We start from the raw sequence: 58,583 nt of genomic DNA, 5'->3' as shown, positions 1-58,583 counted from the left end.
CTTGAGGAATTGCCACACTGTCTTCCACAATGGTTGAACTAATTTACACTCCCACCAACAGTGTCAAAGCGTTCCTATTTCTCCACATCCTTTCCAGCATCTGTTGTTTCCTGACTTTTTAATGATCACCATTCTAACTGGCCTGAGATGGTATCTCACTGTGGTTTTGATTTGCATTAGAGAAATGCAAATCAAATGACCAGTTATGATGAGCATTTTTTCATATGTTTGTTGGCTGGATAAACGTTTTATTTTTGAGAATTGCCTGTTAGTATCCTTCACCCACTTTTTGGCGGGGTTGTTTGTTTTTTTCTTGTAAATTTGTTTAAGTTCCTTGTAGATTCTGGATATTAGTCATTTCTCTGACAGATAGATTGCAAAAATTTTCTCCCATTCTATAGGTTGCCTGTTGACTCTGATGATAGTTTCTTTTGCTGTGCAAAAGCTCTTCATTTTAATTAGATCCCATTTGTCAATTTTGGCTTTTGTTGCCATTGCTTTTGGTGTTTTAGCCATGAAGTCTTTGCCCATGCCTATGTCCTGAATGGTATTGCCTAGGTTTTCTTCTATGGTTTTTATGGTTTTAGGTCTTACATTTAAATCTTTAATCCATCTTGAGTTAATTTTTGTATAAGGTGAAAGGAAGGGGTTCAGTTTCAGTTTTCTGCATATGGATAGCCAGTTTTCCCAACACCATTTATTAAATAGGGAATCCTTTCCCCATTGGTTGTTTTTGTCAGGTTTGTCAAGGATCAGATGGTTGTAGATGTGTGGCATTATTTCTGAGGCCTCTGTCCTGTTCCATTGGTCTACATATCTGTTTTGATAACTGTACCATGTTGTTTTTGTTACTGTAGCCTTGTCGTATAGTTTGAAGTCAGGTAGCATGATGCCTCCAGCTTTGTTCTTTTTGCTTAGGATTGTGTTGTGTATATAGGTTCTTTTTTGCTTCCAAATGAAGTTTTAAGTAGTTTTTCTAATTCTGTGAAGAAACTCAATGATACCTTGATGGGGATAGCATTGAATCTATAAATTACTTTGGGCATTATGGCCATTTTCACGATATTGATTCTTCCTACCCATGAGCATGGAATGTTCTTCCATTTGTTTGTATCCTCTTTTATTTCATTGAGCAGTGGTTTGTAGTTCTCCTTCACATCCCTTGTAAGTTGTATTCCTAAGTATTTTATTTTCTTTTAGCAATTGTGAATGGGAGTTCACTCATGATTGGCTCTCTGTTTGTCTATTGTTGATGTATAGGAATGCTCGTGATTTTTGCACATTGATTTTGTATCCTGAGACTTTGTTGAAGTTGCTTATCAGCTTTAGGAGATTTTGGGCTGAGACGATGGGGTTTTCTAAATATACAATCATGTCATCTGCAAACAGAGACAATTTGACTTCCTCTCTTCCTATTTGAATACTCTATTTCTTTCTCTTGCCTGATTGCCCTGGCCAGAACTTCCAATACTATGTTGAATAGGAGTGGTGAGAGAGGGCATCCATGCAGTGTGCCGGTTTTCCAAGGGAATGCTTGTAGCTTTTGCCCATTCAGTATGATATTGGCTGTGGCTTTGTCAAAATGGCTCTTATTATTTTTACATACGTTCCATCAACACCTAGTTTATGAAGAGTTTTTAGCCTGAAAGGGTGTTGAATTTTATCGAAGGCCTTTTCTGCACATATTGAAATAATCATGTGGTTTTTGTCATTGGTTCTGTTTATGTGATGGATTATGTTTATTGATTTGCGTAAGTGGAACCAGCCTTGCATGCCAGGGATGAAGCCAACTTGATCTTGGTGGATAAGCTTTTTGATGTGCTGCTGGATTCGCTTTGCCAGTATTTTATTGAGGATTTTTGCATCGATGTTCATCAGGAATATTGGCCTGAAATTTCCTTTTTTTGGTTGTGTCTCTGCCAGGTTTTGGTATCAGGATGATGCTGGCCTCATAAAAATGAGTTAGGGAGGAGACCCTCTTTTTCTATTGTTTGGAACAGTTTCAGAGGAATGGTAGAATTTGACTGTGAATTCTTCTGGTCCTGGACTTTATTTTGTTGGTAGGCTATTAATTATTGCCTCAATTTCAGAATTTGTTATTGGTCTCTTTAGGCATTTGACTTCTTCCTGGTTTAGTCTTGGGAGCATCTATGTGTCCAGGAATTTACCCATTTCTTCTAGATTTTCTAACTTATTTGCATAGAGGTGTTTATAGATTCTCAGATGGTAGTTTGTATTTCTCTGGGATCAGTGGTGATATCCCCTTTACCATTTTTTATTGTGTCTGTTTGATTCTTCTCTCTTTTCTTCTTAATTGATCTGGCTAGTGGTCTATTTTGTTGATCTTTTCCTAAAAACCAGCTCCTGGATTCATTGATTTTTTGAAGGGTTTTTCATGTCTCTATCTCTTTCAGTTGTGCTGTGATCTTAGTTATTTCTCGTCTTCTGATAGCTTCTGAATTTGTTTGCTCTTGCTTCTCTAGTTCTTTTAATTGCAATGCCAATTTTAGGTCTTTCCTCCTTTCTCCTGTGGGCATTTAGTGCTATAAATTTCCCTCTAAACACAGCTTTAGCTGTGTCCCAGAGATTCTGGTACATTGTGTCTTTGTTCTCATTGTTTTCAAAGAACTTATTTGTTTCTGCCTTAAATTTGTTATTTGCCCAGTTGTCATTCAGAATCAGCTTGTTCAGTTTTCATGTAGTTGTGCAGTTTTGAGTAAGTTTCTTAATCCTGAGTACTAATTTGATTGCACTTTGGTCTGAGATACTGTTTGTTATGATTTCCATTCTTTCACATTTGCTGAGGAGTGTTTTACTTCCAATTATGTGGTCAATTTTAGAATAAGTGTGATGTGGTGCTGAGAAAAATGTATATTCTGTTGATTTGGGGTGGAGAGTTTTGTAGATGTCTGTTAGGTCTGTTTGGTCCAGAGCTGCGTTCAAGTCCTGAATATCCTTGTTAATTTTCTGTCTCATTGATCTGTCTAATATTGACAGGGGTGTTTCTTTAATTAGCAAGTAGAATAGTCATTAGATATTCCAGGAAAGCAGAGGATTTCAGAGACTTGGAATTACCACCCATTTCTTCCTTCTTTGGGTTTCTTTGGAAGAATCTTGGACAAGTCACTCTGACCGGGACTTTTGCCATTTTCTGGCTCTTATATTGAGTTTTGTTTTACCTTGTGTTCCTTTGCTGAGTTCTTATTTTATCTTTGCAGTTTTCCGTCTTCCTGAGACCAATCACTGGTATTCCTATGTGATGCCCATAAGGTTTTTTTCGTCTATTTTATAAAAATTTTATTAATAAAAATTGTATCTGTTCATGGGGTACAGTATGATGTTTTGATATATTCATACTCTACAATGTGGAATAGTGAAATCAAGCTATTTGGCATTCCTACCACTTCACATTCTTACTCTTTTTATGGGGAGACATTTAAAATTTACTGTCTCAGTATTTTCAATTATATAATATATTATTACTAACTATAGTCACCTTACTATGCTATAGATATTCAACTCACTCCTCCTTTCTAACTGAAACTCTATTTTTTAAAACATTATGCCAACACATATCTGGACACATTTGGCTTTTGGGATCCCACCCTCTCCTCTGAGATGGGAGAACAGTGCAGTGTGCCCTGTGGCCAGACCCAGAATGATCCTGATGGAATTAGAAAAGAAACTGCACCTCTTTCCTCTTCCAGATCTGAGGTTGACCTTAGTTGAAGGTCTGGGATTTGAAAACTGCTGGGATTGGAATCCTGGCTCTCACCTTACTCCCACCTACACCAGCAGGATATATAGTCCATGGGAAGCATCTGGGAACATCTATCGTGTGAGTCCTAAGAATGAATAAATTGTATACACCTTTACAATTTTATTGAACAGGGTTATTTCATGAGTGTTATGTTGTTCTTGGATTTTTTTCTCTCAATAACATAAATGCCTTGAATTTAAAATGTCCTACAAAGACCTTGAGTCGTTGTCTTCATGCTGGCTCTTCACTTACTCTTCCCAACTTCACTGAGTCAAGACCAAACTCTAGGAGGTGCCGTCAACCCATCGCTTTTCCTCAGGCCTCACACCCACTCCTAAAACCATAAGAGCAAGTCACATTGTCTCTACCTCCAGGATGTCCCCAGGCTGTCTGTAGCCACATCAGGTGATGCCAAGACCTCCTGCCTGGGCATTGCAGTGGCCACCTTATTGTTGCCCCTGCCTCCTGGTTACCTCTCTCAGGGATCAAAGTCCTCCGGGCCATAATGGGGAACTGGAAAACAGGCCTCAGGTGGCCTCACCACCCCAGTCCAAAACTGCCAATGACCTCTGGGCCACCCCTGCCTCTGACTGCACCTCTCCAGCCTCATCTGCCTGTGCCACTTCACGACATGCCAGTTTCAACCCTGGTCTTCTCATTCTGTCTGTTCCCCCTAAGTCCATGAGTTAGAGGCTGTGTTCATTTATGTGCGTTCTGAGTTGGTTTCCACTTTAGGAAAAATGCTGGGTGAATGGGGCAGGGGGTGGCTGATGTCTCTAGGTCTCAGGTGAGTAGAAGGTAGGCTTTTATGAACTGGGTTCTGTGAGAGAACCCCAGGCCCAGAGGGCATCTCTGCAATGACTTCATGGTATGTACTTATATGTGTATGTGGTGTGAGCACTTAGAAAATCACAACCCTCCAGGATGGAGCTGGCCTCTTATAGATTAAGATGTTTTGCACTTGGCAGATAAATGTAAAATACCTCATGTCCCTGGCTGGGCAAATCCCCCAGGAGTCCAGCAGAAGACATGGGATCTGTGGACAGGAGGCCACTGTGTGAAACCTCTCATTTGAGTATCATTTTAAAAGTTGCACTTGAGACCCTGAGTGCCCTGTGTCCTTCGCACTCACCAAAGAACCCCAGCTGAGCCAGCCCTGACTCCAGACACAAGAGCCCAGGGAGGAGCTGGGAGAGAAGGACACCCGCTGTGACCTCAGGGCATGGAAGGAGCTCTGACCTTTCTGTTGATGATGCCTTCCCCACTCCCAAGTGCCTCTGGCCCTGAAGCTTCCAGTGACCCCTGCGTTCCATCCATGCCCTCCTCTCCTCCCTCCAACCCTGCTTCTTCTAAAGTCCCATGCATTTGTCTGCATGTGAGTGCCCCAGTCTCAGGCTCTGGCAGTGGCTAAGAGGCTCGGGGTTCCTGTGCCTGTCTGGAGGCAACCTCACTCTATGTGGACCCACGTGGGTTCTTGGATTTCTTTCTTCACCGGGTCCCCTGCAAGTATACAGTAGATGCATCAACTCTAGAAGAGCAAATGGTGATGAGTGAAGACCCAGAACCGTCTCAGGCATGCACATGGAAAGAGAGAGAGTGGTCCCTGGAAGCACAGGCCTGGGGGTGGTTCCTGGGCACTTCTGTCTCCTCTAATAAAAGAGGCCAGTGACTTTGGCCACGGAATACACATCCACTTCCCATGGGTTCATATCCAAAGAACAAAGTCCTTCAGACTCACTGGTCCATGAACTTGAGATCCCCAGGGTACCTTGAGTTATTATGTCAAAAGGAGAGAGAAACCAGCTAACACTAGTCCTAATACTTATATGAATACCAAGAGGGATGTTTTCTTCTTGCTGTTCCAGGGAATGTGCTGAGTTAACACCTTTTTTCTTCTTATTGGAGCTGCTGTGGCAGGGAAGACAGTGGTGAGGGGCTTCCTTTGAGTAAAAAGCAGGTAAATTCAGCCCCTGCTTGCTCCACTGTCTGCCCCTCCAGGGCCTCTGTGTCCTGATGCAGAGTCCAGCCCGTTCTCACCAGGCTCACATTCCTTATGCCAAGAGACCCACCAAAAAAGAAAGTCCCAAGAAACAGGAAGGAACGCCACCAGCAAGAGACCTTGCACTCACAGACCTCAGAGATACTCATGGCCTGAGGGGCACAAAGGAGAGTGTGTTGGGAGCGGATCCCCACTTAGAAAGAAGCAAGACAGTGCCCCAAGGCCTGGAAGATGCCAGCTGCCTGCTCTGTGCTGTGCTGTGGGGAAGGCCATCACCGTTTTAACGCCTCTTGGTGAGTTTTTCCAAGGAAATAAAGCACTTGAATTCTTAGTGTTTTGAATTACAGTGCACTTAAAAAATATTAACTTCTTTTTGTTTTGTTTTAAGATGGAGTCTGACTATGTCACCCAGGCTGGAGTGCAAAGGCAAAATCTCAGCTCACTGCTACCTCCGGCTCCCTGGTTCAAGAGATTCTTCTGCCTCAGCCTCCTGAGTAGCTGGGATTACAGCCACCTGCCATCATGCCAACCTAATTTTTCTACTTTTGTGGAGATGGGGTTTCACTATGTTGGCTAGGCTGGTATGAATTGCTGACATCAGGTGATCTGCCCTCCTTGGCCTCCCAAGTGCTGGGATTGTGGGCTGAGCCACCGCACCTGGACAATATTAACTTTTTTCTTTCATTCTCCTGTACATTTCTAATTGGCAGTGAGAGTAGTGAATGTTCTGACAAAGAGTGATGAAACGATTTGGGATAACCATCATTTTCCACATGGATTATGAAGATGGCTTTGCAGGACATGGGGCTCCCCCCTGTAATCTCAGCACTTTGGGAGCTCAGATTGGGAGGATGACTTGAGTACAGGCGTTCAAGACCAGCCTGGGCAACAGTGAGACCTCGTCTCTACAAAAGATAAACAAAATGAGCCAGGCATGGTGGCACACACCTGCATTTCCAGCAAATTGGGAGGCTGACATGGGAGGATTGCTTCAGCCTGAGAGGCCGAGCCTGCAGTGAGCTGAGATTGCACCACTGCACACCAGTCTTAGAAACAGAGTGAGGCCCTGTCTTTAAAAAGAAGAAGAAAAAAAAAAAAAAGAAAAAGAAAAGAAAAGATGGCTGTTCGTGTTTTATGCTACACAGGCATTCTTTTTCTGATCTGCACTGCAGTTCTGAGCCAGGTATATTCTGCTGAGCTCATTTTCCAGCTGCCTTGCATCTTGTTTATCTTTCTCAGCAGCACCCAGAATAGCAGGCGGCATGACCCAGGCACTCAGTGGAAGTTTTCTTGTTGTTGTTCTTGTTGTTGTTGTTTCTTGAGGTAGAGTTTCGCTCTTGTTGCCCACCCAGCCTGGGGTGCGATGGCTCTAGCTCAGCTCGCCACAACCTCTGCTTCCCGGGTTCAAGTGATTATCCTGGAACCACGCCTGACTAATAGGAAGGGGGAAGCACTGGGCGTCGAGAGTGTGAAATGTACCAAAATCTTCTCTGTGTTTTTTCCCCAGAGTCTCCCCCTTCAGCGCCACCTGACAATCCTCAGCCCTGGACAATGTGAGATTTTTTTGACCGAGGATCACTGTGCTCCTTCCGGATCCACCAGAAAGTGCTGGTTAGCCTGACAGGCCCTGGTTTGACTTACATCTAGCAAGACCTACATCTGGTTTGCAGGAGTAGATAGGGGGTCACTTGGATGACAGGGACTCCAGTCCAGACCCCATTCTCCCTCATTCCCTCCTGCAAAGTTCAATCCTCACAGTCCTCTGAGGCTGTGGCAAGTGCAGAAACAGAACTGCACCTATCCAAAGTGCCTCCCTTCCCCTAGACTCATGCCAAGGCTTCCTCCCTCTGACCTGTCTCTTGTCTTTGCATCTAGGGTGGATGCTTGCCACTGACCCTCTCTCCCCAGGTTTCCCTGCTAGACTGACTTTCTGCCCCTGGGTTTGGGTGGGGCAGCCAATGGAACCTCATGTAGACCACGGCAAAATCAAAGGGCCTTGGAAACTCACAGCCCCACATCCAGGCCCCAGTCCTTTCAGAGTCTCAGATCCAAGTCCCCAGTTTATCAGGGATGTGGCTCTGTGAAAGCCAGAGAACCCGGTCCCCAGGGCTGCTGCCATCTCTCTCCTCCTCATTTACTCTGGCCCCCATCAGCTCCTCTGGGCCACTCCCTTTCAGGAGTCCCCCTGGCTCCATCCGGCGGCAGTGAGTTCCCAGATCTCCCGGACCCCAGGCTGCTACAGGCACCTCCCTCAACATCCACTGTCTGCTCTCAGAGTGACCTTCTCCTCATATCTTTATTGGAGGAAAAAAGAGGGGCAGCCCCTGGTCTTGGGGAAGATAGTTATAAATGCAATCTGGAATAAAACCCCCTTGAAGACTAGAGGAGGCCAGCAGGGCCTGACCAGAGATTTTTGACTGTTAGAAATGCACAGAGGGCAAACACCACAGGAAAAGCGCTGACTCAGAAACAGACTCACTGCATTCCAGGTGCAGCCTCCTCAGCTCTAAGGCTGGGCCAGCAGAGCCTGGGAAGGGATGGCCCCCACACTGGGATCATCCCAGGCTCTGCCAGCAGCCTGGCACTTCTAGGAGAACCAGAGGAGTCAGCTCTTCCTGTGCAAGGTAGACAAGGTTCCCCTCCATTGGTCCCGGTTGCCTCTTTAGGTCCAGAGCAGCAGCTGAGGAGCTCCCTGCTTTATGCCTTGCTGTGGGCACTGAAATAGCTCAGTACAATTTGGGGAGAATGTATGAGTCACTGCTGATTCCAGGGAGAGTGTTTCTTAGCATTGTTTGTGGCCATACTCCTGGGTGCAGGAGAGATCGGCTGACATTTCCAGGAAGCAGAGGACTCAGCTTCTCTGACAGCTCAGGCTGGGGGAGGAAAATGGAAGTTCAGAAATACTTCAGAACCCCCGATGAAAAGCCTGGAGAAGCTTTGGAATCCCAGTAGAAATTCAGTGAGTGGAACTGAGGTTAAGCCGTCCCTTCAGATGGACTCAAAAGGCTGCACTGACCTGGACAGCAGAGGAGCACCTTCAGAAGCACAGGCAACCAGAACATGGTAGAAAGACCCCCCAAACTGCAGGATTCTCGCTGGGGTCCTGAGGATGGTGCAGGATTTCCCCAAGGGGTTCATTTCTCTCACAAATTCTGCAGATACACAGCTTCCACCATTCATGCTTCCAGATTGAAAAGTCTCCCTCTTTATGTCTGACCACACTGCTCCTCTCTGGGCTCTGCCCCAGCTCACACACTCACATTCAATTTTCCCGAGCTGGTATTCTGAGGGAAGCCCATCATGTTTGTGAGTAATGATGCTTCATCTTCCAGTAGGAGCCAAGACTGTGTCTGCTGTCTCTGCCCTCAAAGACACTGTGATGCTTTAAGAATCTGCATTATCTCTTTTGTAATGATGTTTTTTTAAAATTTTTAAACTCAATCTAGAAGGAAGTCTTTCAATCCTTTTGTCTAAATGCCCACAAAATACCTGCCATGTTTTATGTTGTCTAGCTTCCCTCCCAGGGTCCCATGAAAACACTCAGTCCTGTCCAGCCCAGCCCCCACCTCACTTTGTAATTTAGGCCTGATTTCTTTCAGTGAATCCTTGACCTTAACCTTGAGATAAATTACACCCTCAGTAGTTCCTGTCTTCCACCTGAATGGGCATATGATCTACCATGTTAGGTAGCACAAAACCCAGGTGACAAGTGGATACACCGAGATTTTTATTGTGTTTTTTAGGGATGACATCACTGTCTTCTTAAAGTTGTTTCAACTCTAAAACATTTTGATGCTTTTGATGTGGCCAAAGGTTCTCTAATAAAGATACCACATATATATATATTTTTTTCTAATGTCAGAAACAGATTAAACCCTTCCCTGTATCACTGTGAAGGTCACATATTAGTCAAACTTTAGCAGTGTTTATGGAATAAGTGAATAAATGAGTTTTAGTCCTTCATCCTATTATTAATTCTGTCACTTTTATGAATCTATATCTAATTCAATCACTTAATAAGAAGAAAGTTGAAAACTCAGTCAGGGTTAACTGGATGGAAGTTCAGGATCTAGTTGGATGTCACTTTCGGATTGGAAGTTGGTAATTGAGAAGGGGGTCGTGGTGAGAAAGGTCAATAAAAGCTCCTGAAGATGCACAGAAGAGACCCAAAGCCCTGGCTCCTGGAGCTACTGCTTGATTCTGGCAGAGGTCCCGGCACCCTGCAACGTGAGTCCAGATCTGGCAAGTCACCACTTATTAGGATTGGGAATGTGCCCATTTGATCTGATCTTCTGTATAGCATGTCATACAAAAAAGTCTGGAAGACGCTAGCACATACACTGTGAAGGGAAGTCACAGATAAGGGGAAGATTATAGAAGACGTTTGCTCTGTGTTTTTGGAATGTTTTGCATTGAGAATTCTGTCCAGAGAAGGGAAAAAGGATGAAAAACAAATGAAGCTCACCCACGTGTACCTCTATGTACCTCTTACCATGCTGGACTTTCTTTTGTTTTGTTTTCTTTTCTCTCTCTCTCTTTTTTTTTTTTTTTTTCTGATATGGCATCTCACTCTGTTGCCCAGGCTGGAGTGCAGTGGCACGATCTTCAATCAGTGCAACCTCCACCTCCTGGGTTCAAGCAATTCTCCTCCCTCAGCCTCCCCAGTAGCTGGGACTACAGGTACATGCCACCATGCCTAGTTAATTTTTTTATTATACTTTAAGTTTTAGGGTACATGTGTACAATGTGCAGGTTACTTACATATGTATACATGTGCCATGTTGGTGTGCTGCACCCAGTAACTCGCCATTTAACATTAGGTATATCTCCAAATGATATCCCTCCCCCCTCCACCCACCCCACAACAGGCCCCTGTGTGTGATGTTCCCCTTCCTGTGTCCATGTGTTCTTATTGTTCAATTCCCACCTATGAGTGAGAACATGCAGTGTTCGGTTTTATGTCCTTGTGATAGTTTGCTGAGAATGATGGTTTTCAGCTTCATCCATGTCCCTACAAAGGACATGAACTCATCTTTTTTATGGTTGCATAGTATTCCATGGTGTATATGTGCCACATTTTCTTAATCCAGTCTATCATTGTTGGACATTTGGGTTGGTTCTAAGTCTTTGCTATTGTGAATAGTGCCGCAATAAACATACTTGTGCATGTGTCTTTATAGCAGCATGATTTATAATCCTTTGGGTATATACCCAGTAATGGGATGGCTGGGTCAAATGGTATTTCTAGTTCTAGATCCCTGAGGAATTGCCACACTTAACTTCCACAATGGTTGAACTAGTTTACAGTCCCACCAACTGTGTAAAAGTGTTCCTATTTCTCCACATCCTCTCCAGCACCCGTTGTTTCCTGACTTTTTAATGATCGCCATTCTAACTGGTGTGAGATGGTATCTCATTGTGGTTTTGATTTGAATTTCTCTGATGGCCGGTGATGATGAGCATTTTTTCATGTGATGATGAGCATTTTTTCATGTATCTTTTGGCTGCATAAACGTTTTCTTTTGAGAAGTGTCTGTTCATATCCTTCACCTGCTTTTGGATGGGGTTGTTTGTTTTTTTCCTTGCAAATTTGTTGGAGTTCATTATAGATTCTGGATATTAGCTCTTTGTCAGATGAGTAGATTGCAAAAATTTTCTCCCATTCTGTAGGTTGCCTGTTCACTCTGATGGTAGTTTCTTTTTCTGTGCAGAAGCACTTTAGTTTAATTAGATCCCATTTGTCAATTTTGGCTTTTATTGCCATGGCTTTTGGTGTTTTAGACATAAAGTCCTTGCCCATGCCTATGTCCTGAATAGTATTGCCTAGGATTTCTTCTAGGGTTTTTATGTTTTTAGGTCTAATGTTTAAGTCTTTAATCCATCTTGAATTAATTTTTGCATAAGGTGTAAGGAAGGGATCCAGTTTCAGCTTTCTACATATGGCTAGCCAGTTTTCCCAGCACCATTTATTAAATAGGGAATCGTTTCCCCATTTCTTGTTTTTGTCAGGTTTGTCAAAGATCAGATGGTTGTAGATATGTGGCATTATTTCTGAGGGCTCTGTTCTGTTCCATTGGTCTACATCTCTGTTTTGGTACCAGTACCATGCTGTTTTGGTTACTGTAGCCTTGTAGTATAGTTTGAAGTCAGGTAGCGTGATGCCTCCAGCTTTATTCTTTTGGCTTAGGATTGACTTGGCTATATGGGCTCTTTTTCGGTTCCATATGAACTTTAAAGTAGTTTTTTCCAATTCTGTGAGGAAAGTCATTGGTAGCTTGATGGGGATGGCATTGAATCTTTAAATTTCCTTGGGCAGTATGGCCATTTTCACGATATTGATTCTTCCTACCCATGAGCATGGAATGTTCTTCCATTTGTTTGTATCCTCTTTTATTTCATTGAGCAGTGGTTTATAGTTCTCCTTGAAGAGGTCCTTCACATCCCTTGTAAGTTGGATTCCTAGGTATTTTATTCTCTTCGAAGCTGTTGTGAATGGGAGTTCACTCATGATTTGGCTCTGTTTGTCTGTTATTGGTGTATAAGAATGCTTGTGATTTTGCACGTTGATTTTGTATCCTGAGACTTTGCTGAAGTTGCCTATCAGCTTAAGGAGATTTTGGGCTGAGACGATGGGATTTTCTAGATATACAATCATGTCATCTGCAAAGAGGGACAATTTGACTTCTTCTTTTCCTAATTGAATATCCTTTATTTCCTTCTCCTGCCTGATTGCCCTGGCCAGAACTTTCAACACTTTGTTGAATAGGAGTGGTGAGAGATGGCATCCCTGTCTTGTGCCAGTTTTCAAAGGGAATGCTTCCCATTTTTGCCTATTCAGTATGATATTGGCTGTGGGTTTGTCATAGATGGCTCTTATTATCTTGAGATACGTCCCATCAATACCTAATTTACTGAGAGTTTTTATCATGAAAGTTGTTGAATTTTGTCAAAGGCCTTTTCTGCATCTATTGAGATAATCATATGGTTTTTGTCGTTGGTTCTGTTTACACGCTGGATTCTATTTATTGATTTTCATATGCTGAACCAGCCTTGCATCCCAGGGATGAAGCCCACTTGATCATGGTGGATAAGCTTGTTGATGTGCTGCTGGATTTAGTTTGCCAGTATTTTATTGAGGATTTTTGCATCGATGTTCATCAGGGATATTGGTCTAAAATTCTCTTTTTTTGTTGTGTCTCTGCCAGGCTTTGGTATCAGGATGATGCTGGTCTCATAAAATGAGTTAGGGAGGATTCCCTCTTTTTCTATTGATTGGAATAGTTTCAGAAGGAATGGTACCAGCTCCTCCTTGTACCTCTGGTAGAATTCGACTGTGAATCCATCTGGTCCTGGACTTTTTTTGGTTGGTAAGCTATTAATTATTGCCTCAATTTCAGAGCCTGTTATGGATCTATTCAGGGATTCAACTTCTTCCTGGTTCAGTCATGGGAGGGTGTATGTGTCGAGGAATTAATCCATTTCTTCTAGATTTTCTAGTTTATTTGCATAGAGGTGTTTATAGTATTCTCTGATGGTAGTTTGTATTTCTGTGGGATCCGTAGTGATATGCCCTTTATCATTTTTTATTGCGTCTATTTGATTCTTCTCTCTTTTCTTCTTTATTAGTCTTGCTAGCAGTCTATCAATTTTGTTGATCTTTTCAAAAAACCAACTCCTGGATTCACTGATTTTTTTGAAGGGTTTTTTGTGTCTCTATTTCCTTCAGGTCTGCTCTGATCTTAGCTATTTCTTGCTTTCTGCTAGCTTTTGAATATGTTTGCTCTTGCTTCTCTAGTTCTTTTAATTGTGATGTTAGGTTGTCAATTTTAGATCTTTCCTGCTTTCTCTTGTGGGCATTTAGTGCTATAAATTTCCCTCTACACACTGCTTTGAATGTGTCCTAGAGATTCTGGTATGTTGTGTCTTTTTTCTCACTGGTTTCAACGAATGTCTTTATTTCTGCCTTCATTTCGTTATGTACCCAGTAGTCATTCAGGAGCAGGTTGTTCAATTTCCATGTAGTTGAGCGGTTTTGAGTGAGTTTCTTTTATTATTATTATTATACTTTAAGTTTTAGGGTACATGTGCACAACGTGCAGGTTTGTTACATATGTATACATGTGCCATGTTGATGTGCTGCACCCATTAACTCGTCATTTAGCCTTAGGTATACCTCCTAATGGTATCCTATGCAGCCATAAAAAATGACGAGTTCATGTCCTTTATAGGGACATGGATGAAGCTGGAAACCATCATTCTCAGCAAACTATCACAAGCACAAAAAACCAAACACTGCATGTTCTCACTCATAGGTGGGAATTGAACAATGAGAACACATGGACACAGGAAAGGGAACATCACACATTGAGTGAGTTTCTTAATCCTGAGTTCTAGTTTGATTGCACTGTGGCCTGAGAGACAGTTTGTTATAATTTCTGTTCTCTTACATTTGCTGAGGTGTGCTTTGCTTCCAACTATGTGGTCGATTTTTGGAATAAGTGCAGTGTGGTGCTGAGAAGAATGTATATTCTGTTGATTTTGGATGGTGAGTTCTGTAGATGTCTATTAGGTCCACTTGGTGCAGAGCTGAGTTCAATTCCTGTATATCCTTGTTAACTTTCTTTCTCATTGATCTGTCTAGTGTTGACAGTGGGGTGTTGAAGTCTCCCATTATTATTGTGTGGGAGTCTAAGTCTCTTTGTAGGTCTCTAAGGACTTGCTTTATGAATCTGGGTGCTCCTGTATTGGGTGCATCTATATTTAGGATAGTTAGCTCTTCTTGTTGAATTGATCCCTTTACCATGATGTAATGGCCTTCTTTGTCTTTTTTGATCTTTGTTGGCTTAAAGTCTGTTTTATCCGAGACTAGGATTGCAACCCCTGCCTTTTTTTGTTTTCCATTTGCTTGGTAGATCTTCCTCCATCCCTTTATTTTGAGTCTATGTGTCTCTCTGCACTTGAGATGGGTTTCCTGAATACAGCACACTGATGGGTGTTGACTCCTTATCCAATTTGCCAGTCTCTGTCTTTTAATTGGATCATTTAGCCCATTTACATTTTAGGTTAATATTGTTATGTGTGAATTTGATCCTGTCATTATGATGTTAGCTGGTTATTTTGCTCATTAGTTAATGCAGTTTCTTCCTAGCTTCGATGGTCTTTACAATTTGGCATGTTTTTGAAGTGGCTGGTACCAGTTGTTCCTTTCCATGTTTAGCGCTTCCTTCAGGAGCTCTTGTAGGGCAGGCCTGGTGGTGACAAAATCTCAGTATTTGCTTGTCTGTAAAGGAATTTATTTCTCCTTCACTTATGAAGCTTAGTTTGTTTGGATATGAAATTCTGGGTTGAAAATTCTTTTCTTTAAGAATGTTGAATATTGGCCCCCACTCTCTTCTGGCTTGTAAAGTTTCTGCCGAGAGATCTGCTGTTAGTATGATGGGCTTCCCTTTGTGGGTAACCCGACCTTTCTCTCTGGCTGCCCTTAACATTTTTTCCTTCATTTCAACTTTGGTGAATCTGACAATTATGTATCTTGGAGTTGCTCTTCTCAAGGAGTATCTTTGTGGCATTCTGTGTATTTCCTGAATTTGAATGGTTGCCTGCCTTGCTAGATTGGGGAAGTTCTGCTGGATAATATCCTGAAGAGTGTTTTCCAGCTTGGTTCCATTCTCCCCATCACTTTCAGGTACACCAGTCAGACATAGATTTGGTCTTTTCACATAGTCCCATATTTCTTGGAGGCTTTGTTCATTTCCTTTTATTCTTTTTTCTCTGAACTTCTCTTCTCACTTCATTTCATTCATTTGATCTTCCCTCACTGATACCCTTTCTTCCAGTTGATCGAATCAGCTACTGAGGCTTGTACATTTGTCACGTAGTTCTCGTGCCATGGTTTTCAACTCCATCAGGTCCTTCAAGGACTTCTCTGCATTGGTTATTTTAGTTAGCCATTCTTCTAATTTGTTTTTCAAGGTTTTTGACTTCTTTGCCATGGGTTCGAAGTTCCTCCTTTAGCTCAGAGTAGTTTGATCATCTGAAGCCTTCTTCTCTCAACTCATCAAAGTCCTTCTCCATCCAGCTTTGTTCCATTGCTGGTGAGGAGCTGTGTTCCTTTGGAGGAGGAGAGACACTCTGATTTTTAGAGTTTCCCATTTTTCTGCTCTGTTTTTTCCCCATCTTTGTGGTTTTATCTACCTTTGGTCTTTGATGATGCTGACGTACAGATGGGGTTTTGGTGTGGATGTCCTTTCTGCTTGTTAGTTTTCCTTCTAACAGTCAGGACCCTCAGCTGCAGGTCTGTTGGAGTTTGCTGGAGGTCCACTCCAGAACCTGTTTGCCTGGGTATCAGCAGCAGAGGCTGCAGAACAGTGGATATTGGTGAACAGCAAATATTGCTGCCTGATCGTTCCTCTGGAAGTTTTGTCTCAGAGGAGTACCTGGCCATGTGAGGTGTCAGTCTGCCCCTACTGGGGTGTGCCTCCCAGTTAGGCTACTCGGGGGTCAGGGACCCACTTGAGGAGGCAATCTGTCCGTTCTCAGATTTCCAGCTGCATGCTGGGAGAACCTCTACTCTCTTCAAAGCTGTCAGAGAGGGACATTTAAGTCTGCAGAGGATTCTGCTGCCTTTTGTTTGGCAATGCCCTGCCCCCAGAAGTGGAGTCTACAGAGGCAGGCAGGCCTCCTTGAGCTCCACCCAGTGGGCTCCACCCAGTTCCAGCTTCCTGGCTGCTTTGTTTACCTACTCAAGCCTCGGCAATGGCAGGCGCCCCTCCCCCAGCCTTGCTGCCGCCGTGCAGTTTGATCTCAGACTGCTGTGCTAGCAATGAGTGAGGCTCTGTGGGCATAGGACCCTCTGAGCCAGGCATGGGATAAAATCTCCTGGTGTGCCATTTGCTAATACCATTGGAAAAGTGCAGTATTAGGGTGGGAGTGACCCGAATTTCCAGGTGCCATCTGTCACCCCTTTCTTTGACTAGGAAAGGGAATTCCCTGACCCCTTGCCCTTCCCAGGAGAGGCAATGCCTTGCCCTGCTTTGGCTCATGCTCGGTGCACTGCACCCTCTGTCCTGCACCCACTTTCTGACACTCCCCAGTGAGATGAACCTGGTACCTCAGTTGGAAATGCAGAAATCACCCGTCTTCTGCACTGTTCATGCTGGGAGCTATAGACTGGAGCTGTTCCTATTTGGCCATCTTGGCTCAACCCCCTAGTTAATTTTTGTGTCTTTAATAGAGACAGGGTTTCATCATGTTGGCCAGACTGGTCTCGAACTCCTGACTGAAGTGATCCACCCACCTCAGTCTCTGCCAGTGCTGGGATTACAGATGTGAGCCACTGTGCCTGGTCAATTGCTGGACGTTCATGATACACATGGAGTATCCACAGTATCACAAGGGCCATTTTTTCCATAATCCAATTTATTTATATTATTGGTAGTGAGCTAATGTTGATGTCCCCAAGGTAGCAATTTACTGACTATACCAATGATAAATGTTCCCATGCATCACGTGGTCAACAGCATTTGCTACTAAGTGCCACGTTCCATGCTCAGCAGTGGGAACACAGGATGATGGAGACAAAGTTACTGACCTTTAGCAGCAATATCGAACAAGTGAGATTGTCAAGAAAGAAGAAATCATTGTAAAACATACCATATCCCTACAATTCCGTAATCATGCTCCTGGATATTTAATGAAATGAGTAAACGCACACCTGGATGTTTATAGTAGCTTATTCATAATCGCCAAAACCTGGAAGCTAGCAAGTTGGCCTTCAGTCAGTGACTGGATAAGCAAACTGATCCATCCAGTCAGTGAACTACTATGAAGCCGTAAAAAGACATGAAAGATTCCTAAATGCACGTTATTGTACAAGTGAAAGAAGGCAACCTGAAAAGACTCATCCTGTTAGACATTTGCCTTTTTCTATGGAGATAGTAGAAAGCCCAGTGGTTGCAAGGGGTTGGGAGTACAATGGGATGAATGGGAAGAGGACAGAGGACTTTTAGGGGAACAAAACTAGTCTCCATGATGCTCTAATGGTGGAAACATGTCATTATCCCTTTGTTAAAATCCATAGAATGTACAAAACCAGCAATGATCCCTCATGTGAACTATGGACATTGGGTGATAAGGATGTGTCCCTGTGGCTCATTGATTGTGATGAATGCTCTGTGCTGGTGTGGGTGCTGATCCTGTGGGGGTGCTGTGTATTGAAGGGGGAAGAAGGTAGATGAGAACTCTGCAGTTTCTGCTTAGTTTTTCTGTGAATCTAAAACTGGTATAAAGAAAAAAATAGGCTGGGCGTGGTGGCTCACGTCTATAGTCGTAGCACTTTGGGAAGCCGAGGTGGGTGGATCACCTGAGGTCAGGGGTTCCAGATCAGCCTGACTAAAATGACAAAACCCTGTCTCTAATAAAAAATAATAATAATTATAATACAAAAATTATCCAGGTGTGGTGGTGCATGCCTGTAATCCCAGCTACTCTGGTGGCTGAGACAGGAGAATTGCTCGAACCCTGGAGGCAGAGGTTGCAGTGAGCTGAGATCATACCACTGCACTCCAGCCTGGGTGAAAGAGTGAGACTCCATCTCCAAAATAAATAAATAAATAAACTCAAGGCTGGGTGCAGTGGCTCATGCCTATAAGGGCTCACTCCCAGCAATTTAGGAGGCCGAGGCAGGTGGATCGCTTGAGCCCAGAATTTCAAGACCAGTCTGGGCAACATGGTGAAACCTGGTCTTCACTAAGAATACAAAAATAAGCCAGGCATGATGGTGCATGCCTGTTGTTCCAGCTACTAGGGGGACTGAGGCAGAGAGATCACCTGAGCCTAGGAGGTCAAGGCTGCAGTAAGCCGTGATCATGCCACTGCACTCCAATGTGGATGACAGAGTGAGACCTTGTCTCCAAATACAATACAATACAATACAATACAGTAAAATAAAATAAACTCAATATTTTTTAAAACTGTAATGTTTCCTTTCAAAGCTAAAATTGTATTATTCTAAATATATTTTAAAGAAGAAATGATTATTGTTCAGTGTCTTTAAAATTAGTTTTTAATATCTCATTTGTTTTGACATTTCAAACCAAGTTAAGTATTCTTTTTCTCACCCTCCTTGAGCCGGAGTCTTCCTCTTTCACCCAGGCTGGAGTGCAGTGGTGCATTCTCGGCTCACTGCAACTTTGCCTCCCAGGTTCAAGCGATTCTCCTGCCTGAGCCTCCTGACTATCTGGGATTACAGGCGCCTGTCACCATGCCAGGCTAATTTTTTGTATTTTTAGTAGTGACGGGGTTTCATCATGTTGGCCAGGCTGGTCTGGAACTCCTGACCTCGTGATCTGCCCACCTCAGCCTCCCAAAGTGCTAGGAATACAGGCATGAACCACCACACCTTGCCATTAACCATTCTTAAAATACCACGTTGCACTCTTTAAAAGTTCTAATCTTTCATATACATAAATTACAACACAAATATTTATACTCTAATAGTATTCACATTATAGTAAATTTTTTTTCATGCTCTGTCGCCCAGGCTGGAGTGCAGTGGCACGATCTTGTCTCCTTGCAACCTTCGCCTCCCGGGTTCAAGTGATTGTCCTGCCTCAGCCTCGTGAATATCTGGGATTACAGGCGAATGCCACCACTCCCAGCAAATTTTGTGTAATTTTACTAGAGATGGGGTTTCACCATGTTGGCAAGGCTGGTCTCAAAATCCCGAGGCTGCCTTGGCCTCCCAAAGTGCTGGGATTAGAAGTGTGAGACACCATGCCCGGCCATAATAATAAATTTTATTTTATCTTTTTTTTTTGAGACGGAGTTTTGCTACTGTTGCCCAGGCTGGAGTGCAATGGCTCAGTCTGAGCTCACCACAACCTCCACCTCCCAGGTTCAAACGATTCTCCCGCCTCAGCCTGTCGAGTAGCTGCAATTACAGACGTGCGCCACCACGCCAGGCTAATTTTTGTATTTTAAGTAGAGAAGGGGTGTCTTCATGTTGATCAGGCTGGTCTCAAACTCCCGACCTCAGGTGATCCACCTGCCTCAGCCTCCCAGAGTGCTGGAATCACAGGCATGACCCACTGCACCTGGCTCATAATAGTAAATTTTAAAAAACACCATAAAATATAATCCTTGCAACACTCAATTATACCATCTGGTCTGATCTATCAGCAGATGGCACCCGAGACATAGGGATTGGAAATTTTGATCTTATTATGAATGAATCCAGTCCAGAAATGCCCACCCTGCCACCTGCTGGCTCCTGGGGCTCTGCTCTTTGGGGGAATCATGATGAAATTGTGGCAGAGAGTAGAAGTTGAGCCCCATTGCATGCCCTGAGTTCTTGTTGCCTCTCTATTATCACGAAAAGGAGGTGAGATTGAAAGATGAAAAATGCTGGGACTTCTGCTGAGAAGAGAAAAAAGAACAAGATGTATTGATCTTACTGTATGCCAGACCCCATGCCAAGCCCTAAACATCAACCATCTCATTGGATCCTACCAAGGTCCTATAAGCCGTTGGACATCATCATCCTCATTTTACAGGAACCTGAGGCTCTTGGATAACATCCCTGACAGCAACACCAGCCCCTGAGTACTCAGCAGGATAATTCACTTGGGTGGCCATTATGCAGGCTTCCTCAGCACAGGGAAGGTCACTCATCACCCACAGGCACTTGATCGTTATCCACCCTTCGATGATGTCAGATTCCCAAACACGATGCACTAGTCTCTTCCTTCATAGGGAGAGAGGGGAGGTGTTATGAGAAAATCTCTCCTCAGTCTGACCTAGCTCCCCAAAAAGATGTAACTTTTAAAATGTCAGATGGAAATATTTAAAAAGTGTTACATGCCTGTATAGTTTTAGTATTTTACTTAAAGGGAATGTGGCTGTCTTTACTGGCTACAACCAGTTTAATTCAAGAAGGGCTGCTGGTCATCAGGGGAACAAGCAAGGGTTGGTGCTGCCCAGAGTCTCCAGCTAATACACAATATGGACATCCCCTTCCAGGGCAGCGGGAAGAGAGTGGCTCCTTGTGCAGTGAAGCTGACATCCACCAACTAAGGCTTCTGGAAGCATGTGGAGACTCACAAGGAGTGGGCAGGGTCTCAGCATCTGGCTAGCGGTGAAAGACCCTGAGAAGAAGGTGCTTTCCGTGTGGATTGGCTCACTGTTCTTGCCCAGTAATGTTCCAGGCCTTTGGTGTCCACCTAGTGTGTATTAACCCACTGAACAGCCACAGAAACTAACAAGGAGTTAACAGACATCTAAAGAAGTGAAGAACTGGAGGAGGCCAAGCCAAGCGTGGTGGTCCACGCCTATACTCCCTGCATTTTGGGAGGCCAAGGCAGGAGAATCACAAGCTCAGGAGTTCCAGATCAGCCTGGGGAAGACAGCGAGGCCTTGTCTCTACTAAAAAGAAGTATCCAGGTGTGGTGGCTCACACAGCTGTAGTCCTAGCTACTCAGGAGGCTGAGGTGGGAGGATCGCTTGAACCCAGGAAATTGAGGCTGCAGTGAGCTATGATTGTGCCACTGCACTGTAGCCTGAGTGACAGGAGACCTTTAAAAACAAAAACAAAAACAAGCCTGACACAGTGGCTCACACCTGTAATCCCAGCACTTTGGTAGGCCTACTTGCGTGAATCACCCAAAGTCAGGAGTTTGAGACCAGCCTGACCAACATAGTGAGGAAACCCTGTCTCTACTAAACATACACAAATTAGCTGGGCATGGTGGTGCATGCTTGTAATCCCAGCTACTTGGGAGGCTGAGGCAGGAGAATCATTTAAACCCCAGGTGGAGGTTGCAGTCAGCTGAGATGGCACCATTGCACTCTAAACTCCAGCCTGGGCAACAAGAGTGAAACTCTGTCTCAAATAAAAGAATGGGAGGAAACTGATTACAATAACCAAATTTCATTTAAATGCCTTGATTTTCTTGGGCTGCATCTTATTGATTACACAGCTCAGTCAGTGCCTTTTGTTTTTTCCATCAATAATTGAAGATTCCTGAGGCTTAAACTGGAAAACAGGTTACTTAATAAGAGGGCACCAGACAGATTCTGATCAGTTTTCCTTTATTTCTGATTGTTTCTTTACAACCATCCATGCAAGAGTAACTCCCTCATGTATTCTCAAGCCTGAATTCCACTCTAGACATTCAGATTCCCATTTTCGACTCTACAGGACACAGGTCCCCAAAGTCCCATCGAATCCATGGCAACATTTCCCCCAAGTCCGGCCCCTGCTTGATCAGCTTTCCTTTCCCACTTTCAGAGCCCATGTGTGAAATGATGTGTTCCGTGCTCCCTTTAGGATGTACCTAAGACCGAGGTTTTAGTTCCCAAGTGTCCAGAAGAAAGCGTTTGACATATCCTTCCAAATAGGCAGCATTCAACAGCAGCATTGATCTGCCTCCAGGTCATAAAATGACCTGTTGCCACAGTCAGGGCAGTAGTCAGTACAGAACAAGATCCTCTTGGGGTGCCTTAAGTCCCTCACTCTCTTCATCAGCTCAGCCCTAATTTGAGCAAATCTGCTCCAGCAGAGAGTACCATCTGCACCATAACTCTCCCGCGGGGCAGGATACAGCTCCAGGCATAAGTTTTTGAGTATGATTGTGTGGCTCAGCAGGTTCTCCAGGGTGGCCATGCAGATGGGATTTCCACAGAAGCTGAAGGTGTTGAGCTCAAAGCAGCAGCTCAGGGCAGGCAGGATGGCGTTGACTTGGGAGTCTATGATGCCACAGTCATCTAAATCCAGGTACTCGAGGGTGGCTGCAACTTTTTCTAGGAGAATTTGGAGAGGCACAAGACTGTAATTGGTCAGTCTGATGCCACTCAGGTCCAGGGTCTTTAGTTGACTGATACTCGGGCACTGGGATAGATGCTTCAAGTCTGATTCCAAAAGCACACAGTTAGTTATTGCGAGGATCTTTAACGAGGTCTTCAGACAGCTGGGGAGAGAGAGCAAGAAGTTAATTCTGGGGAATCATAGGGGTGAGTGGAGGGTGGTGGGGAATGGCTTCAAGGTAATGGATGGAGACCTTTTTGCCCAAGTCCAGGGTCATTCTCATGGCTGGATGGTCAACACTTAGGATGATGCGTGATGAAGAGCTTTGCCACCGAGGTCAAACCCGGCCCAGTAACTCACACCTGTAATCCCAGAACTTTGGGAGGCTGAGACTGGTGGATTACTTGAGACCAGCCTGCTGAACATGGCAAAACCTCCTCTCTACTAAAAATCCAAAAATTATCCAGGTGTGGTGGTGGGAGCCTGCAATTCCAGCTACTTGGGAAGCTGAGGCAGAAGAATCGCTTGAACCCAGGAGGTGTAAGTTGCAGTGAGCAGAGATCATGCCACTACACTCCAGCCTGGGTGACAGAGCGAGACTCTATTAAAAAAAAAAAGAGAGAAAAAATAATTCCATTTGAGGCTGAGTCATTTCACCATCATTTATAGGAATGGATCAAGTTCACAGAATCCCTAAAGCTCCCTTTCCTCATCTGTCAGGCAGAAAACCACATCCCTGGGCCACAGGAGCCCAGTGGAGATTCAGGCATAAAGGACAAACCCAGACAGGATCCTGCAACATCAGCTGGGGTGGGCAGGCTGCAGGCGTCCCTGACATGCCTGTATCATCAGCAAAGCATCTATCACTTTCACCATTCTTTGTGCCTGCTCCCTGACCCTCTGTTTCAGAATCATACATTTCCTAGGTAATTAATTTACCTGGAGCTCAAAAGAAACTTTTACAACAGGGAATTAGAGATGGGATCATTCATGTTCACGAAACTGTGGGGCACAAAGCTGATTTTCTGACATGTGCAGGTTTGCTGAGCATTCCCCTCTTCAGTGCCCACTTCACTTCCCCACTTCCCATCATCTTCTTAAAAATTATCTTGTTGTCTGGGCATGGTAGCTCTCGCCTATAATCCCAGCACTTTGGGAGTCCAAGGTGGGTGGATCACCTGAAGTCAGGAGTTGGAGAATAACCTGGCCAACATGGTGAAACCCTGTCTCTACTTAAGATATAAAAAGTAGCCAGGTGTGGTGGCCCACGCCTGTAATCCCAGGCATTCAGGAGGCTGAGGCAGGAGAATCGCTTGAACCTGGGAGGCAGAAGTTGCTGAGAGCTGAGATGTCACAACTGCACTCTAGCCTGGATGATCAAAGTGAAAATCCATCTCAGAAAAAAAAAAGTTATCTTCTTTGTTTTTACTTTTATTTATTCATTTCTGACAGCGGTCTTGGGATGTTACCCAGACTGGTCTTAAACTCCTAGGCTCAAGCTCTCCTCTTGCCTCAGACTCCCAAAGTGCTAGGATTACAGGCATGAGCCACCATCCCTGGCCTATTTTTCATCATCTTAACTTAGACACACATCCTCAGGAAGAATTCAGAAAGGCACCCTCACTAGATCTGAACCCCCCAGTAGCTAGCTTCCTATTATAGCAACCTCTCTATAGCATCTCCCCTAGCTGATCCCTCTGCCTCTATTGGGATGGTTGCGTGATACCCATTTCAGGACAGGGCCGCCAACAGGACAATGCATGGACATTCTAGTGTCCCCTTCACTGTTACATCCTCATAGGCTGGCTCACAGTAGATGTCCACTAGCGTTTACTGTAACAGGCTCTGCTGTGGTCTGCAGAGAAAGCTCACCACCCTCCCTCACCTGAGCAGCTGGTCCAGGTGGCCTTCGAGGAAAGAAACAGAGTTCATATAAAGCTTTTGGAGGCAGTGCAGCTTGAGGAACTGAGTGGTGAACTGGGTAACAATCTCCTTCTCCTGCTCTGGGGAAATGTAGCGAGAGACATCCATGTGGGAGAGAACGAGCTTCTGAAGATTCCTCATGTGGCCCAGGTATGGGGTAAACTGTGTCAGGATGGGCAGTATCCACTTGCAATTCACTTCCACCTCCTGGATACAGTCTAGGTTCACCATTTTGAGGATGCTTCTGATATTGTGGAAGGGCATTCCCAAAATTTTCAGCTTCTTACAGCACAGGTGTAGTAAATCTTTCCTCTGCTTGACCCATAGAAGGAGGTAGGTGAGGTATTCATCCAGAGTCCTGTTCTTGAGCCAAAGTTCTACGAACACAGTCAAGGGCTGCTGTCCTCTCATCCTTGGACAGTCCTGCACTGCTTTTTTGTTCCTCTTGGCATTGAGGAAGCACCCATGGGCCATAGCTTCAGACCAAACCATCCAGAAGTTCTCACAGACATCCTGTAAATCCAGCACTTGAAGTTTCCACCTCCTGTGGGAAAATAGAGGTGAGACTGAGAATTTCAGAACTCATTTCTGAACTTAAACTCCACATCCTGGATAGCAGCTCCTCCCCTCCCTGCTTCTTGTCCCTCTCTGTGACTTTTCTTCACCCTGTTTTCCCCTTGGATCCTACCCACTTCCACATTTTTTTTTTTTTTTTTTTGAGACCAAGTCTCCCTCTGTCGCCCAGGCTGGAGGGCAGTGGTGTGATGTCACCTCACTACAACCTCTGCTTCCCGGGTTCAAATGATTCTCCTGCCTCAACCTCACAAGTAGCTGGGATTACAGGAACCCACCATCATGCCCAGCTAATTTTAGTATTTTTAGTAGAGTTGGGGTTTACCATGTTGGACAGGCTGGCCTCCAACTCTTGGCCTCAGCCTCCCAATGTGCTGGGATTACATTGTGAGCCACCATGCCCGGCCCAGTTCTCACTTTTCATGGTGCCTTTCAGTGCCATTAGAGGAGAGGTTCCTGTTACCTCCGTGGACCTGGCATGGTGAGCAGTGCTTTCCCTGAGGAGCTGGTGAATGGCCAAGTCCTCTCAGCTTCCTCACCACCACCAACCCCTCTTGGGTCTCCTCACTTCTCATGACCCAGCTGTTCCTTCGGTTGGACACCTGGGCCCTCCCCACCAGCCCACCTGGGCCACCTCACCTCGGACAAACCCCTTGGGTAAGCAGTGCATCAAGCCCATCGAGCACAGCTTGGAAGGCCTCCAGACAAGGCATCTTTATCAGAGGCCTCAGAGGGAGGCGGCGGAAGGGCCAAGCCTGCACCATCAGCTTCAGGGCCTCACAGCGTCTCCTGCTGAAGGCCTCCATGAACAGTGGGGGGAAAAGTTCTGTGGGCAGCTCCTCCAGGGTGGACATGGCCAAGGCTTGGTCCCTCAGCAGGCTCCGCCCCGCAAGCTCCAGGAGTCTGGGTGGAGTCCGGATGCTCATCTTCATGAATCTGCAGGGAAAACTTCCAGAGGACAAACCCAGAGAAAAGGCATCACTCTCAGGCCAAGCCCATGCAATCTCATCTTCTCCCAGGGCCAAAGTCACTGCTCTGGCAATGGTGAAAGAGCCCTCAGTTTACTCCAATTCTGCTCTGTACTCAGTGGCCATTAAGCCAGCATTCTGCCTCTGCTGCATCAGCATGAGCGTCTCCCAAGCAGTGAGGAGGCAGGGCCACAACTAGCCATTCCTTTCTATCCAGTGTTCCATCCAGTGACTAGTGAGTGTGGAGGAACCTGAAAGCGAACCCCTCCTACCATTGGGGGAAGTTACTAATTACTCAAGGTTCTAAAACAATGGGAATGGGAATGTCACAAGCCTACATGCCCACATTTTCAGTTCCTACAAAAAAGCTTGTTGGGAACATTCTTGGGGCATCCCTAGAATAGATTCTATTTGTTTTGTTTTCATTATTTAAGCTTGCTTTCTCTTTTTCTCTCTTTCTTCTTTCCTTCTTTCCCTCTCTCCCTCCCTTCTTGCTTTCTTTCCCCCTCTCTCTCCCTTCTTTCTTTCTTGTCTTCTTTCCCTGCCTCCCTTCTGTCATTCTCTCTCTCTTTCTCTCTCTCCCTCTCTCACTCTCTTTCTGACAGGGTCTTGCTCTGTCACCCAGCCTGGAGTGTAGTGGTGGAATCTCAGCTCAGTGCAGCCTTGACATCCCATCTCAAAGGATTCTTCCTCCTCAGCCTCCCAAGTAGCTGGGACCACAGTTATGCATCACCACACCCAGCTCATCTTTTATTTTTTGACTTTTTGTAAAGACAGTGGATTTCGCTATGTTGTCCAAGATGGTCTTGAACTCCTAGTCTCAAGCAATCTACCCCTCTTGGCCTCCCAACATACTGGGATTATAGGTGTGAGCCTCCGCCCCAGCCTCATTATTGAAAATTTCAGTGAGAAGCTCTGAAAGCTATGTGACACTGTTATGCATCACTCGCAAGATAGATGTTTCCAATGCACACCTCTTACACATATTCAAAGTGAACCACTTTGGCTGGGTGCAGTGACTCACACCTGTAATCTGAGCATTTTGTGAGGCCGAGGCAGGTGGATCATCTGAGATCAGGAGTTCAAGATGAGCCTGGCCAACATGGTAAAACCCAGCCTCTAATAAGACAGCAAAAATTAGCCAGGTGCAGTGGTCTGCGCCTGTAGTCCAAGATACTAGGGAGGCTGAGGTAGGAGGATCGCTTGAACCCAGGAGGCAGAAGTTGCAGTGATCTGACATTATACCACTCCACTCCAGCCTGGGAAATAGGCTAGATTGAACAGAGAGACAGAGAGAGCTACATTTGATTAGAATTCTTAATCTCTACCCAGTTAATCCTGATTGGATTTTTGGCTTTCTTAAATATTAACTGATTGTATTAGATATTCATCCATCAAAATGAAAGATTTAGGGATAGGGTGAAAGTCCAGGACTCATTCACTGATTCCCTTCACAAACATGGAGTTTTACTAAAATGTGTCCTTCAAAGTCCTGAGTGTGAGATAGGGAAGGGTTGAATCTCTTCCTGATATTAGACAGAAAGAAAGAAAACTTGAAAGTATCTTTGTTGAGGGATCCTTGGCCACATCAAATTTATCAAAATATTTCAGAGTTAAAACAGTTTTCAAAGACAGAGATGACAGTACCTAAGAAAACACAATGGAAATCTTCATATATTCAATGATCACCTAGGTGGCATAATTCTTTTTGGTGTTGAGGGAGCTGAATCTCACTTCATCGACCAGGCTAGAGTGCAGTGGTGCCATCTCGGCTCACTGTTACCTCGGCCTCCAAGATTCAAGCAATTCTCATCCTTCAGCCTTCCACGTAGCTGGGACTACAGGCATGCACCCCCACAGCCATGTCTCCATTTGGGCGGAAGAGGATGTGATTGGTTTAAAATTAAGGTCAAAGATCCTTTTTGATTGATTTTGTTTTTGTTTTTTGGACAGGGTGTCTCTCTTTTGCCCAGGCTGGAGTACAGCAGTAGTATGAGCATGGCTCACTGCAGCCTCAATCTTCTGGGCTCAAGTGATTCTCCCACACCAGCCACCCAAATAGCTGGGACTACAGATGCATGCCACCATTCTCGGCTAATTGAAAAAAGAAAAGTAGAGGCCAAGCACCAGTGACTCACAGCTGTAATCCCAGCAATTTGCGAGGCCAAGGCAGGTGGATCACTTGAGGTCAGGTGTTCGAGACCAACCTGGCCAGCATGGTGAACCCCAACCTCTACTAAAAATACAAAACTTAGCCAGGCATGGTTTCAGATGTTTGTGACATCAGCTTCTGAGGATGGAGACTGAGGCATGAGAATTGCTTGAACCCGGGAGGTAAAGGTTGCAGTGAGTTGAGATCGTGCCACTGCACTCCAGTCTGGGCAACACAGTGAGACTCCATCCCCACCCTCAAAACAAAAAACGTTGTGTAGAGGAGCATTTTTGTCATGTTGGCCAGGTTGGTCTCAAACCCCTGGGCTGAAATGATCTTCCCACTGTGGCCTCCCAAGGTGTTGGGGTTAAAGGCATGAGTCACTGCTCCCTTCAAGACTTTTGAAATGGCATCAACCAAAGCACAATCAACTTTTTTGAAATAAAGACAGAACTGCATTTAGAGGAAAAAACTCAGAGCTTCAAATTGCTCATATGAAAAAAAAAAAGGACAGGATATAGCTCTGTGCCATCGTAAGCTGCACTGTCACCATCCCAGACCGACTGACTGTAGGTCAGATGCGAGTGTCCTTACAGAAATTAGTGACTTACCAGATCTGGATGTAGTCTAGAAGGTGCTCAGACCTCAGGAAGAACCAGGCAGGAACTCCAGGCTTGAAGACTTTGGGTCTCTCCTGTGGGTCTTTAGAAGCTTTTATTGACCTTTCTAATCACAACTCCCACCCACACCCCTCCACGTATCCGCTGCTAGTTTCCAATCAAAATATGATATCTGATTGCATTTGTGAAGCTCCACCCAGTTAATCCTGATTGGGTTTTTGGCTCTCCCCAGATTACCAGATTGAATCAGATGTCCATTCATATCACATATCTATATTCAGTTCATGAAGCAAGAAATTGACAGTGTTAGGGATAGGGTAGAAGTCAAGAATACATTCATTCAAAGCCAGACGAAGTGGCTCACACCTGTAATCCCAGCACTCTGGGAGGCAGAGGCAGGTGGAGTATCTGAGGTCAGGAGTTTGAGACCAGCCTGGCCAACATGGTAAAACCCTACCTCTACTAAAATTACAAAAATTAGTCAGTTGTGGTGGTCTGCGCCTATAGTCCAAGCTACTAGGGAGGCTGAGGCAGGAGGATCGCTTGAACCCAGGAGGCAGAGGTTGCAGTGAGCTGACAATACACCACTGAACTCCAGCCTGGGAAATAGGCTAGAATCAAAAAAAAAAAAAAAAAAAAAAACGAAAGAAAAAGAAAAAAGAGAGAGAGAGAACTAGATTTGATTCGACTTCTACCCAGTTAATCCTGACTGGATTTTTGGCTTTCTTCCAGATTTATTGATGAAATTAGATATTCATCCATCAAAGTGAAAGATTTAGGGATAGGGTGAAAGTCCAGGAGTCATTCACTGATTCCCTTCACAAACATGGAGTTTTACTAATATGTGTCCCTCACAGTCCTGAGTGTGAGATAGGGAAGTGTTGAATCTCTTCCTGATATTAGACAGAAAGAAAAAACTTGAAAGTGTCTTTGTTGAGGGATCCTTGGCTACATCAAATTTCTCAAAATATTTCAGAGTTAAAACAGTTTTCAAAGACAGAGTTGACAGTCCACAAGAACACACAATAGAAATCTTCATGTATCCAATGATCACCTGGGTGGTATAATCTAATTTTTTTGGTGTGGGTGAAGCTGAGTCTCACTTTGTCGCCCAGGCTGGAGTGCAGCGGCGCCATCTCAGCTCACTGTAACCTCCGCCTCTGAGATTCAAGCAATCCTCATGCTTCAGCCTTCCACGTAGCTGGGATTACAGGCATGCACCCCCACACCTATGTCTCCATTCCAGTGGAAGAATTACAGTGAGGACGTGATTGGTTTAAAATTAAGGTCATAGATCCTTTTTGGTTAAGATATTGTTTTTGTTTTTTGGACAGGGTCTCTCTCTTTTGCCCAGGCTGGAGTACAGCAGTGGTGTGAGCATGGCTCACTGCAGCCTCAATCTTCTGGGCTCAAGTGATTCTCCCACACCAGCCACCCAAATAGCTGGGACTACAGATGCATGCCACCATGCTCGGCTAATTAAAATAAAAAAAAGTAGAGGCCAAGCACCAGTGACTCACAGCTGTAATCCCAGCACTTTGGGAGGCCAAGGCAGGTGGATCACTTGAGGTCAGGTGTTCGAGACCAACCTGGCCAGCGTGGTGAAACCCCACCTCTACTAAAAATACAAAACTTAGCCAGGCATGGTTTCAGATGTCTGTGACACCAGCTTCTGAGGATGGAGACTGAGGCATGAGAATTGCTTGAACCGGGGAGGTAAAGGTTGCAGTGAGTTGAGATCGTGCCACTGCACTCCAGTCTGGGCAACACAGTGAGACTCCATCCCCATCCTCAAAAAAAGGAGGGTTTTTGTCATGTTGCGCAGGTTGGTCTCAAACCCCTGGGCTGAAATGATCTTCCCACTGTGGCCTCCCAAGGTGTTGGGGTTAAAGGCATGAGTCACTGCTCCCTTCAAGAATTTTGAAATGACATCAACCAAAGCACAATCAACTTTTTTGAAATAAAGACAGAACTGCATTTAGAGGAAAAAATTCAAGCTTTAAATTGTTCATTAAAAAAAAAGAAAAAGACAGGATACACTTCTGTGCCATCGTAGGCTGCCGTGTCAACATCCCAGAGCAGCTGACTGTAGGTCAGATGGGAGTGTCCTTACAGAAATTAGTGACTTACCAGATCTGGATGTAGTCTAGAAGGTGCTCAGACCTCAGGAAGAAGCAGGCAGGAACTCCAGGCTTGAAGACTTTGGGTCTCTCCTGTGGGTCTTTAGAAGCTTTTATTGACCTTTCTAATCACAACTCCCACCCACGCCCCTCCACGTATCCGCTGCTACCTTCCAATCAAAAAGTGATATCTGATTGCATTTGTGAAGCTCCACCCAGTTAATCCTGATTGGGTTTTTGGCTCTCCCCAGATTAATGGATTGAGTCACATATCCATTCATATCACATATCTATATTCAGTTCGTGAAGCAAGAAATTCACAGTGTTAGGGATATCGTAGAAGTCAAGAATACATTCATTCAAGGGTGGGTGAGGTGGCTCATACCTGTAATTCCGGCACTTTGGAAGGACAAGGTGAGTAGATCACCTGATATCAGGGGTTCAAGACGAGCCAGGTCAAAAAGGTGAAACCCCGTCTCTACAAAAATGCAAAAATTAGCCGGGCATGATTGCAGACACCTGAATCCCAGCTACTTGGGAGGCTGAGGCAGGAGAATTGCTTGAACCCAGGAGGCAATTGTTGCATTGAGCCAGAATTGTGTCACTGCACTCCAGTCTGGGTGACAGAGGGACATTCTGTCAAAAAATAAGAAAATCATTCATTCATGAACTCCACAAACACTGATGGTATTTTACTAATATGTGAACTTCATAGTCTTGAGTGTGGGGCAGGGAAGGATTTGATCTGATTACGACATTAGACAGAAAAATAAAATCTGAAAGTAGTGTTGTTAGGAGACCTTTGGCCACATCAAAATGTAAAAATGCTTTATACTTTAAAAAGCTTTATAAAAACAGAGGAGTCGTCCCTACGAAATCAGAATAAAAATCTCAATGTATTGAATGGTCTTCGGGATTTTGTATAACCTAAGGTAGCAGATTACATGCTCGTTCTGGTGGAGGAGAGGTGCCACTGAGGGCGTGAGTGGTCTCAGGGCTTAGGTTAAGGCTTCTTTGGAAGAAATTGAAACCACATCGATAAACTTTATAAATTTAATCAGTGAAGAAGGGAGGGAGAGAAACAAAAATAAACCAAGCTTGCAACACATTCAGCATTCATCAGGAGGTCTTGCTCTCTGACCTGATTCCTCATGGTTGCTGGCAACCTACTGTTCCAAAATCACATAGACCTTAGATTACAGTTCCCCTTAACATCCCTGCAGACAACGATTTACGCATTGGAAAACATTAACTTTTTCATCTGAGATATTCTTTCAGGTTCTGCATGTCAGTGAAACTACTGATGCCAGCTGATCTGAAGGGCCCTGCAATGCACCAACTCACCAAAGAATGCAGTTTCTACATCCTGTTGACTTCTTCCCTCTTACCGCTACCCCAACTTTCCAGCCCCTTGCTATCCAGGATCCACTGGAAACGCTCAGTACTCCTTGGGGAGATGAATTTGAGGATCTCCTCCTAGTTTCTCATTCAGCCACCTTGTGATCATTAAACTCTCTGCTGCAAACCCTGCTGTCTCAGCATATTGCTAAGCTACTGTGCAGCAGGCATAGGAACCTGATGGTCCTGTAATAAAGTCATGTCAAAATTACAAATGGAAGTGAAGGTGGAGCTGGTCAGGGTTGAGCTGGGTTTTTAATGCGAACCTGGGAGTGAACCAAGACTTGCTGAACGTGTTGGGTGTTATTGAGTGGGTGTAAGAGGAATCTATCTAACATTGCACTGATGCCCTTTTGGTTTTAATCCTTATGAGCAAGGATGAGTCTTTCAAAACAATTTGTATAATCCTCCTTATTTTTCCTTTCAAAACCTTCAACTTCCTTTATCTCCCCAAATAATCTCACATCTATTCCCATTTCTTTGCTTACTTCATAATAAACTTTTTTTTTTACAGAGTCTTCTTCTCTGTCAAGTAGACCACATATGTTGTTGCCACACAAGATGAGCAACCTGGTTCTATTGACAGAAAGGGTCAAAAGGATCCCATTCCTCAACAGCTGGGGATGATGTAAAGGTCATGGTTATTCTTTGTCATATCTGCACCTGCATATTGCCAGTGAAAACTTGCAGGTCACATTGGGCAGGCTTCCAAATTCACCACCTGTGGAAGGTCTTTTGCTTGGCTTACATCCTGTCCCTGAGTAAAGAGTCTGATCGTGAGTTCATGAGTGCCTCAAACTCTACAAGTACTGATGAAGGGTTCCACCCACTGACAGTGAGAAGGCACTGATTTGATTCTGATCATGAAGTTTTGCTGGTTGTCTTGCAAGGAATATGTTTTATTCTTTTATCTTGTCATCTAAAGCCAATGATTGTAACCTCTGTATTGTCCCTTCCAATGGAAAAAACAAAAACAAAAACTCAACTCTATTTGAACCTTGTCAGGTCAATAAAACAAAAGAAAATTTAAAAAGAAAATTGATAGGAGGAGTCCCATTCCCAGCCTGGGCAATAGAGTGAGACTCCATCTCAAAAGAAAAAAAAAAAAAAAAAAAAGGCCGGGCACGGTGGTGGCTCACACCTGTAATCCCAGCACTTTAGGTGGCCAAGGCAGGTAGATCACGATGCCAAAAAATTGAGACCATCCAAGCCAACATGGTGAAACCCTGTCTCTGATAAAAATACAAAAATTAGCTGAGCATGGTGGCACCCACACATAGTCCCAGCTACTCGAGAGACTGAGGCAGGAGAGTCACTTGAACTCAGGAGGCGGAGGTTGCAGTCAGCCAAGATTTCACCACTGCACTCCAACTTGGTGACAGAGCGAGACTCCGTCTCAAAACAAACAAATACAAACGAACAAACAAACAAAGAAAAAAGCTGGAAAAATAAATTCTGAAAGAATTTCCATCTCTATGAATTCATCTTCAGAACTGATAGCATTTCCTGCTTGGCATTTTTTGCCTACATTTTTGGCATAAGATCTATCAACAAAAAGTATGAACCCAGGTTTGTGTAATGGAATATCTTAAACATCAATAGGAGGAGTCAATAGTTCTGATGCCACACACACATGTATGGTCTTCTCCATCATCAGGAAATGGCAACAAAGTGGTAGAGTTATGTAGAGTGTAGCATTTGAAATGGAGATTTGAAGGTGACAAGGAAAGGACTTTGTAAGACGTTAGTGCACAAGTTGAGCAATGTGGTTCCTGTCACAATATTTTTATTGATTTATTTATTTTATTCATTTATTTTTTGAGATGGAGTCTCGCTGTTTCACCAGGCTGGAATGCAGTGGCACGATCTCAGCTCACTTCGACCTCTGCCTCCCCAGTTCAAGCAATTTTCCTGCCTTAGCCTCCTAAATAGCCAGGACTACAGGTGCATGCCACTACACCTGGCTAATTTTTTGTATTTTTAGTAGAGACGGGGTTTCACCATGTTAACTAGGATGGTCTCAATCTCCTGACTTCGTGGTCTGCCCGCTTCGGCCTCTCAAAGTGCTGGGATTACAGGCCTCAGCCACCATGCGTGGTCAGTTCACATCAAAATTTAAGAGGTATTCAATTGCATATGAAAATTGTAGGCAAAGTTTATTTCTTTTTCTTTAAAGCATTAATTAATTTATTTATAATGTATTTATTTATTAATTTTTTTTTGAGATGGAGTTTCACTCTTGTTTTCCAGGCTGGAGTGCAATGGTGCGATCTCAGCTCACTACAACCTCTGCCTCCCGGTTCAAGTGATTCTCCTGCCTCAGTCTCCCAGTTAGCTGGAATTACAGGCACAGGCCACCACACACAGCTAGTTTTTGTATTTTTAGTAGAGACAGAGTTTCTCCATGTTGCCCAGGCTGGTCTGGAACTCCTGACCACAGGTGATGCACCCACCTCGGCCTCTGAAAGTGCTGAGATTACAGGCGTGAACCACCGTGCCCGGCCCACACTCATCACTTTTAATACTTTCTACATCACATGAGGAAGAAGAGCAGAAACACTTGAGTACTTCATGAAGGTCAAGGTTGGTATGAGTTTGGGTTCTAATATGATCAATTTCTGCCTCTAGGGAAACAAGCATTTCAGGTTAAGGAAGGTCAGGAAACTCTAGGGTTTTCTCTCCCTCCAAAGAAAGCTTTACGCATCACCTTAACGGAGAAAGCAAATCTCATCCCCATGTTGTCACTTAATAAAAAGCCATACTTTCCTAAAAATGGTCCAAATGTCATTTGGACTGCTTCAAACACAGGAATGTTTTGAACTTCATGTGAAACCCCTCCTCAGAAATATTTTCCTTTCTCCAAGGGATTGCTGATATATTGGCTGTAAACTGGATATGGCAGCCCTGGTTTCCACCAATTCTGTACCTAAGTCTGCAATGATCTTAATCTCACCTTCTCCATTTTTATTTAAGGCTATTATAGAAAACAATTTACCAGAGAGTTATTTTAAATTCCATCAATATGGAGACATCAGGAATGTCGTCTAGCCAGATGTGGTGGCTCATGCCTGTAATCCCAGCACTTTGGGAGGCTGAGGTGGGGGAATAACCTGAGGTTGGGAGTTCGAGACCAGCCTAACCAACATGGAGAAACCCTGTCTCTACTAAAAATACAAAATTAGCCAGCTGTGGTGGTGCATGAATGTAATCCCAGCTACTTGGGAGGCTGAGGCAGGAGAATCACTTGAACTCGGGAGGTGGAGGTTGCAGTGAGCTGAGATCCCACCATTACACTCCAGCCTGGGCAACAATAGTGAAACTCTACCTCAAAAAAAAAAAAAAAAAAGGCAGAAAAGTAAAGAAAAACAAAAAAGAAATGTCCTCTAATGTGAACAACCTCTGGGACAAAAGCATTCTGTCCAATAGAGACCTGGTGCATAGGTGGACAATTTTCATTCCAATGGCCTGTTTCAAAGGTGGCAGGCAACTCTAGCAGGATTTCTGTGTTTACACCAAACTGGATTTGAGTTTTAATAGTAAGGGGAGCTCCCCCATAAGAAACCAACAGAAAATAATGGATGCTATGAAGAATATGGAGAAATGAGAACCCTGGTACAACATTGGTAGTTATGTAAATTCGTACAGCTACTACGGAAAGCAGTATGGAGTTTTCTCCAAAAAATAAAAATAGGATTACCATATAAACCATAAATCCCACTGCTGGATATATATCCAGAAAAAAAAAAGAAATATATCCAGGAGATATCTACACTACCATGTTGGTCAGGCTGGTCTCGAACTCCTGACCTCAAGTAATCCACCTGCCTCAGCCTCCCAAAATTCTGGGATTACAGGCATGAGCCACTGCACTCAGCCTTCACTCTCCTATTCATTGCAGCACTATCCACAATAGCCAAAATTTGGAATCAACATAATTGTCCATCAACAGATGAATGGATCAAGAAAATGTGGTAAATATACACAACAGAATATCATTGAGCCGTAAACATGAAGGAAATCCAGTCATCTGCGACAACATGGAAGGAACTGGAGGGCGTTATGTTGAGTGAAGTAAGCCAGATACAGAAAGACAAACATGGCATGTTCGCACTCATATTTGGGAATTAAAAAACACGAAACTTAAAAATAGTAAAATGACGGTTATCAGAAGCTAGGAAGGATACTGGTAAATAGAGAATAAGAAGGGGATGGTTAATGGGAACAAAAACACAGACAGGAATAAGATCTAGGGTTTAGTAGCACAATAGGGCAACTCATGTTGACAATAGTTCATAGTAAATTTCTACATAATTAAAACAATGGAATTGGAATGTTGCTAGCAGAAAGAAATGATAAATTCTTGAGATGGTGGGTATCCCAGTTACCATGATTTGAATATTACACATTTTATGCTTGTATCAGAATATCAGGCCAGGTGCAGTGGCTCATGTCTACAATCCAAGCACTTGGGGAGGCTGAGGCAAGTGCTTTTCCTGAGGTCAGGGGTTCGAGACCAGACTGGCCAACATGGTGAAACCCCCTTTCTACTGAAAATACAAAAATTAGCCAGGTGTGGTGGTGGCTCCCTGTAGTCCCAGCTACTCGGGAGGCTGAGGCAGGAGAGTTGCTTGAACCCAGGAGGCTGATTTCTAGAGACTTCTGATACATAAATGTCTAAAACAGGTTGATCAATCATGGAAGACACCAGAAAGTTTCCATTCAGGTTCCATTTATTTTTGACATTTTTAAATAACCATCCTTGTGGTGGTAACTCTTGCATCACTCTAGAACTTCAGGCTCCATTTCTGAGTCTAGAACACAGGTCCCTGAAGGGCTCATTGATTCCAAGTCAGTATTTTTACCCCGTCCTGCCCCCGGCTGAGTCACCTTTGTTTTTCCACTCACAGTGAGCAGGTGCCTGAAACACACAGCTGTGTGCTTCCTTTAAGAAACGGCTGACGGGGCCCGGCCGCACACACTTGTAAACCCGGCACTGTGGAAGGCCAAGGTGGTCAGATCACTTGAGGTCAGGAGTTAGAGGCCAGCCTCCGCCAACATCGTGAAACCCTGTCTCTACTAAAAATACAAAAATTAGCTGGGCTTGGGGCCCACACCCATAACACCAGTTACTTGGGAGGCTGAGGCAGGAGAATGACTTGAACCCAGGAGGTAAAGCTTGCCATGAGCTGAGATTGTGCCACTACACTTCATCCTGAGGGACAGAGTGAGACTCTGTCTCAAATACAAAATAAAATAAAAATATAAAAAATTAAATTAAATTAAAATAAAAAAATGCACCCATGTACAAGATTGTAGTTCCCAAGTGTCCGGAAGAAAGCTTATCCATCCCACTAACCAGGCCTTCCCTAGGAGCAAAGATGGAACTCCAGTTTCTCAGATGGCCATGAGCCACAGGAAGGGCAGGGGGTGGGACCAAAGAAGATCCTCTTGTTCTGCGTGACTTCCCTGAGTGTACGCATGAGCTCAGCCCGAATTGGGGCGAGGATCTCGTGATTGGCATGACCCCTGTTGTCAAGACACTCCAGAGGGGCAGGATACATGTCCAGGCCTGACTTGCTCAGCCTGCCTGTGTGACGCAGCAGGTCTTTCAGAGCATTTGTGGAGGTCTCATTTCCATGAAAGTAGAAGGTGGTGAGCTGGGAACAGTGGCTCAGGGCAGGCAGAAGGACCCTGAGTTGGGGGTCCTGGATCCGACAGTTCTCTAAGATGAGGGTCTTGAGAGTAGCAGCAACTTTCTCCAGCAGAACTCCAAGGGGCTCAAGATGGGTGGTCCACATTAGGATATGAATCAGATGCAGCTCCTTTAGCTGACTGAGGCTTGGGTACTGAGACAGACACTCCATGTCCCGATCAGTTAGGTAAGCATGACAGAATGTAAAGGCCCCAAAGGGGTTCTTGAGGTACCTGGGGAGAGCAAGAAGTTAGTTATGGGCAATGGTGCCAGTTAGAGGAGGGGGTGGGAAATGATCTCAATGGTAAACTTGAAGTGGGCATTGAGTAATTCTGCACCTTACTACCACACAGGTGTTACAGTAACTGCAATGGGGAAGCCTGTTTCACCCAAACACAAGTTTGTTCCCATCATCAGATGATGGTCTGCGTGCAAGGTGCTGCCTGATGAAGACTCAGATCATTCAGGGGCAGCTCTATTTTAGGCTCAGTCCTTTCAGCCTCGCTTGTGTGATTGGTACCACTCTCACACCTACTCTATCACCCTCCATCCCAGAAGCATGCACTTCCCGTATCAATTACCTTTCCTGGAGTTCAAGACAACCTTTCACAGACAGGGAATTACAGACAGGATGATTGGTGTTTATTAAGCTGCTGAGGACAGAGCTTCTACTGTGAAATGCACAGGTTTCATGCACTTTCTCTTCTTCTTTTTCTTTTCTTTCCTTTTCTTTTCTTTTTTTTTTGACACAGAGTCTCACACTGTAACTTAGGCTGGAGTGCAGTGGCACAATCTCAGCTCACTGCAGCCTTCACTTCCCTTGCCTCAGCCTCCCAAGTGGCTGGGATTACAGGTGCCTGTCACCATGCTCAGCTAAATTTTGTATTTTTAATAGAGATAGGGATTCACTGTGTTGGCCAGGGTGGTCTGAAAGTCCTGACCTCGTGATCTGCCTGCCTCAGCCTTCCAAAGTCCTGGGATTACAGGCATGAGACATCGCACCAGACTGCACTTTCCCTTCTTTCATACCCTCCTCTTTATGAAGAATACGTTTTCATCATATTAACTTTATACACACTTCCTAAGGAGGAATTCACAAATGCACCTTCACTAGATCTGAATCCCCAACTAACTAGCTCCCTACACATCTCTCTCTGTAGCATCTACCCCAGGCCATCCCTCTGCCCTTATTTGAGTGGTCTTGTGATACCAACTTCAGGATATAGAGCACTGAACAGCTTAATGAGTTGACATTCTAGCATCCCATTCCCTGTGACATCCCCAGTGGATGGCACACAGTAGATGCCCACTAACGTTTACTGTGAAAAAGAACAAAACTATGTGTTATGGTCTGCAGAGAAAGCCCACCATCGTTTCCTACCTGAGCAGGTGCTCCAGGTGCTCTTTGATATTACTGACCTTTCTTATATAATTCATCTGGGGGTAGTACAGGCAGAGGAATGGACAATCCAAGTCAGGAATGAACTGCCATTGGCCGCTCACGTATAACTCACGCTCATAACCGAAGGCTAAAAAGTTTGCGAAGATTGCTCATCTGGCTCAGGTAAGAGGCAAACTTTCCTGTTTTATTCAGAGAGCACTTTTTCCAGACTTCCAACTCCTGGATACTGTCTGGGTATATCCTTTCCAATAGATTTCTGAAACTTGAAGTGGGCATTCAGTAATTCTGCACCTTTTTACAACACAGGTGCACTAGACCTCTTCTGTAGTGGATCCACCTTCAGAGGTAGCTCAGGCATTCATCCTGTGTACTTTCCTCTAGGCAGAGGTCTATGAACACCTTCAAGGGCTGGCACTCTCCCATCCTTGCACAGTCCTCCACTGTCTGCCTCTTACTCATGGCCTCTGGGGAGCAGGAGAGGACCCTGACTCCAGACCATATGGTCCAGAAATTCTCATCAACATCCCTCAAATCCAGCACTTCAAGTTTCCACCTCCTGTGAGTAACATAGGGGAAAAACTCAGAGTGTAGGCAAGGACCGACCCTTGACCTGAACTTTCACTCCACATCCAGTACATGAGTCAGCTGCTCCTGTCCCAGTGCTCCTCCTTCTGTCTTTTCTCCATCCTGTTCCCCCTTGGATTCTGTGTGGTACCCACTTCTAGTACCTTTACCTTCCACTGGGAGGAAGCAGGTTCCTGTTTCCTCAGTGGACTCTGTATGGTGAGCAGTCCTTTTCCGGAGGATCTGGGCAATGGCCAAGGCCTCTCATGGGCACCATCAGAAGCCTCTGAGCCACCCTAGCTCCCCAACCCAACCACTCCTCCTGAGCCAGCTGTCCCTTCCCTGGATGCCTGGACCCTTCCCACCAGGCCACCTGAGTCACCTCAACTGGGGCAAACCTTCTGGGATACTAGTGTATCAAGTCCCTTCAGCACAGCTTGCAAGGTCTCCAGATGAGTTGTCTTCATCAGGGATCCCAGAGGGAGGTGAAGGGAGGGCCAGGCCTGCACCATCAGCTTCAGGGCCTCACAACGTCTCATGCTGAAGACCTCCATGAACATCAGAGGGGAGACCTCCCTGGGCAGCTAGTCCAGGATGAAGATAGTCAAGAACTGGTTCCTCAGCAGGCTCTGCCCTGCCAGCTCCAGGAGTCTGGATGGGGTCTGGAGGCTCATTCTGACAAATCTGCAAGGAAAAACTCTACAGCACAATCCAGCAAAAAGGCAAGTTCCTCAGGCTAATCCCCTGCAACCCCCAATTATCCCAGGGCCCAAGTCATTTCTCTAGCGTGTGTGAAAGAGCCCTCAGTTTACTCCAGTTCCTTTCTGCAATAAGTGGCCACAGAGACATAGTTCTACCCTTCTGGTACCATGAAGAATGTGTCCCAACTTCTAAAGAGCAGGCAAGATCCGTCCTAGTCCATGAATTATTAGCCACTGATCCACTAAACTCATAGCACTGGCAAATGTTACCGAGGATCTCTGAAGCTCAGATCTCATACCCAGCTAATCTTTTATTTTTTGACTTTTTGTAAAGACAGTGGGTTTCACTATGTTGTCCACACTGGTCTTGAACTCCTAGACTCGAACAATCCACCCACTTTGGCCTCCCAAAGTGCTGGGATTGCAGGCATGAGCCTCTGCCTGGTCTTATTATTGAAAATTTCAGCGAGAAGCTTTGAAAGCTATGTGACAGTGTTATGCATCATTGGCAAGACACAGATGTTTCCAATACACACCTCTCACACATATTCAAAATGAACCACTTTGGCTGTGTGCAGTGACTCACACCTGTAATCCCAGCACTCTGGGAGGCAGAGGCAGGTGGAGTATCTGAGGTCAGGAGTTTGAGACCAGCCTGGCCAACATGGTAAAGCCCTACCTCTACCAAAATTAGAAAAATTAGCCTGGTGCGGTGGTCTGTGCCTATAGTCCAAGCTACTAGGGAGGCTGAGGCAGGAGGATCACTTGAACCCAGGAGGCAGAGGTTGCAGTGAGCTGACAATACACCGCTGCACTCCAGCCTGTGAAATAGGCTAGATTCAAAAGAAAAAAAAAAAAAAAGAAAAGAGAGAGAGAGAGAACTACATTTGATTTGACTTCTTAAACTCTACCCAGTTAATCCTGATTGGATTTTTGGCTTTCTTCCAGATTAACTGATTGAATTAGATATTCATCCATGAAAGTGAAAGATTTAGGGATAGGGTGAAAGTCCAGGAGTCATTCACTGATTCCCTCCACAAACATGGAGGTTTACTAATATGTGTCCTTCATAGTCCTGAGTGTGAGATAGGGAAGTGTTGAATCTCTTCCTGATATTAGACAGAAAGAAAGAAAACTTGAAAGTATCTTTGTTGAGGGATCCTTGGCCACATCAAATTTCTCAAAATATTTCAGAGTTAAAACAGTTTTCAAAGACGGAGTTGACAGTCCCCAAGAAAACACAATAGAAATCTTCATGTATCCAATGATCACCTGCGTGGTATAATCTAATTTTTTTTGGTGTGGGTGTAGCTGAGTCTCACTTTGTCGCCCAGGCTGGAGTGCAGCGGCTCCATCTCAGCTCACTGTAACTTCCGCCTCTGAGATTCAAGCAATCCTCATGCTTCAGCCTTCCACGTAGCTGGGATTACAGGCATGCACCCCCACACCCATGTCTCCATTCGGGAGGAAGAATTACAGTGAGGATGTGATTGGTTTAAAATTAAGGTCAAAGATTCTCTTTGGTTAAGGTTTTTTGTTTGTTTGTTTCCTTTTTTGTTTTTAGCAGGGTCTTACTCTGTTGCCCAGGCTGGAGTACAGCAGTGGCGTGAGCATGGCTCACTGCAGCCTCAATCTTCTGGGCTCAAGTGATTCTCCCATGTCAGCAAACCAAATAGCTGGGAATACAGATGCATGCTACCCTGCCTGGCAAATTAAAAGATATATATATTTTGTAGAGGCTGACCACCATTGGCTCACGGCTGTCGTTCCAGCACTTTGGGGGGCTGAGGCAGGAGGATCACTTGATGTCAGGAGTTTGAGAGCAACCTGGCCAGCATGGTGAAACCCCACCACTACTAAAAATACAAAAATTAAGCAGGCATGGTGGCAGAGGGATGTAATACCAGCTACTCAGGAAGCTGAGGCTTGAAAATTGCTTGAGCCTGGGAGGAAGAGGTTGCAGTGAGTTGAGCTCTTGCCACTGCACTCCAGCCTTGGCAACAGGGTGAGACTCCATCCCCGCTTCAAAAAAAGAATGTTTTGTAGAGATGCATTTTTGCCATGTTGCCCAGGTTGGTCTCAAACCCCTGGGCTCAAATGATCCTCCCGCTTTGGCCTCCCAAAGTGTTGAGGTTATGGGCATGAGTCATTGCTCCCATCAAGAATTTTGAAATGACATAAACCAAAGCACAATCCAATTTTTTGAAATAAAGACAAAACTGCATATAGAGGAAAAAATTCAAATCTTCAAATTGTTCATATATATATATAAAAGACAGATATAGCTCGGTGACATCATAGGCTGCACTGTCCTCATCCCAGACCAGCTGACTATAGGTCAGATGGGAGTGTCCTTCCAGAAATGAGTGACTTACCAGATCTGGACTGAGTTTGCAGGGTGCTTAGACCTCAGGAAGAACCTAGCAGGAACTCCAGACTTGTAGACTTTGGGTCTCTCCTGTGGGTCTTCAGGAACTTTTATTGATCTTTCTAATCACAACTCCCACTCACACCCCTCCATGTATCCAGTGCTTGCTTCCAATCAAAAAGTGCTATCTGATTGCATTTCTGAAGCTCCACCCAGTTAATCTTGATTGGGTTTTTGGCTGTCCCCAGATTACTGGATTGAATCAGATATCCATTCATATCAGCTATCCATATTAAGTTCATGAATCAAGAAATTGACAGTGTTAGGAATAGGGTGGAAATCAAGAATTCACTCATTAAAGGCCGGGTGAGGTGGCTCACACCTGTAATCCCTGCACTTTGAGAGTCCAAGTTGGCTGGATCACCTGAGGTCAGGCGATCAAGACCTGCAAGGCCAACATGGTGAAACCCCATCTCTACAAAAACACAAAAATTAGCCTAGCATGATGGCAGGTGCCTGTAATCCAGCTACTCAGGAGGCTGAGGTGGGAGAATCGCTTGAATCCAGGAGGCAATGGTTGCAGTGAGCCAAGATTGCACCATTGCACACCGTTCTGGGTGACAGAGGTAAACTTTGTCAAAAAAAAAAAAAAGAATTCATTCATTCATGAACTCCACAAACACTGATGGAATTTTACTGATATATGACCTACATAGTCCTGAGTTTGAGGCAGGGAAGGGTTTGATCGGTTCCGGATATTAGACAAAAAAATAAAACCTGAAAGTACTGTTGGGAGATCTTTGGCCACATTAAAATTATAAAATTGTTTTATAGTTAAAACAGCTTTATAAAAACAGAGGAGTCGTCCCTACAAAATCAGAAAAAAAATCTCCATGTATCGAATGGTCTTGTGGGTTTTATATCACCTAAGGTAGCAATTTATTTGCTCCTGCTGGTGGAAGAGAGGTGCCACTGAGGGCTTGAGTGGTCTCAGGGCTTAGGTTAAGGCTTGTCTGGAAGAAATTGAAACCGTATCTCTAAACTTTATAAATTTAATCAGTGAAAAAGAGAGGGGTGGAACAAAAACAAACCAAGCTTGCAGCGCATTCAGCATTCACCAGGAGGTCAGCTTGCCCTCTGACCTGCTTCCTCATGGTTGCTGGCAGCCTACTGTCCCAAAATCGTGTAGAACTTAGACTACAATTCCCCTTAACTACGCTGCAGACAACAATTTAAGCATTGTGAAACATTAACTTTTTCATTTGAGATATTCTTTCAGGTTCTGCATGTCAGTGAAATTACTGATGCGAGCTGATCTGAAGGGCCCTGCAAGGCATCAACTCACCAAAGAATGCTGTTCTGATATCGTGATAACTTCATACCTCTTATTGCCATCAAACTACACCAACTTTCCAGCCCCTTGTTATCCAGGATCCACTGGAAACCCTCAGTACTCCTTGGGGAGATGAATTTGAGGATCTCCTCCCAGCCTCTCATTCAGCCACCTTGTGATCATTAAACTTTCTGCTGCAAACCCTGCTGTCTCAGAATATTGGTGAGCTACTGTGCAGCAGGCATAGCAACCTGATGGCCCTGTAACAAATTTATGTCAAAATTACAAAGGGAAGTGAAGGTGGAGGCTGGTCAGTGTTGAGCTGGGTGTTTTAATGGAATCCTGGGAATGAACGAAGACTTGGTAAATGTGTTGGGGGTTATTGAGAGGGTGGAGGAGGAATCTTTCCAACATTGCACTGAGGCTCCCTTGGTTTTCATACTTGTGACCAAGGATGAGTCTTTCAAAAAAATTTATGTAATTCTCCTCATTTTTCCTTTCAAAACCTTTGTCTTCCTTTACCTCCCCGAATAATCTCACATCTATTCCCATGGCTTTGCTCATTTCATAATAAAAACCCTTTTTTTTTTTTCTGTGGAGTCTCTTTCTCTGTTAAGTAGACCATATATTTTGTTGCCACACAAGATGAGTAACCTAGTTTTATGGAGAGAAAGGGACAAAAGAATCCCAATCCTCAACAGCTAGGGGTGATATGAAGGTCAGGATTATTCTTTGTCATATCTGCACCTGCATATTGCCAGTGAAAACCTGTAGGTCACATTAGGTAGACTTCCCAATTAATCATCTGTAGAAGGTCTTATGATTGGCTTACATCCTGTCCGTGAGTAAAGAATCTGATCTTGACTTCATGAGTGCCTGAGACTCTTCAAGTACTGATGAAGGCTTCACCCAGTGACAGTGAGAAGGACACTGATTTGATTCTGATCGTGAAGTTTTGCTGGTTGTCTTGCAAGGAAAATATTTTTGCCTGTCATGTTGTCATCTAAAGTCAATGATTGTAACCTCTGTATTGTCCCTTCCAATGGAAAAAACAAAAACAAAAAAGCTCAACTCTATTAGAGCCTTGCCAGGATAAAACAAAAGAAAATTAAAAAAAAAAACAGCTGATAGGAGGAGTCCCATTCCCTTCTTTCAACCTTTCTTATAAAAGCATTCCAACTTGTAACAGACTTTGGAAAACACTCATTTTGTCAGTGTGTGTCTTCCAGGTCGATCCTGACATTTAGCTTCCAGTGAAGCTTTATTTAATTATTTCTGCCTCAACTGCCTTAATGTCTATTGACAACAGGTTGCACGGTAATGGTTGGAATTGGGTTGGGAAGAAAAAATATTTCTGTGTGTTTTATAAAGTAATCCTTGCATGCCATCTCCATTGAAGAAAGAATAGTTTCCTCTCCAAATATGTCGTGAGTATTGATGCATCCAATAAATAAAACTATCATTTCATACAGTGGAGCTATAGATGCATTCTATTTGCCTCTAGAGTTTCCAATGAACCAATGCCTAGTTTCAGTAAGTTCTCTGATTATATGGCAGAGGGTAACATGGTCATGTTCTGACTCTATGTCTATGTCGATATCTATAGCATTCCCAACTACATAATGCATGTCAAACCAAAGAGTTTGATTCTAGTGGGAGTCTGGAACACTATCTAGGTTAGACCCAGTTACACTAATGATTTCTAGGCATAGAGATAAATTACCAGTAATGAAATCAATAATAGTCACAGGCCACCCATTTGCACCTATAGCTTCTTCTCAGTACCAAGTCATTTAATTATCAATATTAACCAACCTTCCAAAGGAAGGATAACAAACCTTATGATGAAGCTGGCATCCTCAATTGCTACCCAACTGTGTATGAGAGCAGGTTCTACTATTATTTGTGATCCTTCCCTTTCATGTAAATGACTCCATAGCCAGCAATTGCTTTGGTTAGTGAGAGTGGCTACATTTTGAACAGACCTTAGAAAGTGTTTGGTTTGAGTGATGAAAGTGCCTAACAATATAAAATACAGGTTTGAGAATTTTGTGTTAATACAAAACAAAACCAAGTCTCAGTCAATGGAAGAAGATCAAATGGAGTCTTGTTCCATTGTCTTGGAAAAGCTGTCTACCATGTGATGATGTCTGCTTCTAGGGAAGGCTTTTCCTCAGATATCTTTAAGTTTCAGTCATCTGGTACGGTCCCATCCATTGCTGCTCATGTGCAGATTTCCCTTGGTGTCATTTCCAAAGGATGCAATCTCCAAATGCTAGGGCAGGAAGATCTAAGCATCACTGAAAGCCTTCACCTACTGGAAATAGTCTTTGAAATTCTGCATCAAGGTCTTGCAGTATTGATTCATATTGTTACTGAATGATGGGCTCACTCTCCTAAGTGCATAGAACCCAATACTATGACACCATCTTTGAGAAAAGAAAAAAAAAATTCGGCCAGGTGTGGTGGCTCACACCTATAATCCCAGCACTTTAGGAGACCAAGGCAGGCAGATCCCGATGTCAGGGGTTCGAGACCAACCTGGCCAACATGGTGAAACCCCGCTTCTGCGAAAAATTCAAAAATTAGCTGGGTGTGGTGGTGTGTGCCTGTAATCCCAGCTACTTAGGTGGCTGAGGCAGGGGAACCCCTTGAACCCGGGAGGCAGAGGTTGCAGTGAGCCACTGTGGCACCACTGTACTCCAGCCTGGGCAACAGAGACTCTGTCTCAAAAATAAATAATAATAATCCAGTTTTCTTTGTCAGTTTAGCTAATTTTAGTTTAAAGATACCATTTGCTCACTCAACCTTTATAGAATACCAAGGATAATGAAGTTAATGCTAGTGTCATTGGATCTGAAAAATTTTATCTGTGTGATAACCTGCCCAGTAAACTGAATTCTCATACCATTAGAGATTTCTCCAGAATTGCCCCAGAAAGGAAACACATTTTATAATCACTTATTTGCTATGACTGCATCATCAGCCTTTCTAAAAAGGTAAGCTACAACTCATCCTGAAAATGGAAACACAATCACAAGAATTTTAGCCTTTTTACACGGCTCACTGTCATCATTGGTCCATGACAACCCCCTTTCTTGCAGCTATATATGTGTATGTCTACCTATTCATATCTATATCTAGATCTATCTGTTTCCTTTTATTACCATGATTCACTTCCACTCCCCTTTCCATATATAGCCACTCTAGTCTTTGACCTAGCCTTGAATTTGCATGTGACCTTATATAATATAAGTATATGGAAAGTATATAGCATATATACTTGCATTTTTATGTGTATTTATTTTAATCCACATATATGCTATAGCGTAGGGTGCTAGAGAAGAGGGCCTCACAATTAATTGTCCAGTCCCGGACACTTTGGAGAGTGAATGGACATGCTGTTATAATTATTAGTAGTATTTTTTGGAGATGGAGTCTTGCTCTGTGGCCAGGCTGGAGTGCAAAGGTGCTATCTTGGCTCAATGCAACCTCCACCTCTCGGGTTCAACTGTTTCTTCTGCCTCAGCCTCCCAAGTACCTGAGATTACAGGTGCCTACCACCATGCCCGGCTATTTTTTGTATTTTTAGTAGAAATGGAGTTTCTCCATGTTGGCCATGCTGGTCTCAAACTCCTGATCTCAGGTGTTCCACCTGCCTCGACTTCCCAAAGTGCTGGAATTACAGGTGTGAGCCACCGTGCCCAGCCTCTCACGTGCCTTTTTAAGTTGATGGGAAAATGACACCCAGGATAATTTATGGCCATAGTGAGAATTATTGGAAATCTTTAAGACTGTTTTTCTTACAAAACCACAATGGTAGGATTAAACAGTCTGAATGGGATGCTAGCATGTAGAGCCTTCTAAACTCTCTTTCTCTCCTTTTTTGGGGAATTTGGGATCTGCCTACTGATTACAATTAATTGCACTTTTTTAACTGTTTGATTAAGATTTTTTTTTTTCGACAGTCTGACTCTGCTGCCCAGGCTGGAGTACAGCACTGGTGTGAGCATGGCTCACTGCAGCATCAATCTTCTGGGTTCAAGGGATTATCCCACCTCAGCCACCCAAGTAGCTGGGACTACAGATGCATGCCACCATGTGTAGGGAAAAGAAAGATAGATCAGACTGTTACTGTGTCTATGTAGAAAAGGAAGACATAAGAAACTCCGTTTTGACCTGTACCCTGAAGAATTGCTTTGCCCTGAGATGCTATTAATCTGTAACTTTGCCCCAACCTTGAGCTCACAAAAACACGTGTTGTATGGAGTCAAGGTTTAAGGGATCTAGGGCAGTGCAGGACGTGCCTTGTTAACAATATGTATACAGGCAATATGCTTGGTAAAATCATCACCATTCCCCATTCTCGATAAACCAGGGGCACAATGCACTGTGGAAAGCCACAGGGATCTCTGTCCTGGAAAGCCAGGTATTGTCCAAGGTTTCTCCCCATGTGATAGCCTGAGATATGGCCTTGTGGGATGGGAGAGACCTGACCATCCTCCAGCCCAACTCCCATGAAGGGTCTGTGCTGAGGAGTACTAGTAAAAGAGGAAGGCCTCTTGCAGTTGAGATAAGAGGAAGGCCTCTGTCTCCTGCCTGTCCCTGGGAATGGAATGTCTCGGTATAAAACCCAATTGTAGATTTGTTCTATTCTGAGATAGGAGACAAACTGTCCTGTGTTGGGAGGTGAGACATGTTGGCAGCAATGCTGCTCTGTTATTCTTTACTCCACTGAGATGTTTGGGTGGAGAGAAGCATACATCTGGCCTACATGCACATCCAGGCAGAGTACCTTCCCTTGAACTTATTTGTGACACAGATTCCTTTGCTCACGTTTTATGCTGAGCGCCGGTCCCCTTGGCCCCCTGTTCTTTCTCCATACTTTGTCTCTGTGTCTTATTTCTTTTCACAGTCTGTCGTCCCACCTGATGCGATATACCCACAGGTATGGAGAGGCTGCTCCCCTTCAACCATGCCCATCTAATTTTTTAAAAAAGAGGCAGGGCATTGGTGGCTCACTGGTGTAATCCCAGCCCTTTGGGAGGCCAAAGCAGGTGGATCACTTGAGGTTAGGAGTTTGAGACCAGCCTGGCCAACATGGTGAACCGCCATCTCTATCAAAAATATAAAAATGAGCTGCTCATGGGGGTGGGTGGCTATAATCCCAGCTACTCAGGAGGCTGAGGCATGAGAATCGCTTGAGCCTGGGAGGCAGAGGTTGGAGTGAGCTGAGATTGTGCAACTCCATTCCAGCCTGGGTAACAGAGTGAGACTCCATCCCGCCCCTCAAAACAAATGTTTTGTAGAGATAGGGTTTTGCCATGTTGCCCAGGTTGGTCTCGAACCCCTGGGCTCAAATGATCCTCCCGCCTTGGCCTCCCAAAGTGTTGTAGTTACAGGCATGAGTCACTGCTCCCACCAAGAATTGTTTTTCTTTAAATTGCTGGTTTAATAAGGACTTGTTTATTTTGAGGAAAAAGGTCCCAAACATCAAGCTGTTCACAAAAATAACCCACAGTATCAACTTTAGAAAACACATTTTAAGAGTATAACACTAATTATTTTTCTGAGGATGCATTTGACATGCCAACTCTCATTCACAAAAATACATTGTTAGATTTTTGTTGAACTGCCCCACACAGCACACTAATATGGGGTGTAACACACATACTTCTAACTCCAAGCTGCTTTCAGGAGCTGCTCAACTCAATGAGATTGCCTTTGCAGTTAGGGAAGCAACTACTGAACTTATGTATGAAAGAAAAGAACTGTATTCCCTGCATAAAAAGAAATTATTTTGGAGACAGTTGATAAAAACCATACATCCTTTTTACTGTTAAGTCATAAAGAGGTGTCAAAATTAAAAGCAAAAATTACAGGGTAAGACTTAGGAAAACTTCTAGGAGCATCAAGGGAAGTGAAAATGGGACTAGGCGCAGGGCAATACGAATTAATGAATGTGGGAAGGACAAGGATGGGGAGAACAGTAAGCATGTGCTGAAGATACTAAGGGAGAGGATCTGGTGAAAAATTTGTTGTTAGACAAGCGCCTAGGTAAAGAAACAATGGGATAAGATTTCTCAACCCCACTATGTGCTTAAGAGTCATCCTGGCCGTTGGTGCTGTCTCTGTTATCCTCTCCTTCCTCAGCCTCTTTTTCATTATTCTTGATCAAATCCAGCTGGTTGTCCCCCTGATCTTCATTATCACCATCATCCAGTGGGTTCCCCTCCTCAGCAGAGTCTTCTGCACCCCCCTCAGACTCCATCTTTACGTGAGTCTCATCTTTCTTCATGGAGCTACTGCTCTGCTCCTCTTCTGACTTAGCATTTTTCACCTCTACCTCTTGTTTGCTCTGTTCCTTTTCAATTTTTTCCAGGTTATCCAGGAGAGAATCCACTTTCTGTTTTATCTGGGTCAACTCCTGCTTAATGGCCTGAAGGTCATCTCCTTTCAACTTTCCAGACTTGGAAGATCCCCGCTTTCCACTCTTAGAATTGAAGCCACTTTTGCCCCTTCGTGAGGTGTTTCCTGATACACGCTGACGTTTCGAGGGCACTACAGCCAGAGCAATGGGAGGAGGAGGAGGTACACGTGCTGGGAAACTGTACATCCCATCATAATAATGCCGTTGAAAACCATAGTCCAAGTCAAAAGAAGAGCCGTACATCTCTGCTGCTGATCGTTTCACACCTGCGTTTCCTCGACTCACTTTTGGCTCTGCAGCCAGGTTAATAACTGCAACCTGACTAGCAATCATTCTGCCATCCTCTCCTGCTACAGCAGCCCGGGCATTTTCCTCCTTATCATATTGAACGAAGGCAAAGCCCTTATGAAGAGAGCAGCCCGCAATTTTGCCATACTTGGAAAAGATCGCCTCCACATCCGATTTCTTGACAACAAGAGTGTTGAGATTCCCAATGAACACACGGGAGTTCATGGAGTGAGGATCCGTCTTGTTGGTAACATTGCTGGCCATTGTGTTGGATGATAAGGTTTCTCAAAAAGCCAAAAACAGGAGGGGGGAGGGAGAAGAGATTCGATTCTAAGTCTCCTACTGCCGGGTTCTACGTGGAGAAGCTGACTGCAGCTCGAGGCCAGAAATGCGGCCAAAACAGCTCAGTCCTCGTCTCTTCACAAAATGGCTCCCAACAAGAATTCTGAAATGATGTAAAGAAAAGCACAATCAACATTTTTGAAACAAAGACAAAATTGCATTTAGAAAAAAAATCAAAGCTTCAAAGTGTTCATATGAAAAAAAGAAAAAAAGACATGATATAGTTCTCTGCCATCGTAGGCTGCACTGTCACCGTTCTAGACCGGCTGACTGTAGGTCACATGGGAGTGTCCTTCCAGAAATTAGTGACTTACCAGATCTGGATGTAGTTTAGAAGGTGCTCAGACCTCAGGAAGAGCCAAGCAGGAACTCCAGGCTTGAAGACTTTGAGTCTGTCCTGTGGGTCTTTAGAAGCTTTTATTGACCTTTCTAATCACAACTCCCAGCCACGCCCCTCCCCATATCCGCTGCTAGCTTCCAATCAAAAAGCGATATCTGATTGCATTTCTGAAGCTCCACTCAATTAATCCTGATTGGGTTTTTGGCTGTCCGAAGACTAATGGATTGAACCAGATATCCATTCATATCACATACGCATAATCATTTCATGAATTAAGAAATTGACAGCGTTAGGGATAGAGTGGAAGTCAAGAATTCATTCACTCAAGGCCAGGTGAGGTGGCTCACACCTGTAATCCCAGCACTTTGGGAGGCCAAGGTAGGTGGATCACCTGAGGTCAGGAGTTCAAGACCAGCCTGGCCCTCATGGTGAAACCCTGTCTCTACAAAAATAGAAAAGTTAGCCAGGCACGATGGTGGCTGTCTGTAGTCCAGCTACTCATGCGGCTGAGGTGGGAGAATCCCTTGAACCCTGGAGGCTGAGTTTTCAGTGAGCCGAGATTACACCATTGCCCTCCTGACTGGGTGACAGAGGGAGATTTTGTCAAAAAAAAAAAATGCATTCATTCATGAAATCCACAAACACTGATGGAATTTTACTGATATGTCGCCTTCATGTCCTGAGTGTGAGACAGGGAAGGGGTTGATCTGTTCCGGACATTAGACAGAAAAATAAAACCTGAAAGTAGTGTTGTGGGGAGATCTTTGGCCACATCAAAATTATAAAATTTATAAAAATATTTCTAGTTAAAATAGCTTTATAAACACAGAGGAGTCATCCCTACAAAATAAGAAGAAAGATCTCCATGTATGGAATGGTCTTGTGGGTTTTATATCACCTAAGGTAGCAGGTTATTCCCTCGTGCTGGTGGAAGAGAGGTGCCACTCAGGGCGTGAGTGGTCTCAGTGCTTAGGTTAAGGCTTCTCTGGAAGAAATTGAAACGATACCTATAAACTTTATAAATTTAATCAGTGAAGAATGGAGGGGGAGAAACAAAAATAAACCAAGCTTGCAGCACATTCAGCATTCACCATGAGGTCAGGGTTGCTCTCTGACCTTCTTCCTCATGGTTGCTGGCAGCTTACTGTCCCCAAATCAAGTAGACCTTAGCTTACAGTTCCCCTTAACTACCCTGCAGACAACAATTTAAGCCTTGTAAAACATTAACTTTCTCATTTGAGATATTCTTTCAGGTTCTGCATGTCAGTGAAACTACTGATGCCAGCTGATCTGAAGGGCTCTGCAAGGCAGCAACTCACCAAAGAATGCAGTTTTGACATCCTGATGACTTCATCCCTCTTACCTCTACACCAACTTTCCAGCCCCTTGCTATCCAGGATCCACTGGAAACGCTCAGTACTACTTGGGGAGATGAATTTGAGGATCTCCTCCTAGCTTATCATTTAGCCACCCTGTGATCATTAAACTCTCTGCTGCAAACACTGCTGTCTCAGAATATTGGTCAGCTACTGTGCGGCAGGCATAGAAACCTGATGGTCCTGTAATAAAATCATGTCAAAATTACAAAGAGAAGTGAGGGTAGAGGATGGACATGGTTGAGCTGGGTGTTTTAATGGGATCCTGAGAGTTAACCAAGACTTGGTAAACATGTTGGGGGTTACTGAGGGGGTGGAGGTGGAATCTATCCAACATTTCACTGATGCCCCTTTACTTTTGATTCTTAGGACCAAGGTTGAGTCTTTCAAAACAATTTGTATAATCCTCCTTATTTTTCCTTTCAAAACCTTTGTCTTCCTTTTTCTCCCAAAATAATCTCACATCTATTCCCATTGCTTTCCTCATTTCAGGATAAACACAACTTTTTTTTTTTTTTCTCACAGTCTCCTTCTCTGTTAAGTTTACCATATATTTTGTTGCCGCAGAAGATGAGTAACTTGGTTTTATGGACAGGAAGGTTGAAAAGGATCCCATTCCTCAGCAGCTGGAGGTGATATGAAGGTCATTGTTATTCTTTGTCATATCTGCACCTGCATATTGCCAGTGAAAACCTGAAGGTCTCATTGGGCAAGCTTAAAAATTAGCCACCTATGGAAGGTCTTAGCATTGGCTTACATCCTGTCCCTGAGTAAAGAATCTGATCATGAGTTCATGAGTACCTCAAACTCTACAAGTACTGATGAAGTCTTCACCCTCTGACAGTGAGAAGGACACTGATTTTATTCTGATCATGAAGTCGTGCTGGTTGTCTTGCAAGGAAAATATTTTAGCCTGTTATGTTGTCATCTAAAGCTAACGATTGTAACCTCTGTCTTGTACCTTCCAATTGGAAAAACAAAAACAAAAACTCAACTCTATTTGAGCCTTGCCAGGTCAATAAAACAAAAGAAAATTAAAAAAAAAATTGATAGGAGGAGTCCCATTCCCTTCTTTTAACCTCTCTTACAAAAGCATTCCAACTTGTAACAGACTTTGGAAAACACTCACTTTGTCAGTGTGTGTCTTCCAGGTCGATTCTGACATTTAGCTTCCAATAAAGCTTTATTTAATTATTTCTACCTCAATGGCCTTAACTTCTATTGATACCAGGTTGCATGGTAATGGTTTGAATTGGGGTGGGAAGAAAAAGTATTTCTATGAGTTTTATAAAGTAATCCTTGCATGCCATCTGCATTGAAGAATGAATAGGTTCCTCTCCAAATATGTCCTGAGTATTGATGCATCCAATAAATAAAACTATTATATATTTCACATAGTAGAGCTATAGACACATTCTATTTGCCTCTAGAGTTTCCAATGAACCAATGTCTAGTTTCAGTAAGTTCTCTGATTAAATGGCAGACGGTAACATGGTCATGTTCTGATTCTATGTCTATGTCAATACCTATAGCACTCCAGTCTTCATAAGGTGTGTCAAACCAAAGAGTTTGATTCTAGTGGGAATCTGTGACACTACCTAGATTAGATCCAGTTTCACTAATGTTTTTTACGCATAGAGATAAAATACCAGTAATGTAATCAATAATAGTCATAAGCCACCCATTTGCACCTATAGCTTCTTCTCAGTGCCAAGTCATGTAATTATAAATGTTAACCAACCTTCCAAAGGAAGGATAACAAACCTTATGATGAAGCTGGCATCCTCAATTGCTACCCAACTGTTTATGAGAGCATGTTCTACTATTTAGTTGTGATCCTTCCCTTTCATTTAAATGACTCCATAGCCAGCAATTGCTTTGGTTAGTGAGAGTGGCGACATTTTGAACAGAAGACCTTAGAAAGTGTTTGGTTTGAGTGGAGAAAGTACCTAACAACATAAAATATAGGTTTGAGCATTTTGTTTTAATACAAAACAAAACCAAGTCTCAGTCAATGGAAGAAGATCAAACGGAGTCTTGTTCCGTTGTCTTGGAAAACTGTCTACCATGTGATGATGTCTGCTTCTAAGGAAGGCTTTTCCTTGGTTATCCTTAGTTTTAAGTCATCTGGTACAGTCCCATCCAGTGCTGCTCATGGGAAGATTTCCCTTGGTATCATTTCTAAAGGATGCAATCTCCAAATTCTAGGGCATGAAGGTCTAAGCATCACTGAAAGCCTCCCTCACCTACTGGAAAGACTTTGAAATTCTGCATCAAGGTCTTGCAGTATTGAATCATGTTGTTACTGAACGATGGCCTCACTCTCCTAAGTGCATGGAAGTCCTTTGAGAAAAGAAAAAAAGATTAGGCTGGGCAAGGTGTCTCAAGCCTATAATTCCAGCACTTCAGGAGGCTGAGGCAGGGAGATCACAAGGTCAGGGGTTCGAGACCAACCTGGTCAACATGGTGAAACCCCGTTTCTGCTAAAAATACAAAAATCAGTTGGGTGTGGTGGTGTGTGCCTGTAATCCCGGCTACTCAGGAGTCTGAGGCAGGAGAATCTCTTGAACCTGGGAGGCAGATGTTGCAGTGAGCTGACATAGCACCACTGTACTCCCGCTTGGGCATCAGAGACTCTGTGTCAAAAAAAAGAAAAGGTAATCCAGTTTTCTTTGTCAGTTTAGCTAATTTTAGTTTTAAGATACCATTTGTTCACTCAACCTTTGTAGAATACCAATGATAATGAAGTTAATGGTAGTGCCATTAGATCTGTAAAATCTTATCTGTGTGATAACCTGCCCAGTAAACTGAGTTCTCCTACCATTGGAAATTTCTACTGAGGTGCACCAGAAAGGAAACACATTTTATAATCATTTATTCACTATGACTATGGCATCAGCCTTTCTAAAAAGGTAAGCTACAACCCATCCTGAAAACGGACACACAATCACAAAAATTGTAGCCTTTTTACATGGCTCACTGTCATCACTGGTCCATGACATTCCCTTTTCTTGCAGCTATATGTGTGTATGTCTACCTATCCATGACTATATCTACACCTTTTTTTATTACCATGATTCACTTCCACTCCCCTTTCCATAGATAGCCACTCTGCTCTTTGACCTAGCCTTGAATTTGCATGTGACCTCTTAGAATATAAATATATAGAAAGTATATAGAATATATACTTGAATTTTGTATGTGTATTTACATTAATCCACATATATGCTATAATGTATGGTGCTACAGAAAAGGGCCTGACAATTAATTGTCCAGTCCTAGACACTTTGGAGAGTGAATGGACATGTTCTTATAATTATTTTTTTTTGGAGATGGAGTCTCACTCTGTCGCCAGGCTGGAGAGCAATAGTTCCATCTTGGCTCCCTGCAAACTCTGCCTCCTGGATTCAAGTGATTCTCCTGCCTCAACCTACCAAATACCTGGGATTACAGGTGTCCACCACCATGCCCAGCTATTTTTTGTATTTTTAGTAGAGAGATAGTTTCGCCATGTTGGTGAGGCTGGTCTCGAACTCCTGACCTCAGGTGATCCGCCCACCTTGGCCTCCCAAAGTGCTGGGATTACAGACGTGAGCCACCCCACCTGGCCTTGTTATAATTAAGATTTTCAGAACAACAGTGGTGTATGAAGGCTTATAATCACCTTTACCATAGACCTTGGTCTCTTACCTAAGTTTGTAACTAATATATTTTTCAAATATAATAACAATAAAAATATCCTTGCTTGCCCTATGTCAAATCCAGCTCGAAGTACTTACATAGATTAATTTATAGCACTCTGTGAAGTCAGTATTGCTATTATCCCATTTTATATGTGAATGAGCTAAGGCACACAGAGGTTAAGTAAGTTGGGTAAGACCACACAGCCATTGGCCACTGAGCCAGTTTTGTTTTTTTTTTGTTTTGTTTTGTTTTGTTTTGTTTTTTCTGAGACAGCGTCTCATGCTGTCGCTCAGGCTGGAGTGCAGTGGCGCGATCTCGGCTCACTGCAAGCTCTGCCTCCCGGGTTCACTCCATTCTGCTGCCTCAGCCTCCCGAGTAGCTGGGGCTACAGGCACCTGCCACCATGCCTGGCTAATTTTTATGTTTTTAGTAGAGACAGGGATTCACCGCATTAGCCAGGATGGTACTGAGCCAGTTTTGAACCTAAATTAAGCAGTCTGGGTCTGCTGGATCTGGAGTCTTTACTACTAACCAAAATACCTACGTGCCTCCAAATCCTAAGGTGCTGAGGTTCTTACCTTGTTTCATATCTCAGTAGGAAGGGAGCTAATGTTTATCCATTACATCTGATGTTTAATGCAAGTTTTCAACATACAACATTTCAGTTTCTGAAATATGTTATGATACATTTAATTTGATTTTTCTGCAATTCTTTTCTGCATTTTGTAGGAACCTTGCTTTTCCCCCTTTAGTTTGTCAGTATGCTGAATTACACTTAGATTTTTCTGTGATTGGCTGGCATTCCTGGAATGGCCATTATATATTACTATATTGCTTTCTTTTTTTTTTCTTTTTGAGATGGAGTTTCACTCTTTTTGCACAAGCTGAAGTGCAATGGCATGATCTCGACTCACTGCAACTTCCACCTTCTTGGTTCAAGCAAATCTCCAGCCTCAGCCTCCTGAGTTGCTGGGATTACAGGCATGCGCCACCACACCTGGCTAATTTTGTATTTTTAGTAGGGATGAGGTTTCTCCATGTTGGTCAGGCTGGTCTCGAACTCCAGACCTGAGGTGATCCACCTGCCTCGGCCTCTCAAAGTGCTGGGATTGCAGGCGTGAGCCACAGAGCCTGGCCTATCACTTTCTAATGCAGTGTTGCATTTAGTTAACTGATAATTTATTAAGTACTTTTTTCTGGCTGACCGTGGTGGCTCGTGCCTGTAACCCAGCACTTTGGGAGGCCGAGGCAAGTGGATCACCTGAGGTCAGGAGTTCGAGCCAACACAGAGAAATTCTGCCTCTTCTAAAACTACATAAATTAGCTGGATGTGGTGGCATGTGGCTCTAATCCCAGCTACTAGAGAGGCTGAGGCAGGAGAATTGCTCGAATCTGGGAGTAAGAGGTTGCAGTGAGGTGAGACTGTGCCACTGCACTCCAGCCTGCATGACAGAGTGAGTCTCTGTCTCAAAAAAAAAAAAAAAACAAAACAAAAGAAAAAAAACTTTTGCCAAATAAGTTTAAATTTACTTTCCTTCTAATATCCTTAGCCATTTTTAAAATATGGGTTACTGCTCTCTTATGAAATGAATTAGACAACTTTCCATATTTGCCTTTCTTTCTGGAACATCTTGTACAAAACAGAAAATACCGGCCAGGTGCAGTGGCTCATGCCTGTAATCCTAGCACTTTGGGAGACTAAGGCAGGTGGATCACTAGCTTCCAATCAAAAAGTGATATCTGATTGCA

General features: G+C 43.9%; 2 protein-coding genes and 1 pseudogene across 2 annotated transcripts; all 3 read right to left on the bottom strand.

Annotated features, from left to right (window-relative positions):
• Positions 1-22,161: 22,161 nt before the first annotated feature.
• On the bottom strand, positions 22,162-26,003 carry LOC134758535 (PRAME family member 15-like). The gene is made up of 3 exons (XM_063706524.1): positions 25,696-26,003; positions 24,446-25,027; positions 22,162-22,723 (listed from the first exon to the last, which is right to left on the bottom strand). Exons 1-3 carry the CDS (start codon positions 25,986-25,988, stop codon positions 22,162-22,164), a joined length of 1,437 nt encoding a protein of 478 aa, XP_063562594.1. The 5' UTR covers positions 25,989-26,003.
• An 11,677-nt stretch (positions 26,004-37,680) lies between these two features.
• Positions 37,681-40,646, bottom strand: LOC115933179 (PRAME family member 10-like; annotated as a pseudogene).
• Positions 40,647-50,393: 9,747 nt separating this feature from the next.
• On the bottom strand, positions 50,394-51,371 carry LOC101147979 (heterogeneous nuclear ribonucleoprotein C-like 2). Its single transcript, XM_004024689.4, has one exon. The coding sequence runs from the start codon at positions 51,354-51,356 to the stop codon at positions 50,475-50,477; it is 882 nt and encodes a 293-aa protein (XP_004024738.4). The 5' UTR covers positions 51,357-51,371; the 3' UTR covers positions 50,394-50,474.
• Positions 51,372-58,583: the final 7,212 nt, after the last annotated feature.

This window comes from Gorilla gorilla, chromosome 1 (assembly GCF_029281585.2).
Source record: "Gorilla gorilla gorilla isolate KB3781 chromosome 1, NHGRI_mGorGor1-v2.1_pri, whole genome shotgun sequence".
Taxonomy (NCBI): domain Eukaryota; kingdom Metazoa; phylum Chordata; class Mammalia; order Primates; family Hominidae; genus Gorilla; species Gorilla gorilla.
Note: the sequence above shows the minus strand (reverse complement) of the source record. Positions and strands in the feature narration are given on the sequence as shown.

What these genes read in the sequence shown, in the direction of transcription:
- LOC134758535 (XM_063706524.1), bottom strand. Translation starts at nt 25,988, where the DNA reads ATGAAGATGAGCATCCGGACTCCACCCAGACTCCTGGAGCTTGCGGGG. An exon ending in ACCCAAGGGGTTTGTCCGAG is followed by an intron (nt 25,028 to 25,695) that starts GTGAGGTGGCCC and finishes ATTTTCCCACAG; the next exon opens with GAGGTGGAAACTTCAAGTGC. An exon ending in CACCTGGACCAGCTGCTCAG is followed by an intron (nt 22,724 to 24,445) that starts GTGAGGGAGGGT and finishes CTCTCTCCCCAG; the next exon opens with CTGTCTGAAGACCTCGTTAA.
- LOC101147979 (XM_004024689.4), bottom strand. Translation starts at nt 51,356, where the DNA reads ATGGCCAGCAATGTTACCAACAAGACGGATCCTCACTCCATGAACTCC.